Genomic DNA, 72,089 nt, shown 5'->3' on the forward strand with positions numbered 1-72,089 from the left:
TTGGCTTGAATCAATGTTTAGGGACAAGTTATCTTGATGCATGATAAGCAAATCTTCGAAGTTCTCCATGCTTAGACTTGCATCATCCTCCTCTTCTTCGAAAGAATTTGTCCTCAAATCTCGAAGTTCTTCATCAGGAATATACTTAGCCAAATCGCCAACATTGAATGTAGCACTAACTCCATATTCTCCCGGAAGTTCTAACTTATAAGCATTGTCATTGATCTTCTCAATAATCTTGAAAGGACCTTCACTTCTAGGCATCAACTTATTCTTGCGTTTTCCTGGAAATCTTTCCTTTCTCAAATGTAACCATACCAAGTCTCCAACATTGTAACCTTGTTGCTTTCTATGCTTGTTTGCTCTAGCTTTGTACATGTCATTTACTTTCTCTATTCTTGTTCGAACTTGAGCATGTAATTTCAGCATACTCTTCAACTTTGACTCGGCATCTTTGTGAATTAACTCACCCTTAGGCAATGGAACAAGATCAATTGGAAGTTTCGGATTGACTCCATAAACTACCTCAAAGGGACTATGTTTGGTAGCATATGTAGGTGATCTATTATAAGCAAACTCCGCATGAGCTAACTTGATGTCCCAATCCTTTTGTGTCTTACTCACTAACCCACGCAAAAGCGCACCAAGAGTACGATTAGTAACCTCGGTTTGTCCATCAGTTTGTGGATGGTAAGATGTACTAAAGAGCAATTTAGTTCCCACAAGCTTCCATAGAGACTTCCAGAAGAAACTCATGAACTTTGTATCTCGATCACTCACAATAGTTTTTGGAATTCCATGCAATCTAACAATCTCTTTGAAGTATAATTCCGCCACTTTCATAGCATCATCCACTTTGTGACAAGGAACAAAATGAGCCATCTTAGAGAACCTATCCACAACAACCATAATAGAGTCTTTCCCCCGTTGTGTTCTCGGCAATCCCACAATAAAATCCATAGAAATATCTTCCCAAGGTGAATCTGGAACAGGTAAAGGAGTATACAAGCCTTGATGAAAAGTAGCCTTCGCTTTTTGACAAGTTGCACACCTAGAAATAACTAGTTGCACATCCGTGAGCATCTTAGGCCAATAGAAGTGTTCTTGTAACATACTCAAGGTCTTTGTAATGCCAAAGTGACCAGCAATTCCTCCCCCATGAGCTTCTCTAACAACTAGCTCTCTAATAGAACACTTAGGAAGAAAAAGTCGATTTCCTTTGAAAAGAAAACCATCTTGCAGCAAATAAGAACCCACGGCTCCTTTAGAACACTCTTCAATCAATGTAGCAAAATCATCATCACCTTTGTAGTATTCTTTGATCAATTCAAAACCAAGTAGCTTGCTATTTAGAATTCCAATCAAAGTGTATCTTCTAGATAATGCATCAGCCACAACATTCGATTTCCCTTCTTTGTACCTTGAAGAAAAATTAAATGATTGTAAAAATTCAACCCATGTAGCATGTCTAGGATTGAGCTTTTGTTGTCCATGTATGTACTTCAATGCTTCATGATCAGAATGCAACACAAAGTGATTAGGTCGGAGATAATGACTCCAATGATCTAAAGCTCTAACAATGGCATAGAACTCTTTATCATAAGTAGAATAGTTCAATCGAGCTCCTCCCAATTTCTCACTGAAATATGCAATAGGCCTCTTCTTTTGGAGTAAAACTGCTCCAATTCCAACTCCACTAGCATCGGTTTCAACTTCAAAAGGACTTGAGAAATCTGGTAACGCAAGTATAGGTGCTTCACATAGCTTCTTTTTTACCAACTCAAACGCACTTTGAGCTTCTTTAGTCCATTCGAATTTACCCTTGTCCTTCTTCAAACATTCGGTCATAGGCGCCACAATACTTGAGAAATTCTTGACAAATCTTCTATAGAACAAAGCTAGACCATGAAAAGACCTTACTTCACTCATATTAGTAGGAATAGGCCAAGTTTTAATAGCCTCTACTTTTGAATGATCAACTGAAACTCCATCCTTTGATACAACATAACCAAGAAAAGTAACACTAGGCACTAAGAAGTAGCATTTTTCAAGCTTAGCATAGAGTTTCTTCTCTCTTAACACTTCAAACACACTTGTTAGATGATTTAGATGATCATGCAAATTTTTAGAGTATATCAGAATATCATCTAAATAAACAACAACAAACTTGCCAAGGAAAGGTTTAAGTACCTCATGCATCAACCTCATGAAAGTGCTAGGTGCATTAGTGAGTCCAAACGGCATCACCAACCATTCATACAACCCTAACTTAGTCTTGAATGCTGTTTTCCACTCATCTCCTTCTCTCATTCGAATTTGATGATAACCACTCATAAGATCAATCTTAGAAAACAACTTTGAACCATGTAGTTCATCAAGTAGATCATCTAATCTTGGAATAGGAAATCGGTATTTGATAGTGATGTTATTCACACTCCTACTATCAATACACATGCGCCAACTCCCATCTTTCTTTGGGACAAGTAAAGTAGGCACGGCACAAGGGCTCATACTTTCCCTCACGTATCCTCTAGTCATAAGCTCTTCAATTTGCCTTTGCATCTCCTTTGTTTCTTCCGGATTACTTCTATAGGCTGCCTTATTAGGTAAGGGTGCTCCCGGAATCAAGTCAATTTGATGCTCTATCCCACGAATAGGAGGTAGTCCCGGAGGTAATTCCTTAGGAAAGACATCCTTGAATTCTTCTAAAACAGATTCCAATTCATACGGCCTCTTTGCTTGTTTATCTTGATCAATTCGAATCTCATTAGAAACAAGTATATATACCACATTGTTGCTGCAAATCTCTTTTTCTAATTCCCTCTCACTAATCAAATAAGAATTCTTTGAATTAGAGGTAACATTAGAAGACTTGTTGCTTATCAAAGGTTTTAAAGCAACCGGTCTCTCTTTTTCTCCTTTTCTCACAACATACACATTAGTCCTTCCATCAAACTTCACAAATCTATCATATTGCCAAGGACGGCCTAATAGTATATGACAAGAATCCATAGGACAAACATCACACAAAACTTTATCATGAAATTTACCAATTGAAAAGGAGATTAAGGCTTGTTTAGTTACCTTAACATCACTCGAATTATTAAGCCAATGAAGCTTATAAGGGCTTGGATGTTCAGTAATTGGCCACTTCAATTTGTCTACCAAAGTAGTAGATACCACATTAGTGCAACTCCCCGTGTCTATGATCATGTCACACAACCTATCTTCTACCTTGCACCTTGTAAGAAAGATTTTCTCCCTTTGATTGTTTTCCATAGGTACGGTTTTAGAGTGTAGCGCCCTTCTTAGAACCAAACTTTGACCATGAGTCTCGGGATCAATTTCGTCAACATGCCCCTCCTCTTCTTCAAAGTTTTCCTCTTCGTTCTTTTCTTCATAGTCACTACCCTGCTCACACTTAGCTTGTTCTTGTTCCCACTCTTGAGCAGTCATTACTCTTTTTGATGGACAATTAGTTGCAATGTGACCAACACTACCACACTTGAAGCACTTCCTATCTTCAACAAGCTTTTTAGGAGCTTCAAATTTTGATTTAGTCTCCTTGTAGTTCGAACTAGAACCACTTTTCTCCAAGCTGTTCTTCTCAAAAGGTTTAGTGAAACCTTTTACAAAGGGCTTAGTGTACGTCCCTTTCTTCCCCTTTATCTGTTTTTCAACTTTCAAAGCTACCTTGCAAACATCCTCAAAGGACCAATATTGTTGCAATTCAACTTTTTCAGCAATATTATCATTCAACCCCGAAATAAATCTAGCAATCTTATGCTCAACAATCTCTTCTAAGCCACATAGCATGCATAACTTTTCAAATTCACCAATATAATTCTCAACAGTCATAGAATTTTGTTTAAAAAGTTGCATCTTAAGATAAACATCTTGAATATAATCACTAGGTACGAACCTTTTTTTCATGTGCTTCTTGAGTTGTTCCCAAGTTGAGATTCTTGCACGCCCCTCCTTATGCCTCTTCTTCTTTAGATTATCATTCCAAAGACTAGCATAACCGGTCAGTTTTAATTCAGCCAATTTGCATCTTTTACTTTCATCATACTCCTTGTAATCAAAGAGTGTCTCGGCCCTTCTAATCCACTCAAGGTATTTTTCAGGTTCATTCATACTCCCATTGAATTCGGGAAGATCTAATCTAAGGTTCCTATCATCATCCTTTGGTCGATCTCTCCTCCTAGGCCTTGGTGATTCATCACTTGAGGAATAATTATTTCGTGGCCTCCTTGGGTTCCTCCTTGGTTGTTCTTCCTCACTTGAACCAGAATTAGGGTTAGAATTCCCTTTCCTTGAAGAATCTCCAGCACGAGTATCAAGCCTTTTTAATATCTCATCCATCCTTGCTGCCAACTCGTCAATTCGCCTATCTCTTCTAAGATTTTGAGCCTGTTCTAAGGTTAATCCCCTTGGAACTTGTGGAACCTCCTCGTCACTCATGATTCCTACACAAACCAAGTCAGTTTATGCAAAAATCTTGATTAAAAGATCGAATCTTGAAGGAAAACTAGGCAACACAAAAACCGGACTCCCATCCGCAAATCAGTGTACAAACACCAAAAGTTTGAGGCTGTGTAGAACGCGTTACTCAACTAAAAGTTATGAAATTTTATATGGTGATAGCTGGACGTGTTTAGAGTTCAATGCAAAAGAAATCACGTAAAAATTCCCAGCCAATTGTTCCCAGTTTAATTTTTGCCGAAGTTGCGCAAACCTGCTCTGATACCAAAGATGATGTGAATTATTGATCCGAAAATCAACAAAACACAAGGGATATGTTTAAGTCTAATTCTATACAGGAAATCCACCAAGAATTAAACAAAAACTAAGATTAATCAATTAAGAATCCACCTAATTAATCAATCCAAACGAATGTTTTAACTAAAACAAGCAAAACAGCAATTGATCGCAATCAACCAAAACTCAAGTATGCAACTTAAGAAATAAATCTGAATATTAATCTATGTATCTTTATTTGTGTGTTTACAGCCCTATTTATAAGACTTAGTTTACCTAGGAAGATTAGGACAAGTCCCTAATTCAATCCTAATTAAACTAGAATTCTAACTTGCTTGAAGAGCAAGCACCTTGGCGCACAAGCATACACCAAACTGATTTATTTTGCTAACTAACTGATTTTAAAAGCAACTAAATAAATAAATAAAAATTAAAGAATTAAATAAAGATTAAAGATCCTAATGCTTGAACCAAGAAAAACCCTTTCAAGTGAAAGGTAAAAACTTGTAAGCAAAATCTAAGTAAAGAAAATTCAAGAAAGTTCAAGAAAGTGAACTAGACTCCAAGAAAAGCCACTAAGCAAACCGTGGCTTTGCTTTGATATCCAAGAAAGTGTCCATGCAATACTTGGCTTGAATCAATGTTTAGGGACAAGTTATCTTGATGCATGATAAGCAAATCTTCGAAGTTCTCCATGCTTAGACTTGCATCAGAGTTTGCCATCATATTCAGGAATGTCTGCTTTTATGTCATTATTAGGCCGTGACCTTTCTCTTTCATGAGAAGGTCTATCATTGTGATTGAAATTAGATTCACTCAATTCTTCATCACTATGATTGGGTGAGCCCTCTTTTTGATGGCGCAACTTAGTAGAAAGATCTTTTAACTGATCTTGCAAATATTGCATTCGTTGCTCCATATCTTCTTTCTCTTGTGCAACCTTATTGACATATTCTTGCCAATTAGGGGGTGGGATGTCGGACATGGTTTGTGTTTGGGGTATGTGTTTGGGTATGTGTTTGGGGTATGTGTTTGGGTATTTGTTTTGCTAGACCCCCTCCTTCTAGCGCCAAATGTTGTATATTTGGAGTAACACTCGAAATACACAAGGGATAAACCAAGGGATAGATAAGGCTAAGAACCAAAGGCTTCTTAGATAAAGTCACACCACTAAGAAACGTTTTGGATTCCTAAGATCACAAGCCAACTAGTAGCCTAAACTAGCTAACTAAGCAAAGGAAACGAAATTCCAAATCCAAGAATTTCAGGTTTTGTTTCTAATCCAAGAAACGAATGTAAGACAAGTTTTTTTATGTTTGAATAATCTGATTTTCTCATTCACATTTGCTTGCTATTTATAGTAAACAAGCATCCTTAAGTACAAGCTAAACTAAGTGAAATTTCAGCTCACTTGTTACATGCCTAAGCTAAGCATCAAAAACAGATTTTGTGTCTAGATACATCAATAAAAGAAGCTATGCTTAACTAGATACATAAGCTTAAAAAGTGGCGGCCACAACCTCCTCAATTAAGCCTCATCAAATCTGAAATAAAGAGCATAACTCTCCCTTGATTCATGCCCATCAAAGCAGCAAGTAAGAAGCAAAACAGCCCCTTAATTCACGCCCAATTCAAACAGCAAAAAGAAGTGTAACTCCTCCTTGATTCAAGCCTTGGATCAAGCTTGAATGTATGTAGACAAGAGTGTATTTGGACGCCTTTTGATGCTCAAATGCTGACTGAAATGACGCTCACTTGAAGGCTCAATTGACAGCTTGCAACTCCTCATTGAAACTGATTGTAACACCCAAGTTAAAGCCTTTGAAACTCCTCCAAAAGGAATTTTCGGATTCTATGTTTTTCCCAAGCTAAACGGCTGCCTTCTTGTTGTATCTTGTACTTGTACTTCATGTGAATGTGACACTATATTTTCGAACTTTAACAAGCTAAAGAAAACTAAAGAAAATGAAACTAATTTGCAAACTTAAAATAAGACTAAAGTTTACAATTTATTCAAAGCATAAAATGAACTAGTTAAGAAGAACAACAAGAAACTCAAAGGATTGAATATCTTGCTGCACATGGATAGAACGCATAGCACCAATGCATGATGCTACGTCTTGAACTAAAGAAACGTCCATAACCAAGTTGTTAGGCTTGGCTACAACAATGCATTATCTTAGCAGAAGCCCAGGCGGCTGGAGGGCGTGGTACACTCTTACCACGCATCCCTAATACATGATGACCTTGGACAAGGTCTCGAAATTCGATAGCTGGAAGCACAGGTTCTACCTGATGTCAGCTCCCAGCAGACGGGAGAATTATGAATTCCGTAAGTACAATAAGAAGCCCGACTTAATGGGCCGGAAGTGCGCTCTTCCGCGGATCCCAGAGGAAGATTTTGACAAGATCATTGAGGCAGACTTTTTCGGCCTCACATACGCGACCTTGTCAACCGGAGAAACAATAAAAGTCCCCAAGAACTGGATCCCCAAGAGCGCCTGGTTCGGGGACGAGTGTTTCCTAGCCGCCTGCGAGCTAGGACACATGTTTGCCAAACGGATGCGCCTGAGTTTATATCCGTCTGTAGTGTTTTTGTATCAGAATTGATTTATGATATTAATCAATCTCTTTCTTTTTGCAGATGAAGCTTTAGACATGCTGCAGACGGAGAAGACTCCCAAGCGGTCCTCTGCAGTCATCCGCAAGGCGCTTGAAGGCTTCAACTTGGCCGTTTGCTTGGGGTCGGCCGACAGATGCAAAATAGCTTGAGATCCCCTGATCTCCCAACCAAGTTTTTAGCTGAGACGTCTCAAACCGAGGACCATTATCAAATACCATAGACATAGGTACCCCATACCGGGTGATAATGTTTTTTCAGCTGAAGAAAATCACGTCTAAGGTCTTGATGTTTTTAACCGCCTCAGCCTCCACCCACTTGGTGAAATAATCCACAGCCACCAAGATGTAGCGCTTTCCGCCTGGAGCAGACGTGTAAGGACCTAGAATGTCCATGCCCCATTTTGCAAACGGGATAGGGCTGTGGATGGCCGTCAGATCAGTAGCCCGACGGTGAATAAGTCTGCCAAATTTTTGGCACTTGTCACATTTCTTTACCAACTCCTTGGCGTCTGCCTCAAGAGTAGGCCAAAAATAATGTCGTCTGACTCTGACGGCTAGGGGCCTGCCGCCTATGTGGGAGGCGCAGAATCCCGAGTGCAGGTCTTCGAGAACTTCCTTCCCCTTTTTAGGGGTGACACACTTTAACAGGGGCTTAAGAAACCCCGCCTTGAAGAGTTCTCCATTTTTCAACTCAAAGCTTGCAGCTCGCTTCTTCAGGACGGCTGCCTCCTGTGGCGAATCAGGAAGTGTACCGTCTGAGAGGTAAGCCCGGATGCCATCCATCCAGGTAGAGCTTCGGTCTAGAATTCCAATGGGGTCTTCATAGATGCTTCTCTTTTCAAGAACTTCCCAAAAGACTGACCAAGGCGTATCATGGCAGGCGGAAGACGCCAGTTTTGACAATGCATCCGCCTGGTTGTTTTCCGACCTAGGCACTTGATTCAGCCGGAATTCCTCAAGTGCCTCGACCTCTTCTTTGACTGCCTGAAGATATTTGATCATAGCCGGATGAGTAGCCTCATAGCTTCCCTCATACTGGCTAACAACCAATTGGGAATCAGAGTAGGCGTCAATTTTCATGGCCCCTGCCGCCTTACACATGCGAATGCTGGCTAGCAGGGCTTCATATTCCACCTCATTGTTAGAGGCCTGAAACTTGAAGCGTAGTGCATACTCAAATTTGTCCCCTTCAGGAGACTCGTAGATTCCGCCTGCACCACAGCCGCTCTTTGTAGAGCTCCCGTCTACGTATACTTTCCAAACCTGATCAAGATTATCCGGAGCCACCAGACGGGTCATTTCAACAATGAAGTCGGCAAACGCCTGACCATTCACTGCCTTTCTTGGTTCGTAAGTGATTTCAAGACTTTGCATTTCAATAGCCCATTTCAACATTCTCCCGGATGACTCCAGGGTAGACATTGGCCGCTTGAGTGGCTGGTCGGTGTAAATCACCACCGGATGTGCCAAAAAGTAAGGCTTCAGCTTTTTGAATGCCATATACAAAGCAAGGCCAAATTTTTCAACCATGGGATACCGGAGTTCAGCATTTTTGAAAACATGGCTAATGAAGTAAACCGGGAGCTGCACGCCGTCTCGCTCAGCAAGGAGAACGACACTGAGGGCATGATCTGAGACGGTTAAATACATGTACAACGTCTCCCTAGGCAAAGGACTGACCAACCTAGGTAGAGAATGTAAATGCTCTTTCAACCTCTAGAATGCCGCCTCAGCATCATCCCCCCATTCAAATCTGGTCTTCTTCCTGATTGCTTGGAAGAAGTAGAGGCATTTGTCGCCTGACCGGCTGAGGAGCCTCCCCAATGCGGCCAGACAACCGGTGAGTCTCTGAACTTCCTTGACAGAACGGGGTGACTTCATGTCAATCACCGCCTGTATCTTTTCGGGGTTAGCCTCTATCCCCCTTTGATCAATCAAGAATCCGAGAAACTTCCAAGACTCAACACCAAAGACGCATTTCTTTGGATTTAACATGACCTTATGCCGCCTGAGGGTGGTGAATGTTTCTCGGAGATCAGCAAGGTGATCCGTCTGTAGCTTGGATTTGACTATCATGTCATCAATGTACACCTCCACATTTCTCCCAATTTGATTAATGAAGACCGTATTAATCATCCGTTGAAAAGTGGCAGGCGCATTTTTCAAGCCAAACGGCATCACAGTATAACAGAATAACCCCTGATCAGTGACAAAGGCCGTCTTCTCTTGATCCTTTTTCCACAGGGGTATCTGATGGAAGCCGGCAGAGGCATCCATAAAGCTCATCAAGGCGTGACCGGCTGTAGAATCGACCAGACTTCCGATCTTTAGAAGCGGGTAACTGTCCTTTGGACACGCCTTGTTGAGGTCTGTGTAATCAACACACATGCGCCAGGTCCCATTCGGTTTCTTAACAAGAACCACATTGGCCACCCAGTCGGGAAAGTTACATGGCCGAATAAACCTGGCGTCTAGCAGCTTTTTGACTTCGGCAGCTGCCGCCTGACTTCTTTCCTCGCTGTGTTTTCTTTTCTTTTGCCGGATGGGCTTCTTTTTGGGGTCCACGACGAGTTTGTGGACAACGAGATCCGGACTAACGGTCGGCATCTCTTCCATTTCAAAGGCAAAAATGTCTTTGAATTCCTTCAGCAGAAGGTGCAAGCTTGCACCGAAGGTAGCATGAGCAACCGTCCCCACCTTTACAGTACATTCTGGACGGCTGTCATCCAGAACGAGATCAATGTTTTCACCAGCCGGTTGGGGACGGAGCTCATCTGACCGTTCACCGGTCAGTGATTGCTATTTTTTCTCTTTCTTCACCTCCACCAGCAGAGGTCCCTGTCTTTTCTTCCCGACTGCTGGAGGGGCAGGCGCTGGGTCGGCATCCTTGACATTGTCAAGGTCTATTGGTTCCTGGCCGCCTGGGGCCACAGTGTCTCTGACGGCTGAGAGATAGCACTCTCGGGCCGTCTTCTGATCCCCATTCAGGGAACCAACAATGCCGTCATCCCTCTCATACTTGATGAGCATGAGAGACGGGATGATTACTGCCTTGGCTACGTTGAGGGTTGGCCGGCCAAGGATAATGTTGTAGGCGGTCAACTCCTCAACGACCAAGAATCTAACGACAATATGTCGTCCTTGGCCCTTCTCTCCCAGCCGGATGGGTAAGTCAATTCTTCCGGTTGGGTAGACCATCCCACCCCCAAAACCAACCAAGGGGTGGGTGACCGGATGCATGCTGCTGACGTTGTATTTCAACTTTTGCAGGCACCAGAGGCTGATGATGTCTGATGAGCTGCCGGTGTCAATAAGGATTCTTCCAACCAGCTGGTTGGCAACCTTACATTCAATGACGACCGGGTCATCATGCGAACGGCGGACGCTGCCCCTGTCCTTCTCAGTAATCAAGACGTCTGGGAAGGAGGTGCTTGCAGACGCCTGCTCATCATCATCCTTGTCCATCTTTCAAAGATGGCTCTTGGTGCCCCAGATGGTAGGGCCACCACAGGAGAACCCGCCTGCTATTGAGTAGACCGTCTCTTTATCGGTATCCAAGCTACTAGCAGACTGGGGGTAGTCTTGGAGGACTGACCCTTGTTCTTCTTTTTTACCCCGGCTGGGGACTTAGAAATGTAGGACTTCAACAGCCCTTTATCAGCCAGACGGTCCTACGCTCGCTGAAGACTGAAGCAGTCGTTGGTGTCATGGTCAACCTCCTCATGGTATTGGCAGAATTTGTTCTTGTTCCTTGACTAATTGGAACTTTTCATTGGATTCGGCTTCTCTAGGGACAGCCGGTCCTTGATTTCCATGAGGATGGAGTTGCAGTCCTTGTTAAACTCGTACTTAGGAACGTACGATTTAAACTCTTTCTTTTTCTTCTGGGACGGCTGGTCAGAGTCATTAACCGCCCAAATTTCTTTTCTTTTCTTGCTCTCTTCTTTATTTTTGGCCGGCTGAGCAGACTGGCTGTCTTTCTGCTTGTCGGAGTTCTTGGTGTCCAACTGGTTACCAGGCGAGCAGAGGTCGGTAGCTTGAATGTAGCTTTCCGCCTCCCTCAGGGCCACCTGTAAGGTGAAAGCCCCTTTTTTTACTAGGTCGAACTTAAAGGTCGACCCGTCTCTCAGACCCTTGAAGAAGTCTGTAAAAGCTACCTCGTCAGACAGTCCTTAAATCTGAATTCTGATCAGATTGAACCGCCTAACATAGGAGTGCAGCCCTTCTCTCTCCCCCTGCTTAACAGTGCTCAAATCAAGGCTTGTTTTCTTAGCAGGGATGTTCATTGAGAAGTTGGAAGCAAACAGGAAGGCGAGCTTCCTGAAATTGTCAACGGACCCGGCTGGCAAGTTGCCAAACCATTGTTGAGCAATGCCCTTCAATGTAGCCGGGAAGCATCGACACCAGGTGGCGTCGTCCAACCCTTGTAGGTACATGAGGTTGGTGTATGCCATAAGGTGGTCTTCCGGGTTGGTGGTACCATCATAGGTCCCCACCAATACATTCTTAACCATGGCCGGCTGTGCCGCCTCGGTTATCTCCCGGGTGAACGCAGAAGGTTGTTCACCCAGGCGTAGCAGACGGAGCTGGCAGTCTAGTGGCTGGACATTTTGATATGCCGCCTGACCCCCGTAAACCTGAGTAGGTACATACGGCACAGTTCCAATCTTCTAAGGACCAGAATGGACGGTATTACCACCCGTCTGGCTCTCATGCAGGGAGATAGCATTCCCTGCAGAAGTGTTGTTGAAGCTGTCTAGAAAGTTCGACGTTGAAGCCGACTCAAACAGCTGTTGGTTTCTCTTCTAGTTAATAATTTCCCGGGCATCAAGAGATGACTTTTTACTTCCCACCGGCTGTTGAGTCCGGCGGGTGTTGTTGTTCCTCTTAGGGAGAAAAAATTTTGACCAATCAATGGTTCCGGCTGCCTTCTCCTTTGGATGAGGAGTTGGTTGCCGGTCTTTGACTGATTTCCCCTTCTCCAGAGGAGTCTTCTTGGCCGACTGACCTTTACTTGGGCCAGCCCTGCTTTGGTTGATCAGCTCTTTAATTTCACCTTTGAAACTTGTCATGAATCTCATGAGTTCGTCTCGGGTGACAGGGGCTGATCCAGTGGCCGTATGGGTTTCCCCTTCCGGCTGCCCAAGGGGTCGGCTTGTACCCGCCTTGGAGGCACCCCGCTCCAGAGTGTCTCTGGGCCGGATGCGTTTGATTCTGAGAGAGCCGTCATCGGCTGTAAAGGTTTCGACCTGAGGATCTTCATCCTCATGGTCTATAAAGACTTCTAGGTCATCGCCCAGACGGTTAGGGGGTGGTACAGACTCCTGAACCATCTTCGAGGTACTCTCCCCACAGACGGCGCCAAATGTTTTGGGTGTTTTAGTCCCTCGGGAGAGTTACAACACGAAGACTGATCCGGCGTGAGCTGTACCTGCAAAACAAACGGAGACTCCGAGTGGTTGGAACTCCGCTTTCGACGGTCAAGTTAGTAACTTGAAAAGGAATAAAGAGAACGAAAATTTAGGTGGGTATCTGCTCGGATTCCAAGCACAGGTCTTTCCCTGATGTGAGAGAATGCAGATGTAATAAATGGTAAAACGTGCCCTCAAAAAGAGGGTCACCTCCCTATTTATAGGGTCTTTGGGATTTGTGCCCCTGATTAGGTAACTGAACCCTAATCATTGGTGGGCTGCGCCGCTTTGCGGCTTTCTCGGGATTTGGGCCTGAAGGCCGCCTTTTTTCCCTCAATTTCTGGAGTGACACGTGTCAAGCGGAGATTGGTCCACTTTGGGCCAACCTGAAGCTGACACGTGTCGTCCTCTGGTTGGACCACGTGGCGGGGTAAAATTACCCTAAACACCTCGGTCAGTCTTTTGGGAAGTCATAGAAAAAAGAAGTATATCTGATGAAGACCCCATTGGAGTACTTGACCGAAGCTCTACCTGGATGGACAACATCCGGGCTTATCTAACAAACGGCACCCTCCCAGATTCACCTCAGGAGGTGGCCGTGCTGAAGAAACGGGCTGCAAGCTTTGAGATAGGACAAGGAGAGCTCTTTAAAGTAGGCTTTCTAAAGCCTCTTTTGAAGTGTGTGACCCCAGAAAAAGGGCAAGAAGTTCTTGAAGAATGCATGTCGGATACTGTGCCTCTCATGTAGGCGGCAGATCCTTAGCTGTCAAGGCCAGGCGGCATTACTTTTGGCCTACCCTGGAGGCGGATGCTGTGGAGATGGTTAAAAAATGCGACAAGTGTCTAAAATTTGGCAAGCTAATCCATCGTCCGGCCATCGACCTAATGGCAATCCACAGTCCTGTACCGTTTGCTAAATGGGGCATGGACATCTTGGGCCCATATACGACAGCTCCACGCGGAAAGCGCTACATCCTAGTGGTTGTGGACTACTTTACCAAATGGGTAGAGGCGAAGGCGGTCAAAAACACCAAGACAAAGGACGTCATTTCCTTCATCTGGAAGAATATCATCACCCGTTTTGAGGTGCCTATGTCTATGGTTTTTTACAATGGTCCTCAGTTTCATACTCCTCAACTAAAGACTTGGCTGGGAGATCAGGGGATCTCCAATTATATCACATCAGTCGGCCGACCCCAAGCAAACGGCCAAGTCGAAGCCTTCAACAAGTTAATCTCAGACGGCATAAAGAAGAAAATTAAAAGAGCAGGCGGCCTATGGGCGGATGAATTACCACCGTCCTATGGGCCATCAGAACAACAGCAAAAGGAGCAACTGGAGAAACCCCATTTCTCATGGTGCATAAGGCAGAAGATTATGCTATTTGATGAAGATACAAACTTGGAGGTCATGCCCATGCGCCTGGCATTGGACTCACTCTCAGAGTGCAGGGGCAATGTCGTCTTGCGCCATGAGATCTACCGCCTGAGAATGACTCGAGCTTACGACAAAAGAGTACACAAGCGCCCCTTAAAAGTTGGGGACTTTGTGTTACAAAAATTGGAGGCAGTCGGTAGGGCGAATGAACAAGGGAAGTTAACTCCAAATTGGGAAGGGCCCTACCGAATCTATGAAGAATTAAGAGGCGGCACCTACCGCCTGAAGACACCTGACGGCAGGAGGCTACCCAGAACATGGAATATAGATAACCTAAAGAAGTATTACTTCTGAAATTTTGTAAAGTATTTTGACTTGTTAATGAAATTTTGCCTTCGTTTCATACTTGTCTTTTTTTACTTTATTTTGAGTACCGATTGCACGAAGTGCAGAAGGACCATGCTCACAACAATGAAGGATGTTGCCTGCACTATATGCCGACGGATCCTACTAACCCTCTATAGTTTCGGCTTCACAACATGCAGACGGACTAATTTATAAATAATGACGATATTTTGATAGATTAACTTCTTTTTGTGATTTGAAAGAAGAAGAACCCATGCGTATTGCTCATTTCATTAAGGGTCTTAATAGGCCTATTGCTAAAAAGATTGAATTGAGCACTTACAACTCTTTCAATGATGTTTGCAAATTGGCTCTAAAAATTGAGAGTCATTGGAATAAAGACAAGAAGAGTGGACCGTATGCTAGCAAAGGGGCTGGTTCCTCCAAGCCTAGTTCATCTCATGCTACTACTTCTAACTCATACAAAGCTCCATATAAGGGATTTGACTTAAGGAATGACACGACCAGAACAAAAAAATAAGAAAGTTGTTGAGAAGCAAAAAGTGTTTGTGCCACGTGAGGAATATAAGAGTAGAAGGAAGTGCTTTAAGTGCCAAGGGAAGGGGCACATTGCTAGTGAATCTCCTAATAGAAAAGCTCTTATTGTGAAGCAATATTACGAGTGGGAAGAGGATGAAAACACTTGATTATACTTCCTGAATTCGAAAAAGAGGATGAGTCACTTGAAGAGGAGGAGGAAGAGGAGGTTTTGCAAAAGATGGTGAAAAAGCACTAGTGGTTCAAAGGGTACTACATGCTGAAACTACTCCAAATATTGATTAAAGGGAGAATTTGTTCCATACTAGATTCAAGGTGGGTGATACTACTTGCATGGTGATAGTAAATAGTAGGTCATGCACTAATGTGGCCTCAACTGAGATGGTGAGTAAACTGAAGCTATCAACTTGTGATCATGCAAAACCCTACAAACAAAGTTGGCTTGATGATTCTAAAGGCATATGTGTGAACAAACAAGCATTGGTGAACTTCTCAATTGGAAACTATAAGGAAGATCTATGTGTGATGTGGTTACAATGACTGCTGGTCATATACTTTTAGGGAGGCCTTGGCAATTTGATAGAAAGTTGAAACACGATGGAGATACCAATGTGTATACGGTCAAGGTAGGATACAAACGAATTCATTTACAGGCTTTATCTCTAAAAACGCGTGAATTGAGCTCAAAAGAGCAATTGAAATCAAACATGTTCTTGAGTGCAAAGGAGCTAGAAAGAAAGTTAGAGGAGGGTGACATAGCCTACGCTTTGGTGGTTAAGGAGTCCACGTCTACTAGTGCTCCAATAGATCAAACTCTTGCTGATTTACTAGGAGAATTCAATGATGTGTTCCCAAAAGAGTTACCTAAGGGTTTGCCACCTCTAAGGGGTATTGAGGATGTTATTGATCTCATTCCAGGAGCTCCATTGCCAAATAATTTTGCTTATAGATGTGATCCCGAGGCTTCATCAAAAGAATTACAAAGACAAATTGAAGAGTTGATTGAAAGGGTTACGTAAGGGTGAGAATGAGTCCTTGTGCAGTTCCAGCTTTGCTCGTGCCAAAGAAAGAAGGGACATGGAGGATGTGTATTGATTCAAGAGTTGTGAATAACATCACAATTAAATACCACTTCCCTATGCCTAGACTTGAAAATATGCTAGATGAACTCCACGGTGCAACGATTTTCTCTAAAATTGACTTGAGGAGTGGCTATAATCAAATGAGAATTAGAGAAGAGATGAATGGAAGACGGCTTTCAAGACTAAACAAGGCTTATATGAGTGGATTGTGATGCCTTTTGGTCTTTGCAATGCTCCAAGTTCTTTCATGCACCTTATGAATGAGGTACTACGACCTTTCTTAAACAAGTTTATTGTTGTTTATCTTAATGACATTCTAGTTTATAGTAGGGATAAAATGAAGCATGTTTTTCATCTTAGAAGATTATTTGAGAAATTGCGTGAGCAAAAATTGTATGGTAAACTTGAAAATGCTCATTTATGGTGCATAGTATTTCTTTTCTTGGTTATATTGTTTCTGACCAAGGCGTGGAGGTTGACCCTGAAAAGGTCAAAGCTATTTTTACATGGGTTACTCCTACAAACATGCATGAGACAAAAAGTTTTCATGGTCTTGCTTCATCCCACAGGAGGTTTATTAAAAACTTCTCCACTATTATGGCTCCTACAACTTAATTGATGATATTAAGGAAAAGCTATAATGCTCCTTGTTTAGGGTAAAAATACCCTAGACATGTGGACCAATGAGAAGAGGCCACGTATCAAGTTCAGGATGGCCCAAGAGGCCCAATAGCCTCCTAACACGTGTCCCCTTCAGATAAGCTTCTAAAATGGAGGCCTTCAAGGGCCCAAATCTCAAGAAGAGCCGTAAATCGGCGTAGCCCACTAAAACCTAGGTCAAGTGACCTAGATAGGAGCACTTCTACCAACGACCCTATAAATAGGGAGATATTTCCCCATTTTGGGGACACATTCAATCATTTAATTACACCTACTTTCTCTCTCATTAGAGAAACACATGAGCTTGGAATTTTCCGTACTCTTTATTCTCTTTCAAGTTACTAACTTGATCGTCGGAGGCGGACTGGAGTCTCCGCTGTTTTTGTAGGCACAGCTCAGCCGGACCAATCTTTGTGACGTAACTCTCCCGAGGGACAAAAACTCTCCCGATGGCTCTCTGATAACCAAGCGCATCTGGCCCAGAGACACTCTAGAGTGGGGTGCCAGCCAGGCGGGTACAAACCGACCCCCTGGACAGCCGAAAGGGGAAACCCATACGGCAAGTGGATTCGCTCTCGTCACTCGAGACGAACTCATGATATTCATGACTAGTTTCAAGGGTGAGATTAAGGATCTAATCACCAAGAGCCGGGCTGGCCCAATCAGGGGTCAGTCGGCAAGGAAGAATCCTCTAGAGAAGGGGAAGTCAGTCCGAGATAGGCAGCCAACTCCTCATCCAAAGGAGAAGGCAGCCGGGACCATTGATTGGTCCAAGATTCTTCTGCCTAAGAGGAACAAAAATACCACCCGCCGGACTAAACAGCCGGTAAGAAACAAAAATTCAACTCTTAACGCTCGGGAGATCATCACCTGCTAAAGAAATCAACAACTGTTTGAATTAGCTTCTACATCAAGCTTTCCAGACAACTTAAAGAATACATCTGCAAGGAATGTGCCATCCTTGCATGAGAGCCATATTGGCGGTAATACCATCAATTCTGGGCCTCGGATGATTGGGAACGCACCGTATGTACCGCCTCTGGTCTACGGTCCGTATTCTCCTCATTTCATGCATCCGACCCTCTTCGGAGGTCCGGCGGCATACAACAACGACCAGCCACTAGATTGGCAGCTTCGTCTACTTTGCTTGGGTGAACAACCTTCCGCGTTTACCCGGAAAATAACCGAGGCGGCACAGCCGGCTAAGGTAAAAAATGTGTTGGTAGGTACTTATGACGGTACCTCCAACACAGAAGATCACCTCATGGCTTACACCAACCTCATGTATTTTACAAGGGTTGGATGATGCCACTTAGTGTCGATGCTTTCCGGCTACATTGAAGGGCATTGCGCAACAATGGTTTGGCAACTTGCTAGCCGGGTCCATCGATAGTTTCAGGAAGCTTGCCTTCCTGTTTGCTTCCAAATTCTCAATGAACATCCCTGCGAAGAAAACAAGTCTTGACTTGAGCACCATTAAGCAGGGTGAGAGAGAAGGTTTACGCTCCTATGTCAGGCGGTTCAATCTGATCAGAATTCAGATTCAAGGACTGTCTGACGAGGTAGCTTATACAGACTTCTTTAAGTGTCTGAGAGACGGGTCGACCTTTAAGTTTGACCTATTAAGAAAAAGGGCTTTTACTTTACAAGCGGCAATGAGGGAGGCGGAAAGCTATATTCAAGCAACCGACCTCTGCTCGCCTGGTAGCCAGTCGGACTCCAAGAAGTCCGACAGGCAGAAAGACAGCCGGCTTGCTCAGCCAGCTAAGAAAAAAGATGAGAGCAAAAAGAGAAAAGAAGTCTAGGTGGTAAGTGATTATGACCAGCCGTCCCAGAAGAAAAGGAAAGAATTTAAACCGTACGTTCCTAGGTACGAGTTTAACAAAGACTGCAACTCCATCCTCATGGAGATCAAGGACCGGCTGTCTCTAGAGAAGCCATATCCAATGAAAAGTTCCATTCAATCAAGGAACAAAATAAATTATGCCAATACCATGAGGAAGTTGGCCATGACACCAACGACTGCTTTAGCCTTCAACGGGCGTTGGACCGTCTGGCTAACAAGGGGATGTTAAAGTCCTACATTTCTAAGTCCAAAGGGACTAATAAGAAGAACCTGGGGCAGTCATCTAAGATACCCCAGCCTGCTAGTATTTTTTCCGTTTTAAATTTTAATTTTACTATCCGTTATTACTGTTCACTTTTGATAGGTGGACACGTGTCACAGGCATCACGTGACATTCACGTGACCGCTGTGAGGGGCAAATGTTTAGGGTCAAAATACCCTAGACATGTGGACCAATGAGAGGAGGCCACGTGTCAAGTTCAAGCTGGCCCAAGTGGCCCAATAGCACTTTCCTATGCCTAGACTTGAAAATTTGCTAGATAAACTCCACGGTGCAACGATTCTCTCTAAAATTGACTTGAGGAGTGGCTGTCATCAAATGAGAATTAGAGAAGAGATGAATGGAAGACGGCTTTCAAGACTAAACAAGGCTTATATGAGTGGATTGTGATGCCTTTTGATCTTTGCAATGCTCCAAGTTCTTTCATGCACCTTATGAATGAGGTACTACGTCCTTTCTTAAACAAGTTTATTGTCGTTTATCTTAATGACATTCTAGTTTATAGTAGGGATAAAATTAAGCATGTTTTTCATCTTAGAAGATTATTTGAGAAATTGCGTGAGCAAAAATTGTATGGTAAACTTGAAAAATGCTCATTTATGGTGCATAGTATTTCTTTTCTTGGTTATATTGTTTCTGACCAAGGCGCGGAGGTTGACCCTGAAAAGGTCAAAGCTATTTTTACATGGGTTATGTTTAGGGTAATTTTACCCCGCCACGTGGTCTAATCAGAGGATGACACGTGTCAGCCTCAGGATGGCCCAAAGAGGACCAATCCCTGCTCGACACGTGTCACTCCAGAAAATAAGGGGAAAAAGGCGGCCTTCAGGCCCAAATCCCGAGAATGCCGTAAAACGGCGCAGCCCACCAATGATTAGGGTTCAGTGACCTAATCAGGGGCACAACTCCCAAAGAACCTATAAATAGGGAGATACCCCTCATATTGAGGGCAGAACGTTTTATCATTTAATACACCTGCCTTCTCTTACATCAGAGAAACACCTGAGCTTGGAATCCGAGCAGATACCCACCTAAATTTCCGTACTCTTTATTCCTTTTCAAGTTACTAACTTGATCGTCGGAGGCGGAGCACCACCCAACAGGTGTCTCCGTTTGTTTTGCAGGTACAGCTCATCCCGGATCAGTCTTCGTGTTGTAACTCTCCCGAGGGACAAAAACACCCAAAACATTTGGCGCCGTCTGTGGGGAGAGTACCTCGAAGATGGTTCAAGAGTTTGTACCTCCTAACCGTCTGAGCGAAAACCCAGAAGTCTTTACAGACTGATGCAAGTCTAAGCATGGAGAACTTCGAAGATTTGCTTATCATGCATCAAGATAGCTTGTCCCTAAACATTGATTCAAGCCAAGCATTGCATGGACACTTTCTTGGATATCAAAGCAAAGCCACGGTTTGCTTAGTGGTTTTTCTTGGAGTCTAGTTCACTTTCTTGAACTTTCTTGAATTTTCTTTACTTAGATTTTTGCTTACAAGTTTTTACCTTTCACTTGAAAGGGTTTTTCTTGGTTCAAGCATTAGGATCTTTAATCTTTATTTAGTTCTTTAATTTTTATTTATTTATTTAGTTGCTTTAAAAATCAGTTAGTTAGCAAAATAAATCAGTTTAGGCGTGTGCTTGTTCTCCAAGGAGTTTGGTGTATGCTTGTGCGCCAAGGTGCTTGCTCTTCAAGCAAGTTAGAATTCTAGTTTAATTAGGATTAAATTAGGAACTTGTCCTAATCTTCCTAGGTAAACTAAGTCTTATAAATAGGGCTGTAAAACACACGAATAAATACATAGATTAATATTCAGATTTATTTCTTAAGTTGCATACTTGAGTTTTGGTTGATTGCGATCAATTGTTGTTTTGCTTGTTTTAGTTAAAACATTCGTTTGGATTGATTAATTAGGTGGATTCTTAATTGATTAATCTTAGTTTTTGTTTAATTCTTGGTGGATTTCCTGTATAGAATTATACTTAAACATATCCCTTGTGTTTTGTTGATTTTCGGATCAATAATTCACATCACACACCATGAGGAGGAAGGGGCAACCCAAACGGCAGCTGGATCAGCCCCTGTCACCTGAGACGAACTCATGAGGTTCATGACTAGTTTCAAGGGTGAAATTACAGAGCTGATCACCAAAAGCCGGGCTGGCCCAAGTAAAAGTCAGTCGGCTAAGAAGACTCCTCCAGAGAAGGGGAAGTCAGTCAGAAACCGGCAGCCTACTCCTCATCCAAAGGAGAAGGCAGCCGGGACCATTGATTGGTCTAAAATTCTCCTTCATGGGAGGAACACAAATAACACTCGCCGGCCCCAACAGCCGGTGAGGAGTAAAAAATCAACTCTTGATGCCCGGGAAATTATTAACCGGAAGAGAAATCAATCGCTGTCTGAGTCAGCTTCAACGTCGAACTTTTCAGACAGCTTCAACAACATTTCTGCAGGGAGTGCACCCTCCTTGCATGAGAGTCAGACAGGCGGTAACACCGTCCATTCTGGCCCTCATATGATTGGAGCTGTCCCGTATGTGCCTACTCAGGCTTACGGGCAGTATTCTCCTCACTTCATGCAGCCGACCTTCTTTGGGGGTCAGGCGGCATATCAAAATGTCCAACCATTGGACTGGCAGCTTCGTCTGCTGCGCCTGGGTGAACAACCTTCTGCGTTCACTCGGGAGATAACCGAGGCGGCACAGCCGTCCAAGGTTAAGAATGTGTTGGTTGGTACCTATGATGGCACCACCAATCCGGAAGACCACCTCATGGCTTACACCAACCTCATGTATCTGCAGGGGTTGGATGATGCCACTTGGTGTCGATGCTTCCCGGCTACATTGAAGGGCATTGCCCAACAATGGTTTGGCAACCTGCCAGCCGGGTCCATAGACAGCTTCAGGAAGCTTGCCTTCCTGTTTGCTTCCAACTTCTCAATGAACATCCCTGCTAAGAAAACAAGCCTTGTTTTGAGCATTGTTAAGCAGGGAGAGAAAGAAGGGCTGCGCTCATATGTCAGGCGGTTCAATCTGATAAGAATTCAGATTCAAGGACTGTCTGACGAGGTAGCTTTTACAGACTTTTTCAAGGGTCAGAAAAGGGGCTTTCACCCTACAGGCGGCCCTCAAGGAGGCGGAAAGCTACATTCAAGCTACCGACCTCTGCTCGCCTGGTAGCCTGTCGGACTCTAAGAAGTCCGACAAACAGAAAGTCAACCGGTCAGCTCAGCCGGCCAAAAACAAAGAAGAGAGCAAGAAAAGAAAAGAAGTCTGGGCGGTTACTGAGTCTGACCAACCGTCCCAGAAGAAAAAGAAAGAGTTTAAACCGTACGTCCCCAAGTACGAGTTTAACAAAGATTGCAACTCCATCCTCATGGAGGTAAAGGACCGGCTGTCCATTGAGAAGCCGAATCCTATGAAAAGTTATGTCCAGTCACAGAACAAAAATAAATTTTGTCAGTTCCATGAGGAAGTTGGCCATGACACCAACGACTGCTTTAGTCTTCAGCGGGCGTTGGACCGTCTGGCTGACAAAGGGCTGCTAAAGTCCAAAATTTCTAAGTCCCCAGCCGGGGCAAAAAAGAAAAACAAGGGTCAGTCCTCCAAGACTACCCCCCAGCCTGCTAGTAGTTCGGATACCGATAAGGAGCCGGTCTACACCATAGCAGGCTGGTTCTCATGTGGTGGCCCTACCATCCGGGGCACCAAGAGCCATCTTCGAAAGATGGACAAAGATGATGATGAGCAGGCGGAAGCCACCTCCTCCTTCCCAGACGTGTTGATCACTGAGAAGGACAGGGGCAGCGTCCGCCGCCCGCATGATGACTCGGTGGTCATCGAATGTAAGGTTGCCAACCAGCTGGTTGGAAGGATCCTTATAGACACCGGCAGCTCATCAGACATCATTAGCCTCCGGTGCCTGCAAAAGCTGAAATACAACGTCGGCAGCATGCATCCAGTCACCCACCCCTTGGTTGGTTTTGGGGGTGGGATGGTCTACCCAGCCGGGAGAATTGACTTACCCATCCGGCTGGGAGAGAAAGGCCAGGGATGACATATGGTCGTCAGATTCTTGGTCGTTGAGGAGTTGACCGCCTATAACATCATCCTTGGCAGGCCAACCCTCAACGTAGCCAAGGTCGTAATCATCCCGTCTCTCATGCTCATCAAGTATGAGAGGGATGACGAACAGGAACCAATAGACCTTTACAACGTCAAGGATGCCGACCCAGGCGGACAGGAACCAATAGACCTTGACAACGTCAAGGATGCCGACCCAGCTCCTGCCCCATCAGCAGCCGGGAAGAAAAGAAAGGCTCCCCTGCTGGTGGAGGTGAAGAAAGAGAAAAAATAGCAATCACTGACCGGTGAACGGTCAGATGAGCTCCGTCCCCAACTGGCTGGCGAAAGCATTGATCTCGTTCTGGACGACAGCCGTCCAGAACGTACTGTTAAGGTTGGGACGGTAGCTCATGCTACCTTGGGTGCAAGCTTGCACCTTCTGCTGAAGGAATTCAAAGACATTTTTGCCTTTGAAGTGGAGGAGATGCCAGGCGTCAGCCCGGATCTTGCTGTCCACAAACTCGCCGTGGACCCCAAAAAGAAGCCCATCCGGCAAAAGAAAAGAAATCACGGCGAGGAAAGAAGTCAAGCGGCAGCTGCCGATGTTAAAAAGCTGCTAGACGCCAGGTTCATCCGGCCCTGTAATTTTCCCGACTGGGTGGCCAATGTGGTCCTTGTTAAGAAACCGAATGGGACCTGGCGCATGTGTGTTGATTACACAGACCTCAACAAGGCGTGTCCAAAGGACAGTTATCCGCTTCCAATGATCGACAGTCTGGTCGATTCTACAGCCGGTCACGCCTTGATGAGCTTTATGGATGCCTACTCCGGCTTCCATCAGATACCCCTGTGGAAGAAAGATCAAGAGAAGACGCCCTTCGTCACTGATCAGGGGCTATTTTGTTATACTGTGATGCCGTTTGGCTTGAAAAATGCGCCTGCCACTTTCCAACGGATGATTAATACGGTCTTCATTAATCAGATTGGGAGGAATGTGGAGGCGTACATTGATGACATGATAGTCAAATCCAAACAGCAGACGGATCACCTTGCTGATCTCCGAGAAACATTCACCACCCTCAGGCGGCATAAGGTTATGTTAAATCCTAAGAAATGCGTCTTTGGTGTTGAGTCTGGGAAGTTTCTAGGATTCCTGATTGATCAAAGGGGGATAGAGGCTAACCCTGAAAAGATACAGGCGGTGATAGACATGAAGTCACCCCGTTCTGTCAAGGAAGTCCAGAGACTCACCGGTTGCCTGGCCGCCTTGGGGAGGTTCCTCAGCCGGTCAGGCGACAAATGCCTCTACTTCTTCCAAGCAATCAGGAAGAAGACCAGATTTGAGTGGGGGGATGATGCTGAGGCGGCGTTCCAGAGGTTGAAAGAGCATTTGCACTCTCTGCCTAGGTTGGTCAGTCCTTTGCCTAGGGAGACGTTGTACATGTACTTAGCCTTCTCAGACCATGCCCTCAGTGCCGTTCTCCTTACTGAGCGAGACGGCGTGCATCTCCCGGTTTACTTCATTAGCCATGTTCTTAAAAATGCTGAACTCCGGTACCCCATGGTTGAGAAATTTGGCCTTGCTTTGTATATGGCATTCAAAAATTTGAAGCCTTACTTTTTGGCACATCCGGTGGTGATCTACACGTACCAGCCACTCAAGCGGCCGATGTCTACCTTGGACTCATCCGGGAGAATGTTGAAATGGGCTATTGAAATGCAAAGTCTTGAAATCACTTACGAACCAAGAAAGGCAGTGAAAGGTCAGGCGTTTGCCGACTTCATTGTAGAAATGACTCGTCCGGTAGCTCCGGATAATCTTGATCAGGTTTGGAAAGTATATGTAGACGGGAGCTCTACAAAGACCGGCTGTGGTGCAGGCATAATTTATGAGTCTCCTGAAGGAGACAGATTTGAATATGCACTACGCTTCAAGTTTCAGGCCTCTAACAATGAGGCGGAATATGAAGCCCTGCTAGCCGGCATACGCATGTGTAAGACGGCAGGGGCCATGAAAATTGACGCCTACTCAGATTCTCAATTGGTTGTTAGCCAGTACGAGGGAAGTTATGAGGCTACCCATCCGGCTATGATTAAATATCTTCAGGCAGTCAAAGAAGAGTTCAAGACACTTAAGGAATTCCGGCTGAATCAGGTGCCTAGGTCGGAAAACAACCAGGCGGATGCATTGTCGAAACTGGCATCTTCCGCCTGCCATGATATGCCTCGGTCAGTGATGCAAGTCTAAGCATGGAGAACTTCGAAGATTTGCTTATCATTGATTCAAGCCAAGCATTGCATGGACACTTTCTTGGATATCAAAGCTGATTTGGGTATTTTATACCCGGCCAGGTGGCCCAATCAGAAAGTGCCACGTGTCCTCCGTAGAGGTCCCATTTGGACCTATAGAATGATGACACATGGAGGGTGGACACTTCTCCGTCCTGCGTGGACTGAAGGTCCAGCAGGGACCATTCAGGTGGCGATACGTGTCACACAAAAAGTGCTTCAAAATCCTTTGGGCACAGTGACACGTGTAACTCAGGCATTGGCCCTGGGATGGCGGCCTTCTAAGGCCCAAATCCCGAGGCGCCGCAAAACGGCGTGACCTAATTACTAGGTCACCAGATCCTAGGAAGGCACACTTTTCAAAAGGACCCTATAAATAGGGACATTATGTCATTTATGACGGAGAGAGAATTTTGCACACGCAATACGAGACAATACGTCACTTACCACAGAGTTGTCGTTTTCAAGGAACACACAACACTTTACCCGAGCTTGGAATCCAAGCAGATAACTTTACTTCCGCACATTTTATCTCCGAACATTTACTGACTTAATCTTCGGAGGCGGACCACCGACCATCCGGCGGTCCGTTTGCTTTGCAGGTATAGGCATCCTAAGTTGAATCCAGTTTCAGTGTTGTAACTCTCCCGAGGGACAAAAACCCCCGAAACAAAAGCAAAGCCACGGTTTGCTTAGTGGCTTTTCTAGGAGTCTAGTTCACTTTCTTGAACTTTCTTGAATTTTCTTTACTTAGATTTTGCTTACAAGTTTTTACCTTTCACTTGAAAGGGTTTTTCTTGGTTCAAGCATTAGGATCTTTAATCTTTATTTAGTTGCTTTTAAAATCAGTTAGTTAGCAAAATAAATCAGTTTAGGCGTGTGCTTGTTCTCCAAGGAGATTGGCGTATGCTTGTGCTCCAAGGTACTTGCTCTTCAAGCAAGTTAGAATTCTAGTTTAATTAGGATTAAATTAGGAACTTGTCCTAATCTTCCTAGGTAAACTAAGTCTATAAATAGGGCTGTAAAACACACGAATTATAGAGAGATTAATATACATTGTTTTAAGTTTAAACACTTAAGTTTTGTTGATTGTGATCAATTGCTGTTTTGCTTGTTTTAGATAAAACATTCGTTTGGATTGATTAATTAGGTGGATTCTTAATTGATTAATCTTAGTTTTTGTTTAATTCTTGGTGGATTTCCTGTATAGAATTAGACTTAAACATATCCCTTGTGTTTTGTTGATTTTCGGATCAATAATTCACATCAGCTTAAAAAACTAAGTTCGATACTTAGTGTAAATTCAACACTGATTAAGAAACTAAGCACAAAAACGTTTAGTGGCTACACAACCGGTCTCAAACAAGACCAGAGGCTAAAATGGCCGGATGGTTGCTCTTTTTATAAAATCGCCTGTCCCAACATGGACATAGGCGTCCGGCGACACCCCTCCGGGTGCAATCGTCGCAGAGAACAGATTATCTGTCGGTTCTACGTATCCATGCAGACGGCAAAAATTGAACGACCAAATTGGTCAACTCATAGCCGTCTGACCGAAATAACCTACGAAGAACGAATAAGTTCCTAGATACCGGATGCCCATAGGCATCAGTCGGTCACCGGCTGAAGTTCTCACTTAGGTTATTTATTCAAAAAATTGCACCTCACCCCAATTGGGGCAAGAGTTCAATGGCTATGAAATCTCTACCAAGACGGGCATAAGCCGTCTGGGTAGTGACCGAAACGCCTGTTGGTGTACGGCTGTGCACTTGGTTTGGGGCAATCACTACTGTGTGATTGACTTACAAACATATCATGCTCTTTGCAGCATCAGACGTTCTCAAGTCAATCAACCAGCTCCAATTGAAACCAATCACACAGCCGTCCAGGGGCAAGGACAGCCAGACTATTGACTAGTTAGGCAAAAAATTGCCGCATGCTTTTCATAAGATAGGCAAAAATTAAAAAATCAAAACCGACTTAGTCGGTGCAATTCATGAAAGTTCATCCAACCAAACGGTTGTAATGGATCAAATGTTAACCGGACCCCGTCCAGGAGAAAGAAATTGTTAATTAACACGGCTCCACAGCCGGTAAATACAAGAATACTCGGCACGCAGGCCGGAAAAAGCAAGTTTTGGCATACAGCCGCTGAATAAAAAGGAATTAAAAAAGCAAAGACTGGCATACTGCCGCTGAGGGGTCACTTCTGGCCTGCAGGCGGAGCCTCCTGGTTCTCCCCCTTCTCCTCATCATCTGAGAGAATTTGGTGCGCTTCGCCGGGACCAGGAAGCTCAGGTGCGGTCGGCTCATTGTTGCTGAGCCAGGATTTAAAGGAGGCAGGCTCTGGCTCGCCTTGCTCTCTCAAGTACACCACGTACTCGGCATAGCTGTGTGCCATTGTCCAGATGCTATAATCAGCGTCTGGATACAAGGCAGCCCAAGCAATCTTCATACAGGCGTCGTTGTCAGCATCACTCTCAACAACAAGGCGGTTTTGCTCCGCCTCCAGGGTTGCTGCAAAGTTTTTCTGAGCTTGAGAAGCATCCTTCTCCAGCCTCTCAACCTTGGGTTTCAGTTTGCCAAGGTCCGCCTGGGTCTTCTTGAGCGCCTCTTCAGCCTGTTTGGCGCTCTCGTCTGCTTTCTTCTGGGCCTCCTCCGCCCCCTTCTTGGCCGTCTCAGCATCCATTACCCGCTGGTCGGCCGCCTTCAGATCTAGCTCCAGCTGCTGGATTTTAGACGCCTGTGTCATAATTATTGCTTTAGTTTCAAGTTCATTTACGATAGTTGAGTGGAAAGCAATATTATCAGCGTCTATGGCGGACTTCTTGGCCCTTTTTACCTCTTCCCGTTTGCGGGAATAAGGACGTTTGAGCCCGTCCACCCGCAGCATGGCCTGTAAAAAAGCAGGCGATATAAGAATTGCAGGCGGGGTAAAACACTTGGAAAAAATAACATTGAATTGACAAGTTTCTTACCTCAGCCAGAAGGGATAGAATGCGTTCAAGATTGAACGTCTCTATCCCAGGGATATTGTCCTTATCCCTCTTCCGGACGGCATCCAGCATGGCCTTGGCGTGCTTCTGGACGTCTGGCCAGCGGGGAGATTGATCTGCACCACAATCAATACGATGAGTGCAAAACTTAGGCAGCACCTATCTGTTGCCGACCGTCTGAGGATGACGTCTGTTGGGAGTGGGATTTCACCCGTAAAGGCCACCCCAGCTCAAGCGGGGATTCAAAAGGGTTCTTACCATCAGAGCCGGCCAAGCGGGAACCGCTTGCAAGCGTAGTGAACCCCGCGGCTGCTGAGGGGTTGACAAGATCAAGGCATAGGCTGCCGCCTACCTTCTCGAGTCGCCCCGCTATCCGCATCGTCTTAGCCCCGGCTGAGGCGCCAGGAGTTGACGTAGAGGCGGACTTTTTTATCTTGTTAAGAACGGCTGGGGCCTCCTCTCTAGCCCGTTTGAGGTTCTTCTCAAACGATTTCCCAACTTCTCCCCCCTGTGAAAATAAACAAGTCAAGGTTAGTATCCGGGCAAGACAGTTTATAAAATAAACTTAAGAAAGGGTCAGGCGCTCATTACCTTGGCCCTGAGCTCGGCCGCAGCTTTCTCCGCAAGATCTTTGCGGATGGTCGCAGAAGACCGCTTGGGGGTTTTCTCCGACTGCAACATGTTTAGCGCTTCTTCTGCAAAAAGAAAGAAATTGGTCAGAATCATAAATCAATTCCGATAGAAAAATACTACAGACGGTGTGAACCCAGGCGCATACGTTTATTAAACATGTGCCCTAGCCCGCAGGCGGCTAGGAAACATTCATCCCTGAACCAGGCGCTCTTAGGAATCCAATTCTTAGGGACTTTTATTGTTTCCTCGGTTGACAGAGTTGCGTCTGTGAGGCAGAAAAAGTCTGCCTCGATTATTTTGTCAAAGTCTTCCTCTGGGATCCGGGGAAGAGCGCACTCCCTGCCCAACAAGTCAGGCTTCTTATTGTACAGACGAAATTCATAATTTTCCCGTCTGGTTGGGGCTGACATCAGGTAGAACCTGTGATTCCAGCCATCGAACTTTGAGACCTTGTCCAAGGTCATCATGTATTGCGGCTGTGTGGTTAGGGTATACCACGCTCTCCAGCCGCCTGGGCTTCTGCTGAGGTAATGCATGCTTGCAAAAAGCCTCCCAGCCAGGGTTAAGCCCTTGGAACTCGCAGGCGGCAACATACCCCAGAATGTTGGTCCAGGAGTTGGGGGTAAGTTCCCAGAGCCCAAGGCCGTAGCCTCTCAAAATTGCCTTCACCGATGATGTGAATTATTGATCCGAAAATCAACAAAACACAAGGGATATGTTTAAGTCTAATTCTATACAGGAAATCCACCAAGAATTAAACAAAAACTAAGATTAATCAATTAAGAATCCACCTAATTAATCAATCCAAACGAATGTTTTAACTAAAACAAGCAAAACAGCAATTGATCGCGATCAACCAAAACTCAAGTATGCAACTTAAGAAATAAATCTGAATATTAATCTATGTATATTTATTTGTGTGTTTACAGCCCTATTTATAAGACTTAGTTTACCTAGGAAGATTAGGACAAGTCCCTAATTCAATCCTAATTAAACTAGAATTCTAACTTGCTTGAAGAGCAAGCACCTTGGCGCACAAGCATACACCAAACTGATTTATTTTGCTAACTAACTGATTTTTAAAGCAACTAAATAAATAAATAAAAATTAAAGAATTAAATGAAGATTAAAGATCCTAATGCTTGAACCAAGAAAAACCCTTTCAAGTGAAAGGTAAAAACTTGTAAGCAAAATCTAAGTAAAGAAAATTCAAGAAAGTTCAAGAAAGTGAACTAGACTCCAAGAAAAGCCACTAAGCAAACCGTGGCTTTGCTTTGATATCCAAGAAAGTGTCCATGCAATGCTTGGCTTGAATCAATGTTTAGGGACAAGTTATCTTGATGCATGATAAGCAAATCTTCGAAGTTCTCCATGCTTAGACTTGCATCATCCTCCTCTTCTTCGAAAGAATTTGTCCTCAAATCTCGAAGTTCTTCATCAGGAATATACTTAGCCAAATCGCCAACATTGAATGTAGCACTAACTCCATATTCTCCCGGAAGTTCTAACTTATAAGCATTGTCATTGATCTTCTCAATAATCTTGAAAGGACCTTCACTTCTAGGCATCAACTTATTCTTGCGTTTTCCTGGAAATCTTTCCTTTCTCAAATGTAACCATACCAAGTCTCCAACATTGTAACCTTGTTGCTTTCTATTCTTGTTTGCTCTAGCTTTGTACATGTCATTTACTTTCTCTATTCTTGTTCGAACTTGAGCATGTAATTTCAGCATACTCTTCAACTTAGACTCGGCATCTTTGTGAATTAACTCACCCTTAGGCAATGGAACAAGATCAATTGGAAGTTTCGGATTGACTCCATAAACTACCTCAAAGGACCAATATTGTTGCAATTCAACTTTTTCAGCAATATTATCATTCAACCCCGAAATAAATCTAGCAATCTTATGCTCAACAATCTCTTCTAAGCCACATAGCATGCATAACTTTTCAAATTCACCAATATAATTCTCAACAGTCATAGAATTTTGTTTAAAAAGTTGCATCTTAAGATAAACATCTTGAATATAATCACTAGGTACGAACCTTTTTTTCATGTGCTTCTTGAGTTGTTCCCAAGTTGAGATTCTTGCACACCCCTCCTTATGCCTCTTCTTCTTTAGATTATCATACCAAAGACTAGCATAACCGGTCAGTTTTAATTCAGCCAATTTGCATCTTTTCCTTTCATCATACTCCTTGTAATCAAAGAGTGTCTCGGCCCTTCTAATCCACTCAAAGTATTTTTCAGGTTCATTCATACTCCCATTGAATTCGGGAAGATCTAATCTAAGGTTCCTATCATCATCCTTTGGTCGATCTCTCCTCCTAGGCCTTGGTGATTCATCACTTGAGGAATAATTATTTCGTGGCCTCCTTGGGTTCCTCCTTGGTTGTTCTTCCTCACTTGAACCAGAATTAGGGTTAGAATTCCCTTTCCTTGAAGAATCTCCAGCAAGAGTATCAAGCCTTTTTAATATCTCATCCATCCTTGCTGCCAACTCGTCAATTCGCCTATCTCTTCTAAGATTTTGAGCCTGTTCTAAGGTTAATCCCCTTGGAACCTGTGGAACCTCCTCGTCACTCATGATTCCTACACAAACCAAGTCAGTTTATGCAAAAATCTTGATTAAAAGATCGAATCTTGAAGGAAAACTAGGCAACACAAAAACCGGACTCCCATCCGCAAATCAGTGCACAAACACCAAAAGTTTGAGGCTGTGTAGAACGCGTTACTCAACTAAAAGTTATGCAATTTTATATGGTGATAGCTGGACGTTTTTAGAGTTCAATGCAAAACGAATCACGTAAAAATTCCCAGCCAATTGTTCCCAGTTTAATTTTTGCCGAAGTTGCGCAAACCTGCTCTGATACCAAAGATGATGTGAATTATTGATCCGAAAATCAACAAAACACAAGGGATATGTTTAAGTCTAATTCTATACAGGAAATCCACCAAGAATTAAACAAAAACTAAGATTAATCAATTAAGAATCCACCTAATTAATCAATCCAAACGAATGTTTTAACTAAAACAAGCAAAACAGCAATTGATCGCGATCAACCAAAACTCAAGTATGCAACTTAAGAAATAAATCTGAATATTAATCTATGTATATTTATTTGTGTGTTTACAGCCCTATTTATAAGACTTAGTTTACCTAGGAAGATTAGGACAAGTCCCTAATTCAATCCTAATTAAACTAGAATTCTAACTTGCTTGAAGAGCAAGCACCTTGGCGCACAAGCATACACCAAACTGATTTATTTTGCTAACTAACTGATTTTTAAAGCAACTAAATAAATAAATAAAAATTAAAGAATTAAATGAAGATTAAAGATCCTAATGCTTGAACCAAGAAAAACCCTTTCAAGTGAAAGGTAAAAACTTGTAAGCAAAATCTAAGTAAAGAAAATTCAAGAAAGTTCAAGAAAGTGAACTAGACTCCAAGAAAAGCCACTAAGCAAACCGTGGCTTTGCTTTGATATCCAAGAAAGTGTCCATGCAATGCTTGGCTTGAATCAATGTTTAGGGACAAGTTATCTTGATGCATGATAAGCAAATCTTCGAAGTTCTCCATGCTTAGACTTGCATCAGCCTGGTGAAGGGGGAAGCGAAGGCCGGCTTTGAACGCCGCCTCATAACAGCCAAAATAGCTGTTGGCGTTCTCTTGATCATCCCCCCAAGCGATGGTGCCCAGCTCAGGCGGCACCCGGATCTTATACCCGTCTCCTAGCGGGTGCATTTTCTTAAAGTTCTCTAAGTTCTCTCCCATCTGGATTCGGTCCTTGGAGGAGACGTGGATGCTGAAGGGATCGTCCTTCTCACTCCATTTTTTCCTTTCTTCCTCCTCGCTATCCGGAAGAGGGGGCAAGTCATCGCTGCTCTCGGAGGTAGAGGCGGAGCTGTCGCTCTCCATCTCCCCCTCGCTTTGGTCTATGGGGGCAGAGGCGGCCTCGTCGCCGCCTTGATCGCACTCTTCCAAAAAGGAGTCTGCAGGGGTTGAAGGGGCGCGCGGAGGGGATCTCTCCAGAGCCGTCTGGTTTCCCTGACCAGACGTTTCTCCCTCAGGCGTTTGGCCGCCTGAGCCTTCGCTCTTGTAATTCGGGTCCGTGGCCGTCTGCATTGTCCGAGCCATGGTGTCCTGCACAGACACATAACTGGTCGGAATCCATGGCAAAGGGTGGTCCCAACACCCCGAGCCGGCACTCCCAGTCCTAGACTCAGCCGACCCTAGTGACCGGCTGGACTCTAACCTAGGTCGTGCCGTGTGTGTTGGTGATGCATCCATTTATGCAAGAAATATGTACAAGCGGTGAAAAAAGAAAAGAGCTGAGAGAGACAGAGACGGTACCTTTCGAGTTGGTATCTAAGTGTAGGCAGGACCGGCTGTATCGCTGAAGAACAAGCTTTTTGCTCAAGTCTGACTCAAACAAGTGACTTCTGCTCTCTCAAAGTTTTTCTCTCTTGAAAATTTTTGTAAGGGTACAAAATTATGAGGGTAAAACGGCTATATATAGAGGGTAAATTTGGGGGCATTTCCGTAATTTACCCAGAAGGTGAACAGTTACTTTGTAACGGTAAAATTACCGCCAACCGAAGCGTGACATGTGTCACAGATGCCACGTGGCGTGCCACGTCACATCTGTGAGGGGCAAATGTTTAGGGTAATTTTACCCCGCCACATGGTCTAATCAGAGGATGACACGTGTCAGCCTTTGGATGGCCCAAAGAGGACCAATCCTTGCTCGACACGTGTCACTCTAGAAAATAAGGGAAAAAAGGCGGCCTTCAGGCCCAAATCCCGAGAATGCCGCAAAACGGCACAGCCCACCAATGATTAGGGTAAAAATACCGAGGATGACAAGGAGTTTTCATGGTCTTGCTTCATCCTACAGGAGGTTTATTATAAACTTCTCCACTACAATGGCTCCTAAAACTTAATTGATGATATTAAGGAAAAGCTATAATGCTCCTTGTTTAGGGTAAAAATACCCTAGACATGTGGACCAATGAGAAGAGGCCACGTGTCAAATTCAGGATGGCCCAAGAGGCCCAATAGCCTCCTAACACGTGTCCCCTTCAGATAAGCTTCTAAAATGGAGGCCTTCAAGGGCCCAAATCTTAAGAAGCGCCGTAAATTGGCGCAGCCCACTAAAACCTAGGTCAAGTGACCTAGATAGGGGCACTTCTACCAACGACCCTATAAATAGGGAGATATTTCCCCATTTTGGGGACACAATCAATCATTTTATTACACCTACTTTCTCTCTCATTAGAGAAAAACATGAGCTTGGAATCAAAGAAGATCCCCACCTAATTTTCCGTACTCTTTATTCTCTTTAAGGTTACTAACTTGATCGTCGGAGGCGGAGCTCCACCACCTGGAGTCTCCGTTGTTTTTGTAGGCACAGCTCAGCCGGACCAATCTTTGTGACGTAACTCTCCCGAGGGACATAAACACCCAAAACATTTGACGCAGTCTGTGGGGAGAGTACCTCAAGGATGGTTCAAGAGTCTATACCAGCTCCCGAGCGTCCGGTAGACAAACCGAAAGTTTTTACTGACCAAAAGGATGATGATCCTCAGGTTGAAACTTATATAGCCAGTGATGGCTCTCTGATAACCAAGCGCATCTGGCCCAGAGACACTCTAGAGTGGGGTGCCAGCCAGGCGGGTACAAACCGACCCCCTGGACAGCCGAAAGGGGAAACCCATACGGCAAGTGGATCCGCTCTCGTCACTCGAGACGAACTCATGATATTCATGACTAGTTTCAAGGGTGAGATTAAGGATCTAATAACCAAGAGTCGGGCTGGCCCAATCAAGGATCAGTCGGCAAGGAAGACTCCTCTAGAGAAGGGGAAGTCAGTCCGAGATAGGCAGCCAACTCCTCATCCAAAGGAGAAGGCAGCCGGGACCATTGATTGGTCCAAGATTCTTCTGCCTAAGAGGAACAAAAATACCACCCGCCGGACTAAACAGCCGATGGGAAACAAAAAATCAACTCTTGACGCTCGGGAGATCATCACCCGCTAGAGAAAACAACAACTGTTTGAGTTAGCTTCTACATCACGCTTTCCAGACAACTTCAAGAATACATCAGCATGGAATGTGCCATCCTTGCATGAGAGCCATACAGGCGGTAATACCGTCAATTCTAGCCCTCGGATGATTGGGAACGCACCGTATGTACCACCTCTGGTCTACGATCCGTATTCTCCTCATTTTATGCAGCCGACCCTCTACTGAGGTCCGGCGGCATACAACAACATCCAGCCACTAGACTGGCAGCTTCGTCTACTCCGCTTGGGTGAACAACCTTCCGCGTTTACCTGGGAAATAACTGAGGTGGCACACCCGGCTAAGGTCAAAAATGTGTCGGTATGTACCTATGTCGGTACCTCTAACACGGAAGATCAACTCATGGCTTACACCAACCTCATGTATTTACAAGGGTTGGATGATGCCACTTGGTGTCGATGCTTTCCGGCTACATTGAAGTGCATTGCCCAACAATGGTTTGGCAACTTGTTAGCCGGGTCCATCGATAGTTTCAGGAAGCTTGCCTTCCTGTTTGCTTCCAAATTCTTAATGAACTTCCCTGCGAAGAAAACAAGTATTGACTTGAGCACCATTAAGCAGGGAGAGAGAGAAGGATTACGCTCCTATGCCAGGCTGTTCAATCTGATCAGAATTCAGATTCAAGGACTGTCTGACGAGGTAGCTTTTACAGACTTCTTTAAGTGTCTGAGAGACGGGTCGACCTTTAAGTTCAACCTAGTAAGAAAAGGGGCTTTTACTTTACAAGCGGCCATAAGGGAGGCGGAAAGCTATATTCAAGCAACCGACCTCTGCTCGCCTGGTAGCCAGTCAGACTCCAAGAAGTATGACAGGCAGAAAGACAGCCGACTTGCTCAGCCATCCAAGAAAAAAGATGAGAGCAAAAAGAGAAAAGAAGTCTGGGTGGTAAGTGATTATGACCAGCCGTCCCAGAAGAAAAAGAAAGAATTTAAACCGTACGTTCCTAGGTACGAGTTTAACAAAGACTGCAACTCTATCCTCATGGAGATCAAGGATCGGCTGTCTCTAGAGAAGCCGTATCCAATGAAAAGTTCCATTCAATTGAGGAACAAAATAAATTATGCCAATACCATGAGGAAGTTGGCCATGACACCAACGACTGCTTCAGCCTTCAACGGGCGTTGGACCGTCTGGCTAACAAGGGGATGTTAAAGTCCTACATTTCTAAGTCCAAAGGGACTAATAAGAAGAACCTGGGGCAGTCATCTAAGATACCCTAGCCTGCTAGTATTTTTTCCGTTTTAAATTTTAATTTTACTATCCGTTATTACTGTTCACCTTTGATAGGTGGACACGTGTCACAGGCATTACGTGACATTCACGTAACCGCTGTGAGGGGCAAATGTTTAGGGTCAAAATACCCTAGACATGTGGACCAATGAAAGGAGGCCACGTGTCAAGTCGAGCTGGCCCAAGTGGCCCAATAGCACTTCCCTATGCCTAGACTTGAAAATTTGCTAGATAAACTCCACGGTGCAACGATTCTCTCTAAAATTGACTTGAGGAGTGGCTATCATCAGATGAGAATTAGAGAAGTGATGCAAGTCTAAGCATGTAGAACTTCGAAGATTTGCTTATCATGCATCAAGATAGTTTATCCCTAAACATTGATTCAAGCCAAGCATTGCATGGACACTTTCTTGGATATCAAAGCAAAGCCACAGTTTGCTTAGTGGTTTTTCTTGGAGTCTAGTTCACTTTCTTGAATTTTCTTGAATTTTCTTTACTTAGATTTTTCTTACAAGTTTTTACCTTTCACTTGAAAGGGTTTTTCTTGGTTCAAGCATTAGGATCTTTAATCTTTATTTAGTTGCTTTAAAAATCAGTTAGTTAGCAAAAGAAATCAGTTTAGGCGTGTGCTTGTTCTCCAAGGAGTTTGGTGTATGCTTGTGTGCCAAGGTGCTTGCTCTTCAAGCAAGTTAGAATTCTAGTTTAATTAGGATTGAATTAGGAACTTGTCCTAATCTTCCTAGGTAAACTAAGTCTTATAAATAGGGCTGTAACATACACGAATAGATATATAGATTAATATTCAGATTTATTTCTTAAGTTGCATACTTGAGTTTTGTTGATTGTGATCAATTGCTGTTTTGCTTGTTTTAGTTAAAACATTCGTTTGGATTGATTAATTAGGTGGATTCTTAATTGATTAATCTTAGTTTTTGTTTAATTCTTGGTGGATTTCCTGTATAGAATTAGACTTAAACATATCCCTTGTGTTTTGTTGATTTTCGGATCAATAATTCACATCAAGAAGAGATGAATGGAAGACGGCTTTCAAGACTAAACAAGGCTTATATGAGTGGATCGTGATGCCTTTTGGTCTTTGCAATGCTCCAAGTTCTTTCATGCACCTTATGAATGAGGTACTACGTCCTTTCTCAAACAAGTTTATTTTCGTTTATCTTAATGACATTCTAGTTTATAGTAGGGTTAAAATTAAGCATGTTTTTCATCTTAGAAGATTATTTGAGAAATTGCGTGAGCAAAACTTGTATGGTAAACTTGAAAAATGCTCATTTATGGTGCATAGTATTTCTTTTCTTGGTTATATTGTTTCTGACCAAGGCGTGGAGGTTGACCCTGAAAAGGTCAAAGCTATTTTTACATGGGTTACTCCTACAAACATGCATGAGACAAGGAGTTTTCATGGTCTTGCTTCATCGTACAGGAGGTTTATTATAAACTTCTCCACTACTATGGCTCCTAGAACTTAATTGATGATATTAAGGAAAAGCTATAATGCTCCTTGTTTAGGGTAAAAATACCCTAGACATGTGGACCAATGAGAAGAGGCCACATGTCAAGTTCAGGATGGCCCAAGAGCCCCAATAGCCTCCTAACACGTGTCCCCTTCAGATAAGCTTCTAAAATGGAGGCCTTCAAGGGCCCAAATCTTAAGAAGCGCCGTAAATCGGCGAAACCCACTAAAACCTAGGTCAAGTGACCTAGATAGGGGCACTTCTACCAACGACCCTATAAATAGGGAGATATTTCCCCATTTTAGGGACACAATCAATCATTTTATTACACCTACTTTCTTTCTCATTAGAGAAAAACATGAGCTTGGAATCAAAGAAGATCCCCACCTAATTTTCCGTACTCTTTATTCTCTTTCAAGTTACTAACTTGATCGTTGGAGGCGGAGCTCCACCACCTGGAGTCTCCGTTGTTTTTGTAGGCACAGCTCAGCCGGACCAATCTTTGTGACGTAACTCTCCCGAGGGACAAAAACACCCAAAACATTTGGCGCCGTCTGTGGGGAGAGTACCTCAAGGATGGTTCAAGAGTCTATACCACCTCCCGAGCGTCCGGTAGACAAACTGGAAGTTTTTACTGACCAAAAGGATGATGATCCTCAGGTTGAAACTTATATAGCCAGTGATGGCTCTCTGATAACCAAGCGCATCTGGCCCAGAGACACTCTAGAGTGGGGTGCCAGCCAGGCGGGTACAAACCGACCCCCTGGACAGCCGAAAGGGGAAACCCATACGGCAAGTGGATCCGCTCTCGTCACTCGAGACGAATTCATGATATTCATGACTAGTTTCAAGGGTGAGATTAAGGATCTAATCACCAAGAGTCGGGCTGGCCCAATCAGGGGTCAGTCGGCAAGGAAGACTCCTCTAGAGAAGGGGAAGTCAGTCCGAGATAGGCAGCCAACTCCTCATCCAAAGGAGAAGGCAGCCGGGACCATTAATTGGTCCAAGATTCTTCTGCCTAAGAGGAACAAAAATACCATCCGCCGGACTAAACAGCCGATGGGAAACAAAAAATCAACTCTTGACGCTCGGGAGATCATCACCCGCTAGAGAAATCAACAACTGTTTGAGTTAGCTTCTACATCAAGCTTTCTAGACAACTTCAAGAATACATCTGCAAGGAATGTGCCATCCTTGCATGAGAGCAATACAGGCGGTAATACCGTCAATTCTAGCCCTCGGATGATTGGGAACGCACCGTATGTACCACCTCTGGTCTACGGTCCGTATTCTCCTCATTTCATGCAGCCGGCCCTCTACAGAGGTCCGGCGGCATACAACAACGTCCAGCCACTAGACTGGCAGCTTCGTTTACTACGCTTGGGTGAACAACCTTCCGCGTTTACCTGGGAAATTACCGAGGCGGCACACCCGGCTAAGGTAAAAAATGTGTCGGTAGGTACCTATGTCGGTACCTCCAACACGGAAGATCAACTCATTGCTTACACCAACCTCATGTATTTACAAGGGTTGGATGATGCCACTTGGTGTCGATGCTTTCCGGCTACATTGAAGGGCATTGCCCTACAATGGTTTGGCAACTTGTTAGCCGGGTACATCGATAGTTTCAGGAAGCTTGCCTTCCTGTTTGCTTCCAAATTCTTAATGAACTTCCCTGCGAAGAAAACAAGTCTTGACTTGAGCACCATTAAGCAGGGAGAGAGAGAAGGATTACGCTCCTATGTCAGGCTGTTCAATCTGATCAGAATTCAGATTCAAGGACTGTCTGACGAGGTAGCTTTTACAAACTTCTTTAAGTGTCTGAGAGACGGGTCGACCTTTAAGTTCGACCTAGTAAGAAAAGGGGCTTTTACTTTACAAGCGGCCATAAGGGAGGCAGAAAGTTATATTCAAGCAACCGACCTCTGCTCGCCTAGTAGCCAGTCAGACTCCAAGAAGTATGACAGGCAGAAAGACAGCCGGCTTGCTCAGCCAACCAAGAAAAAAGATGAGAGCAAAAAGAGAAAAGAAGTCTGGGTGGTAAGTGATTATGACCAGCCGTCCTTGAAGAAAAAGAAAGAATTTAAACCGTACGTTCCTAGGTACGAGTTTAACAAAGACTGCAACTCCATCCTCATGGAGATCAAGGACCGGCTGTCTCTAGAGAAGCCGTATCCAATGAAAAGTTCCATTCAATAAAGGAACAAAATAAATTATGCCAATACCATGAAGAAGTTGGCCATGACACCAACGACTGCTTCAGCCATCAACGGGCGTTGGACCGTCTGGCTAACAAGGGGATGTTAAAGTCCTACATTACTAAGTCCAAAGGGACTAATAAGAAGAACCCGGGGCAATCATCTAAGATACCCCATCCTGCTAGTATTTTTTCCGTTTTAAATTTGAATTTTACAATCCGTTATTACTGTTCACCTTTGATAGGTGGACACATGTCACAGGCATCACGTGACATTCACGTGATCGATGTGAGGGGCAAATGTTTAGGGTAAAAATACCCTAGACATGTGGACCAATGAGAGGAGGCCACGTGTCAAGTTCAGGATGGCCCAAGTGGCCCAATAGCACTTCCCTATGCCTTGACTTGAAAATTTGCTAAATGAACTCCACGGTGCAATGATTTTCTCTAAAATTGACTTGAGGAGTGGCTATCATCAAATGAGAATTAGAGAAGAGATGAATGGAAGACGGCTTTCAAGACTAAACAAGGCTTATATGAGTGGATTGTGATGCCTTTTGGTCTTTGCAATGCTCCAAGTTCTTTCATGCACCTTATGAATGAGGTACTACGTCCTTTCTTAAACAAGTTTATTTTTGTTTATCTTAATGACATTCTAGTTTATAGTAGGGATAAAATTAAGCATGTTTTTCATCTTAGAAGATTATTTGAGAAATTGCGTGAGCAAAAATTGTATGGTAAACTTGAAAAATGCTCATTTATGGTGCATAGTATTTCTTTTCTTGGTTATATTGTTTCTGACCAAGGCGTAGAGGTTGACCCTGAAAAGGTCAAAGCTATTTTTACATGGGTTACTCCTACAAACATGCATGAGACAAGGAGTTTTCATGGTCTTGCTTCATCCTACAGGAGGTTTATTATAAACTTCTCCACTACTATGGCTCCTATAACTTAATTGATGATATTAAGGAAAAGCTATAATGCTCCTTGTTTAGGGTAAAAATACCCTAGACATGTGGATTAATGAGAAGAGGCTAAGTGTCAAGTTCAGGATGGCCCAAGAGGCCCAATAGCCTCCTAACACATGTCCCCTTCAGATAAGCTTCTAAAATGGAGGCCTTCAAGGGCCCAAATCTTAAGAAGGGCCGTAAATCGGCGCAGCCCACTGAAACCTAGGTCAAGTGACTTAGATAGGGGCAATCCTACCAACGACCCTATAAATAGGGAGATATTTCCCCATTTTTGGGACACATTCAATCATTTTATTACACCTACTTTCTCTCTCATCAGAGAAATACATGAGCTTGGAATCAAAGAATATCCCCACCTAATTTTCCGTACTCTTTATTCTCTTTCAAGTTACTTACTTGATCGTCGGAGACGGAGCTCCACCACTTGGAGTCACCATTTTTTTTGTAGGCACAGCTCAGCCGGACCAATCTTTGTGACGTAACTCTCCCGAGGGGTAAAAACACCCAAAACACTCCTGTTTTAGCTTTGCCTAACTTTTATAAATTATTTGAAGTTGAGTGTGATGCTAGAGGAGTAGGTATAGGTGATGTTTTTATCCAAGAGAAAAGACCAATTTCATTCTTTAGTGAGAAACTTAGTGGTGCTAAACTTAACTACTCTAACTATGATCGGGAGTTTTATGCCATTGTTCGCGCTTTGGATCATTGGTCACATTATTTAAGGCCTAAGCCTTTTGTGTTGCATTCTGATCATGAGGCCTTGAAATTCATACATGGGCAACAAAAGCTGAATTTTCTACTTGTTAAGTGGGTTGAATTACTTCAATCTTTTACATTCTGTTCGAAATACAAAGAGGGAAAGTCGAATATTATTGCTGATGCTTTATCTATGAGTGCGTATCTACTTGCTATGGTTGATACACGTGTTCTTGGCTTTGAACAAATCGAAGATTCATATAAGACATGCCCTGACTTTGCTGAAGAGTACGTTAACCCCTCACAGCATTATATGCTTCAAGATGGTTTTCTTTTTCATGGAAATAAGCAATGTATTCCACAAAGCAGTGTTCGTGAGCTTTTGATTAGAGAGGTGCATAGTGGCACCATTGCAGGAAATTTTGGTGTGCATAAACAGTTGATATGCTTAGTGAAAGTTTCTTTTGGCCTTAAATGATCAAAGATGTTCAATCTAAAGCCGAATCCAATGAAAAGTTCCATTCAATTAAGGAACAAAAATAAATTCTGCCAATACCATGAGGAAGTTGGCCATGACACCAACGACTGATTCAGCCTTCAGCGGGCGTTGGACCGTCTGGCAAACAAGGGGATGTTAAAGTCCTACATTTCCAAGTCCAAAGGGACTAATAAGAAGAACCCGGGGTAGTCATCTAAGATACCCCAGCCTGCTAGTAGTTCGGACACCGATATGGAGCCGGTTTACACCATAGTAGGCAGGTTCTCATGCGGTGGCCCTACCATTTGGGGCACCAAGAGCCATCTTCGAAAGATGGACAATGATGATGATGGTGAGTAGGCATCTGCTAGCTCCTCCTTCCTAGAGGTTCTGATTAATAAGAAGGACAGGGGCCCTGTTCGCCGTCCGCATGACGATCCGGTCGTCATTGAATGTAAAGTCGCCAACCATCTGGTTGGGCGGATCCTTATTGACACCGGCTGCTTGTCAAAAATCATCAGTCTCCGGTGCCTATAAAAGCTGAAATACAGCCTCAGCAGCATGCATCCGGTTACTCACCCCTTGGTTGGTTTCGACGGTGGGATGTTTTACCCAGTTGGTAGGATTGATTTACCAATCCGATTGGGTAAAAAGGGAAAAGGACGACACCTGGTCGTCAAATTCTTGGTCGTTGAGGAACTGATCGCTTATAACATTATCCTAGGCCGTCCAACCCTCAATGAAGCCAAGGCTGTAATTATACCTTCTCTCATGCTCATTAAGTCTGAAAGGGATGATGGCTCTGTTGGTTCCTTGAATGGGGATCAAAAGACGGCCCGGGAATGCTACCTCTCGGCCGTCAAAGATACTGTGGCCCCAGACGGCCAAGGGCAGGAAACAATAGACCTTGACAATATCAAGGATGCGAGGCCAGCCCCACCAGCAGCAGGGAAGAAAAAAAAGGCTTATCAGCTGGTGGAGGTGAAGAAAGAGAAAAAATAGCAATCACTGACCGGGGAACGGTCAGATGAGCTCCATCCCCAATCGGCTGGAGAACATATTGATATACCTCTGGATGATACCCGTCCAAAGCGTACTGTTAAGGTTGGGACGGCTGCTTATGCTAAGCTTGGTGCAGATCTGCACCTATTGCTAAAGAATTCAAAGACATTTTCGCCTTTGAAATGGAAGAGATGCCAGGCGTCAGCCCGGATCTCGTCGTCCACAAACTTGCCGTGGATCCAAAAAAGAAGCCCATCCGGCAAAAGAAAAGAAATCACGACGAGGAAAAAAGTCAGGCGGCAGCTGCCGAAGTAAAAAAGCTGCTGGATGCTGGGTTCATTCGGCCATGTAATTTCCCCGACTGGGTGGCGAATGTTGTGCTTGTAAAGAAGCTGAATGGTACCTGGCGTATGTGTGTTAATTACACATACCTCAATAAGGCATGTCCAAAGGACAATTATCCGCTCCCAAAGATCGACAGTCTAATCGATTCTACAGCCGGGCATGCCCTGATGAGTTTTCTGGATGCTTACTCCGGCTTTTATCAGATAACCCTATGGAAAAAAGATCAAGAGAAGATGGCCTTCGCCACTGGTTAGGGGTTATTCTGTTATACTATGATGCCGTTTGGCTTGAAAAATGCGCCGGCTACATTCCAACGGATGATTAATACGGTCTTCATTAATCAATTTGGGAGGAATGTGGAGGCGTACATTGATGACATGGTAGTCAAATCCAAGCAACAGACGAATCACCTTGCTGATTTCCGAGAAATCTTCACCACACTCAGGCGGCATAAGGTTATGTTAAATCCCAAGAAATGCGTCTTTGGTGTTGAGTATGGGAAGTTTCTCGAATTCCTAATTGATCAAAGGGGGATAGAGGCTAACCCTGAGAAGATATAGGCGGTAATTGACATGAAGTCACCCCGCACTATTAAGGAAGCACATAGACTAGCTGGTTGCCTGGCGGCACTGGGGAGGTTCCTCAGCTGCGCAGGTGACAAATGCCTTTACTTCTTCCAAGCAATCAGGAAGAAGGCTAGATTTTAATTGGGGGATGATGCTGAGGCGGCCTTTAAAAAGTTGAAGGAACACTTGCACTCTTTGCCAAGGCTTGTTAGCCCTCTTTCCAAAGAGACGTTATACATGTACCTAGTCGTCTCAAACCATGCACTCAGTGCTGTTCTCCTTACTGAGAGAGACGACATCTAGCTCCCGGTCTATTTCATTAGCCATGTGCTAAAAAATGCTGAACTCCGGTACCCCATGGTTGAAAAATTTGGCCTTGCTTTATATATGGCATTCAAGAAACTAAAGGCGTACTTTTTGGCACATCCGGTTGTAATTAACACCGATCAGCCCCTCAAGTGGCCAATGTCTACCTTGGAGTCATCCGACAGAATGTTGAAATGAGCTATTGAAATGCAAAATTTTGAAATCACTATTGAACCCAAAAAGGCAATGAAGGGTCAGGCGTTTGCTGACTTCATTGTTGAAATGATACGACCGGTTTCTTAAGATAACATTGATCAGGTTTGGAAAGTGTATGTAGACGGGAGCTCGACAAAGAACGGTTGTGGTGTAGGAACTATCTGAGTTCCCTGAGGGGGACAGATTTGAATATGCACTGCGGTTTAAGTTTCAGGCCTCGAATAACGAGGTGGAATACGAAGCCCTGCTGGCCAGAATCCGCATGTGTAAGGCGGCAGGGGCAACAAAAATTGACGCCTACTATGATTCACAGTTGGTCGGCTGCCAGTATGAGGGGAAAATATGAGGCAACTCATCCGGCTATGATCAAATATCTTCAGGTAGTCAAAGAAGAAGGTGGGGCACTTGAAGAATTCCGTCTGAGTCAAGTGCCCAGGTCAGATAACAACCAGGCAGATGCATTGTCCAAACTTGCATCTTCCGCGTGCTGTGATACCCCTCGGTCAGTCTTTTGGGAAGTTCTAGAAAAAATAAGTATATATGAAGAGCCCATTGGAATCCTTGACCGAAGCTTCACCTGGATGGATGGCATCCGGGCATATTTAACAGACGACACGCTTCCTGATGCACCACAGAAGGCAGCCGTCATGAAGAAACGAGCAGCAAACTTCAAGATGAGGAATGGAGAGCTCTTCAAGGCGGGTTTTCTTAATTCTTTATTGAAGTGTGTTATCCCGGAGAAGGGTAAAGAAGTTCTTAAAGAATTGCATGCTGGATACTGTGCCTCACATATAGGCGACAGGTCCCTAGCCATCAGAGCCAGTCGGCATTACTTTTGGCCTACTCTTGAAGCAGATGCTAAAGAGTTAGTGAAGAGATGTGACAAATGTCAGAGGTTTGGCAAGCTTATTCACCACCCGGCTACTGATCTGACGGCAATCCACAGCCCAATCCCGTTTGCTAAGTGGGGCATGGATATCTTGGGTCCTTATACTCCTGCTCCAGGCGGAAAACGTTATATTTTGGTGGCTGTGGATTATTTTACCAAGGTAGAAGCTGAGCTGGTCAAGAACATCAAGACAAAGGATGTCATCTCTTTCATTTGGAAGAACATCATCACCCAGTTCGGGGTACCTATGTCTATGGTGTTTGATAATGGCCCTCAGTTTGAAACGCCTCACCTTAAGACTTGGTTGGGAGATCAGGGTATCTCACATAGTTTTGCATTAGTCGGTCGACCCCAAGCAAATGGCCAAGTTGAAGCCTTGAACAAGCTTATCTCAAACGACATTAAAAATAAAATTGAAAGAGTCGAAGGCTTATGGGCAGAAGAATTGATTCATGTCCTATTGGCCATTCGGACAACTACCAAAGGGGCAACCGGTGAAACCTCATTTCTCATGTGATGCTGAAGCAGTCCTGCCCATTGAACATTACGAGCCGACTCTTAGAGTCATGCTTTATGATGAAGAGGCAAATTGGGAGGCCATGCGGCTGACATTGGACTCCCTCCCAGAATGCAGGGGCAATGTTTCCCTGCGTTATGAGATATACCGTCTGAGAATGACGAGAGCCTACAACAAGAAAGTACACAAGCGCCCTTTAAAAGCTGGCGTCTTTGTTTTACGAAAAATGGAGGCAACCGGTAGGGCCAATGAGCTTGGAAAGCTAACCCCCAATTTGGAATGCCTCTACCGGATCTATGAAGAAGTCAGGGATGGCTCCTACCGTCCCCAGACGGTAGACGCCTACCTAGAACTTGGAATGTAGATAACTTAAAAAAGTACTACCTCTGAGAATTGTAAATTTTTGTAAATAAAGTGTCTATTAATGAGAAATCAGGCTTTGTTTTCAAATTGTTTTGTTATCTTTATAATTACTTTTCCGTCTGGGCAATACTCAGACGGATTATTTGCTTAACCAACTAAGTTCGATACGGTGAATTCAATGTTCAAATAACACGCGACCAATGGCCATATTAAAAAAACTAGGCACAAAAACGCTTTGTAGCTATATAACCGGTCTCAAACAAGACCAAAGGCCAATGGCTGGATGGTTGCTTATTTTATAAAACCGCCTATCCCGACATGGACAATGGCGTCTGGCGACACCCCTCCGGATGCAATCGTCGAAGAGAGCAGACTCTTTGTCAGCTCTACGTACCTATAAAGACAACAAAGATTAAACGACCAAATTGGTCAACTCATAGCCATCTGACCAGAATAGTCTACAAAACGATTCAGTTTCTGAAAACTGGATGCCCTGAGGCATCAGTCGGTTTTCGTCCATAGTTCTTACTTAGATTATTTATTCCAAAATTGCACTCTTTCCCCCGATTGGGGCAAAAGAGTTTTGTGTAATTGCTATGCAATAATCCCAGACGAAATATTACCGCTTGGGTAAGAGGCTCGAAGCACCCGTTTAAATGGCCGGCTATGCACTAAGTTTGGGGCAATCACCATTGTGATTCATTGGCCTTAAAACACCTCATACTTCTCCAAGTATCAAGTGTTTTCAAGCCAATCAATCAATTTGAAATGAAACCAACCACACAACCGTCTAGGGGCAAGAACAACTGGATTGCAAATAGCCGCATGCTTTTTATAAGTTAGGCAAAATATCAAAGAATTGCAGTATATACGCAAAATTCAATTCAAAAAATTCAAACGCAAACATGTATAAATAACCGACTGAGTCGAAATACTTCACATTAATATTAAAAATGGCACAAAGGCCAAAATAATTGTTAACCGGAATAACATCCGGTGAAGAAGCAAAAGAAGCAAATTGTTAACCCAACTCCACAGTTGGTAAAAATACAACATACTCGGCTTACAAGCCGGAAAAGAAAGATACTTGGCATACCGCCACAGAATTTTGGGAGGCCGATCTAAGGCTGAGGTGGAGGCTGATGACCCAGCTGGCTTTGACCGGTTGGGAGGGTTACTGATTAATTATCAGCTGCTTGAGGCTGGCTGCCTTCATTTTGCTCATCCTCCACCGGCTCCTCTTCATTTTCTAAGACATCATATCCCAGCTTTGCAGCCCAATCCTTGAAGTGAGGCGGAGCCGCTTCTCCCAACACTTGGGCATCATACACCGCAGTGGCGTAGTCATACCTAAGTTTATAGTCTTCAAAGTCTATATCCTGATAGACGAGACCCCAAGTTATCTTCAGGCGGGCTGCATTATCTTGCTCATTCTCCTCCATCAGCCGTTTTTGTTCCTTGGCAATTTCCTCTTCATGCTGGTTCTGCATGTTAATAATCTCCAGCCCCAACGAGGAGACGTCTACCCGGAGTTTTGTGTTCTCGTTGTCAGCATCTTCTAATGCCTTGAGCTCAGCTTTAGCATCGTTCAATCTCTGATCAAGGTCATTAGCCCGAATGATAGCTTCATCTTTGTCTTTGCATTAGCTTGTTCAATTTTGGAACGAACTTGCTCATGCATAGACTTGATTTCTTTTGCACGCACCTCGGCATCATTGCTGAACTTGTTTGGTGATGGGATGGGAGTGAGATCAATAGGAGTGCACGGATTGAATCCATACACCACTTCAAAAGGACTCAAACCTGTTGTCTTGCTAGGCACACGATTATAAGCAAACTCCGCATGAGGAAGCATCTCTTCCCATTGCTTGGGACGTTTAGTAGCCAAAGACCGCAGCAAGGATCCCAAAGTTCTATTAGTCACTTCGGTTTGACCATCTGTTTGAGGATGGCTTGAAGTGCTAAAGTTCAATTTCATGCCCATCTTCCTCCATAATGTAAGCCAAAAATGACTTAGAAGTTTTGGATCACGATCACTCACCATGGATTTAGGTACACCATGCAAACGAACAATCTCATTGAAAAACAAGTTAGCAACATGAGTAGCATCATAAGTTGAATGACAAGCAATGAAATGAGCCATTTTAGAAAATCGATCCACAACAACCATTATAGAATCTTTCTTTCGTTGAGTGATAGGAAGTCCCACAACGAAATCAAGACTAATATCCTCCCATGGTGCTTGTGGAATAGGTAAGGGCAAAAGATAGCCTTGTGGTAGACTATGACTCTTGGCCTTTTGACATATCACACATCTCTTCACAATGAACTCCACATCACGGACCAATCTAGGCCAATGAAAGTATTCTTGGACAAGAAGAGTAGTCTTCTCTATGCCAAAGTGTCCCGCCATTCCTCCTTCATGAAACTCTTTGATAAGAGATTCTCTTAGGCTTGACCTTGGAATGCACAACCTGTTTCCTTTGAACAAATAGCCATCTAAAATGTAATAATCTTTGTAAGAATGATTAGAACATTTTAAAAATAAATCACCAAAATCATGATCATTTTTGTAACTTGCTTTCACATATTCAACACTAATCACCCTTGCTTTGAAAGAATTTAAGAGTGTGTATCTCCTAGAAAGCGCATTAGCTCCTTTGTTCATGGCGCCTCTCCTATGTTTGATCACAAAATGAAAATCTTGCAAATACTCCACCCATTTGGCATGGCGTGGTTGGAGTTTTTGTTGGCTTTGAAGATATTTTAGTGCTTCATGATCTGAATGAAGGATGAACTCCTTGGAAATGAGGTAATGTCTCCAATGGTCCAAAGCACGAACAAGAGCAAAGAACTCCTTATCATAGGTGCTATACTTCCGTTGTGCTTCATTGAGTTTTTCACTAAAGTAGGCAAGGGGACGCCCCACTTGTGACAAAACAGCACCAATACCAACTCCACTAACATCACATTCAACTTCAAAAACTTCATCAAAGTTAGGCAAAGCAAGAATAGGTGCACTAGTAAGTTGATGTTTTACCTCATCAAAGGCCTTTTGAGCCTTGTCATTCCAAACTAACTTCTGATTTTTAGTTAGCTCGGTGATAGGTGCCATGAGGGTACTAAAATTCCGCACAAATCTTCTATAGAAAGAAGCAAGTCCATGAAAGCTTCGAACTTGTTGAATGGTTTGTGGCGTGGGCCACTCACAAATTGCAGCAACTTTCTTTTCATAAACTTCAATGCCTTGTGACGAGACTTTAAAGCCAAGAAAAATAACTTGGGAATTGAAGAAATGACACTTCTCTAAGTTACCATACAATTGCTCACGTTTAAGGGTTCAAAAACCTGTTGCAAGTGCATAGAATGCTCTTCTTCCTCCCTACTATACACCAAAATATCATCAAAATAAACTACATCTAATTCACCCATGAAAGGTTGCATAACGTGATTCATAAGGCGCATAAATGTAGATGGTGCAATAGACAAACCAAATGGCATCACAAGACACTCATAGAGGCCCTCCTTTGTCTTGAAAGCGGTCTTCCATTCATCTCCTTCGAAAATTTAAATTTGATGGTAGCCACTTCTCAAATCAATTTTAGAGAACACTTTAGAGCCATGCAAATCATCAAGCAAATCATTCAACCTTGGAATAGGAAAGCGGTACTTGATAGTGATTTTATTTATTGACCTACTATCAACACACATTCTCCATTCTCCATTCTTCTTAGGCACAATCAAAGTAGGACAAGCACATGGACTAAGAGACTTACGAATAAGACCCCTGGACAGTAATTCTTCCACTTGCCTCCTAATCTCTTCGGTTTCTTTTGGAGTGGTTCTATGGGCTGGTTTTTTTGGGAGCATTGATCCGGGAACAAGATCAATTTTGTGTTGTATGTCATGTTTTGGGGGTAGGCCATGGGGAATGTCTTTGGGGAAAACATGGGAAAAGGTTTTGAGAAGAGGGGTGAGGAGTGGGTGTGGTTCTTTTTGTGACGGTTGGGAAGGGGTATCAAGTTGGCTCAAAATGAATTGTTTGTGAGCTTTATACTCATGCAATTCTGATTTTATGAGAGTGGTAAGAGAAGTGGGGGTGTGGATGTGGGGTGGTCGTTTTTGAGTTTTAGAGGGGTAAGGAGTATTTTCTGTCCATCCTTAGTGAAGGAATATGTGTTTTATACCTATCATGCATCATACGCCTATCAAATAGCCAAGGTCTACCAAGTAAAATATGACATGCATCCATAGGTATAACATCACACCATAATTCTTCCTCATAAGTTTTACCAATGCTAAATGATAACAAGACTTGTTGTGTTACTTGAATCCCTTTACCATGATTTAGCCATTGAATCACATAAGGTTTAAGGTGAGGGACGGTTTTTATTTTCAGCTTGTCTATCATTACTTGTAAAGCTACATTGGTACAACTACCTCCATCAATAATCAAGGTACATACCTTACCACCAATGGTGCAACGAGTGTGAAAGATTGCCTCATGTTGCAAGCTCCCTTCTTTGCCAATCATATTGCTTTGTGTACGTCGAACCACCAAGCATTCTCCTTCATCCGGTCCAAGACACGCATACTCATCATTCTCCTCAAGGTTGATGTCCACTTTAATTTCTAATTCGTCCTCCTCTTCATGCTCAATCAAAGTGACAATCTTTTTATTTGGACAATCACTAGCCAAATGTCCAAGGCCTTGACACCTAAAACATCTTCTTGGGGCTGGTTTGGGTTGGAATTTTGGGTGTTTTGTGAAGGTGGTTTAGAAGTAGGCTGATTGGATGTGGGTTTGAAAGGTGGGAAATTGGATGGTTGCTTTTTTTGGGGAAATGAGGTTTGAGATGCAAAACGTGGTGATTCACTTTTGCCTCTTGCTTTTTGTTGCTGTTCAATCTTATGTGCTAAGATAATGAGCTCTTCAAGGGTGGTGTAAGGGTGTAGCTCGGCCACATTGGCTATTTTTGGGTCAAGTCCTCCCAAAAAGCGCACCAATGTTTGAGGTTCATCTTCCTCTACTCCACATTTCATGACAAATCCTTCAAATTCCCTAGCATATTCTTCTACTGATTTTGTACCTTGTTTGAGGTTGTGGAACTTCGAAAAGTTTTCTTGCACATAGTATGTGGGAAGAAACTTTTGTTTTAGCATCTTTTTCATCTTGGTCCACGATCTCACTTTCTCTTTGTCTTGCCTTTCCCTCTTGGCGCACACACTAGCCCACCAAGTTGAGGCATATTTTCTTAACTTCAAGGCTACAATCTTCACCTTTTTTTTCTTTCGGTGTTTTCTTGTAATCAAACACTCTCTCCACCGTTCTAAGCCATTCTACAAACTCATCAGCATCGAGTTTGCCATCATACTCCGGGATGTCAGCCTTAATGTCATTGTTAGGCCGTGGCCTTTCTCTTTCATGAAAAGGCCTATCATTGTGATTGAAATTAGAATCACTCAATTCTTAATCACTATGATTGGGTGAGCCCTCTTTTTGATGGCGCAACTTAGTAGAAAGATCTTTTAACTGATCTTGCAAATATTGCATTCGTTGCTCCATATCTACTTTCTCTTGTGAAACCTTATTGACATATTCTTGCCAATTAGGGGGTGGAACGTCAGACATGGTTTGTGTTTGGGTATGTGTTTGGGGTATGTGTTTGGGTATGTGTGTTGGGGTATGTGTTTGGGTAATTGTTTTGCTAGATCCCCCTCCTTCTAGCGCCAAATGTATATTTGGAGTAGTACTCGAAATACACAAAGGATAAACAAAGAGATAGTTAAGGCTAAGAACCAAAAGTTGCTTAGATAAAGTCACACCACTAAGAAACGTTTTGGATTCCTAAGATCAAAAGCCAACTAGTAGCCTAAACTAGCTAACTAAGCAAAGGAAACGAAATTCCAAATCCAAGAATTTCAGGTTTTTGTTTCTAATCCAAGAAACGAATGTAAGAAAAGTTTTTTTGTTTGAATAATCTGATTTTTTCATTCACATTTGCTTGCTATTTATAGTAAACAAGCATCCTTAAGTACAAGCTAACTTAAGTGGCTTTTCAGCTCACTTTGTTACACGCCTAAGCTAAGTACAAATCAGCTTTTTGTTGTCTAGATACATTAATAAAAGAAGCCTTATTTAACTAGATACATCAAAGAGAAAATGGTGGTTTATAACCTCCAAATTATGACTGAAAATAAAATCAGAAATGAGAGCATAACTCTCCCTTGATTCACGCCCAACAAAGCAGTATTTCCTCTAATATCCACGCCCAAATTTAAACAGCAAAGAGGTATAACTCTTCCTTGATTCAAGCCTTGAAATAAGCTAGAATTAATGTGGACAAAGATGCAATTGGACGCCCTTTAGATGCTCCAATGCTTGAATGAAATAAACGGCCACTTGAAGGCTGAATTTAAGGATTTAGATTCCTCTTTGAAAACTGATTGTAACTCCCAAGTCAAAGCTTTGAAATTCCTTGTAAAAGAATTTCGGATTCCAAGCTTAAATGGCTGCCATTTTTTATGTATCCTTGCACTTGTACTTTGTGTGAATGTGACAATATTTTCGAACTAAAATCAGCTAAAAAGAACTAAGAAAAAAATATAACTAATTTGCAAACTTAAAATGACTAAAGTTTACAATTTATTCAAAGCATAAAATGAACTAGAATAAACTAGTTAATAAGAACAACAAGAAATTCAAGGGATTGAATATCTTGCTGCCCATGGATAGAATGCATAGCACCAATGCATGATGCTACATCTTGAGCCAAAGAAACGTCCATAACCAAGTTGTTAGGCTTGGCTACAACACCTGCACTCTGCCAAAAATAAGAAGAATTCTGTAACATTTGGCTAAATCATTATTCAAATCAAAAGTTACAAATTTTACCTTGCAAAGAGGCGCCAGCATGGCATCCAGGTCGAGGGTCCCGACTCCCTTTACAGATGCCTTGTCATTAAGGTCAAGTGCCATGAGCATCTTCTTGGCCATCTGTAAGATATTCTGCCTGTCCGGGATCTCTGTCAAATCAAGAAAAATAATCTGAGTTAAAATTTGAAGAACCAGTTCCCTTTGTGGAGAGTGTTAAATGATCAAATAAGTGGAGTATAGCTGAATGTATTACCTTCCTCCTCCCTTGTGGAAGCATCGTTGTCGCATGTTGCTGAGCCGAGAGAAGTATTGAGTGGCTTGCCACTCTTTGATACTCTTTGATGAGTATTTGGCTTTGTGGAGGTTTTGACAGGGGTGGAGGCGATGTGCTTTCGGCTTTTATCGGCAACACTAACATCACCACCCGACTGCTTTCGCAGCTTGGGGTTCGACTGTTGAGAGAGAGAAGGTTTGGACGAGCCACCTTGTAAAAAGTTCACATGTTAGTTGTGACTTAAAGAAAATTTTGATAAGTTTATTATCTTTGATTTCTTCTTCTTGAACATCAAATTAAGGCATGTAGAATGATTTAAAAATCATTTACATTAAATATTTTTTAATAAAAAATAGAAGACTGATGATATTTATATTTCTAACATTTTGCATACATAAAGATTGTTAATTTAAATTCAGATTTCATCCACTTAAGGCATGCAATATGAGACATGTTTGTAGTATTTAAATATATTTACATTGATCATGTTATTTCAAAATTGTTACACAGAGAACGGTTTTATGGCGCCACATCGAAAATTCCTAGATGAAATTGATGCTACTACAAAAAAATTTAAGGTCAAAGTAAGAGTTGCAGAAAAAGGTCGTCCGCAGACATCAGAAGTTTATATCAGTTTGATTCTAGAAACATTTTCAAACTCAACACTCATTTTTCACAAGTTAATGAAAACACTGAAAAAATGAACATCTTCTTGCTATTTACAGAAGAACATAATGAAGATGACACTTTTCTGTGACCAAATTCAAGCATACTGGGATGTTATTAGTTTCAGAGAAAATTATAAAATTGCTGATGCTGTAGTAAGGAACTTGGATGCACAATGGAGAGCTAGAGAAGATGATCTTCCATTCCATTTGTCATTAGGAAGCAAGACTGTCATTCGGTCTTTGGATCCTGAAGAAGAAACAATTTACCCCAGATATCAAACACTTGCTTCTATTCCAAGCATCCCTGTAGACGATGACAGACATGGTAAACAGACTATATAAATTACATATACAACCATAAAATCTGTAAATTATACTAGAGTGGCATAATACAAAATATAAATATTTAGTATTTTTATTTTTTTTATTTAAGATATTCTCGCGATAGTTCTTTATGCATCAGAAGGACCAAGAAGAATAGTGACAACAGCTGACAAAAAGACATAAATTCAAGATCTTATGGTGATAGATCACATGTAATTGCTGTTAAAGACGGACTAATATCTTTGCATTCATTTCAATACATGTTATACTAACACAAAGTGAATATTTTAAATCTTCTAATTCCAGCACTGATCAGCCAATGAAAGTATGCACTTGGAACGACCTTGCTGGAGAACAATCTGAATCTATTGTCTCAAACAGTGACTCTTTCAAAGTAATTGGTATCACAGCTCTACGACCTGTTACTCGACAAGGTGATATAAAAACTTAGATTATATTTAAATGTTCAAATGACAAACATATCTAAAATACCAGAATCATAACATGAGCTTTGGTATTCTTTAAATGTCAGGATTTTCACTTGAATCAACCATGTCAACTTTCATTCTAAAGGACCCTCAAGGTAAAAAGGCAGAAGCTTTAGCTGAATGGTAAAGTTTTGAATAAATGTCTTTTCTGAATATTGAAAGTGTTAGCATAATAATTTCTTGAACATGAATTCAGAAATTTAAGAGAAATCCAAATTACAATTTATGTGATTTGTATAAAACACACATTCATATTTCACATGTTAATTTGATTTACTAATAATAGCTTAAATTTTGAAGTTTCTCTCAATATTGAACATACAGTAATTTACAAGACCATAAACTTCTTACAATTTTTTATTATTCTTGTAAAAAAAGGGCAAAAAGACATCAAAGTATGCTGATCAATGAACAACACAGAATCAAGGAAGTCTTCAATCCAACAGCAAAAAAAGTTTTGACAACTATTGGCCGCCTGAAAGCCAAGAAGGTATATTTTTGCAGCATATCTTTGAAATGGTAAACAGTATCAGCAAGCACTATTTCAGAACATGTTAACATCTAACATGATAACAACCTTAATTTATATATGTACAATGCAGTCAACAGGTACACTTCCACAAGAAGTGTTTTGGTTGAATGTTGTAACTACTGATATAGAATTTGAAAGATAAGAGCATATATAGGATGCTCCCACTGTGGAAAGCGAACAGATCTCGCTCTTGGAACTGTCTACAACTGCAATGCATGCTCAAGGAAAGACATACATGCTTCTCACATGTATAATAATCATTAAAATAGTATATTCAATAAATTTTTTACAAGAATGTTGTTATACATCTAATCATGCTAACACTATTGCTTTCAATGAGCAGGACAACCATAACTTTCAATGTCTCTGATGGAACTGGATCATTGGAACTCACTGCATTCACTGAAGTTTGTGATAAGCTTTTCAGAATGTCAATTCAAGACATCTATGAAATGAATACAATGGTATACAACATGTTTTTCAATAATTATCACTTCATTATACAACACTAGCCTCACAACATACTACAAATGTGAATCTTACTTTATTCTTGATTTCTACGTGATTAGGAGCTACTTGACAAATTCCGGGAGGTAGTTTACAAGTTAGCAACAGAGCATTTCTTGATTAAAGTTGGACCCACAACTGCAATGTCAAAGAAAAAGGTTTTGCAATGGGGACTTAAGGGTGTGTATAGGATAGTGGAACCAACAACAGCCACTAATGAACAAGTGAGCGCATCAAATGCTGTTTTTGGTTCTGAAAACAAGAAAGAAGCAACAGACACCAGCACAAAGAATGCAGAGGGTGAAGTGATTCAGAAGACACTACTCCAGTCAGCAAAACGTGCAAGCACAGACAAGAAAGAAACGCCACATGAGGATGATCTTACAAGCTCCAGCCAAGAGGAAGAAGATGCTTGTGTTTTTGCTGAAAGTTTGATTACAGGAAATACCAACAACCAAGACAGTGTTGAAGATATCAGCCAGAAACGGAAGAGGCCTGAAAATGAAGCAGAATCAGATATCCACACACCATCGAAAGAAGTGATTGAAATGGCTGCTCAAGACACAACTACCAAAATAGTCATTGACAGTGCAATGGAATCAGATCAGGCTTCTTTTGGTGCGAAGGAAGGCAAGGCTATCGGGTTTGAGGAGAGGGTGAAATTTGAAATCATGTTACGCAAAGTCAAGCAGGAGAGGGTTACCAGGCGCCGAACACTCATATTGCAAGATGATGATCAAGATGATTCCTAGAATCATGAAACTACTCTCATAGAAGACCATGTCAACAACAGCTTCAACAAGTATCAATAGTCACAAAAATATATTTTATAAATATTTTGTAATGTGTGGCATTAACAAGGAACAACTTGTTCCTAAATAACACCACTTATTAAGGGATTAGCTTAAACTAGGCACTTACATATTTTGCAACCGGCTAGGAACTATAATGCTTTTGGGTGTTAAGACTAATGTAATAACTATATAGTATGATATATATGTAAATAGGTAGCAATCTACAATATCAAGTATTAGTTATATGAAAAATCAGCAGCTATGTATATATTATGCTTGAAGATGTAACCCATGTTTTTAGTTATATAAAAATATATAATCGGATTATAGTATATCATTTTCCACTTGAAATAAATATATGTATCATGTAGTTATTCAGATGTGTGGAACAAAAAAGAAAAGTAAGATCCACCAAAAACAATTTATAATCATTATTATATATGAAAAAAAGGGGAAACCTAACAACAACAAGGCCTTAATTAAGATGGTCATTTCATAGGTTTACATTGAATTTAAATCAATGTCAAACACAATAGGGACTCCTTTTCTATATTTAATCAAAGCACCTACATCTACTTGAACATTATGGAAATCAATGAACATACTAACACCATTTCTAATGGAACATTTACTGATAGCTCTCTATTTCTTCAAGACTTTCAGCTGCACATTGAAATGTGTATCGGCAAGCTGAAGAATGACATCGATAGTCTCAGGGAAATCAATGAAATGCTGTTTAGGAAAATCGAAAGGAACATTCTGTCATTAATAATAAAACACAAAATCAAATAATTATGCCAAGAGAAAGAAGAATAGAATGAAAAAAAAACAAAACAAACTTGAAGATAGTTAACAAAAATCATACTATAATTCCTTGATCAACATAATCTTTGGTAAAAGTGAATAAGAAATGATGTTTCACGACAGGCAGCTGCAAGCTTGGCAAGGCAAGCATCAGGTTTCCTCCCACGCCTTTTACCTGAAGTACCCGAACTTCCACCATATCCATTTTCCTCATCTCTCTTACCTCCCCTGGGTCTGCGGATTTCAACATCAAATGAGCTATCCCTTAAATAAGTAAATATCAAAGCATCACCAGCATCAACACCATTATCCTCTACAAAATTAGACCACCCAGCATCAAGATATGTTCCCCATCCACTGCCACACTCTTCATGCACTAAAGTAACAAACCATGACTTGTCATTACCATCCACTGACAACTCTATGTTAAAAAAACCATCATCCAGGACATCCCTGAAGCCATCTGGAATATGCTATTTAGAGGCACACAAGAAACACACACCACAATACAAGCACAAAATCAAAATCAAAAATCAAAATTCCAAAAACTAACCATCAACAAAAATGAATTAAATAGCACAAATTAGCAATAACAATACAACTACAAAAAACAAAAACAGAAACAAGAATGCATACTAATTTTTCATGTTGCTGAATATCATTTTCATATAGAGTGGTAAACGAAAGAGAGATTCTGTCCATGGAAATTTCTAATGTCAGAATACATAGAACTCGAAACAAATGAATTAAAATGTAAGTATATGTAATAGATTAACTTAAAATACTTCATACCCTTCATAAAATTATTCAATATATAAGCTAAGTGAAAACTTTGAAACTACAACACCATTAATTAAATTCAAGTCTGAACTAAAACTAACACTTGTACAAGTAATCTTCACAATACAAATGTAACTTCAGATTCCATTTCACTAATAATAACAACAATAAAAACATAAAGTCAAGTAAATGCCATAATAGTCAACTAAATTTTCATTTAACTTACAATAATATAAATAAATGCCAAAATCTGTATTCATGGACAAATTGTGATGTGAGATAGAATCAAATAGCAATTACAACATTCATACAGAGAAGAGTAGAAAGACTCCTTGTTAGCACATTCACACAAAACAATCTAAACCAATATTATCTTCTAAAACTAAGAGTTCTGCATCAGAATTAGAAATCAAGGGCTAACAAAATCAACTCTTTTAAATTATCTACACACTCAACAAACCACTGATGTGTAAAACAAATTGACTTTACAAATTTGGATCCTTTTTCAAACAATCTCTTGATTAGGCCTCACACTCTAATTATTAAGCATTCTGTTTTGGGTGTTTTTGTCCCTCGAGAGAGTTACGTCACAAAGAGTGGTCCGGCTGAGTTGTACCTGCAAAACAACGGAGCCTCTGGGTGGTTGGAGCTCCGCCTATGAAGATCAAGTTAGTAACTTGAAAGAGAATAAAGAGTGCGAAAATTTAGGTGGGGATCTGCTTGGATTCCAAGCTCAGGTGATTCTCTGATGAGAGAGAAAGTAGGTGTAATAAATGATTCAATGTGTCCCCAAAATGGGGAAATATCTCCCTATTTATAGGGTCGTTGGAGAATGTGCCCCTATCTAGGTCACTTGACCTAGATTTTAGTGGGCTGCGTCGTTTTATGGCGCTTCTAGGGATTTGGGCCCTTGAAGGCCGCCATTTCAGAAGCCTATCTGAGGGGGCCACGTGTAAAGAGGATATTGGGCAACTTGAGCCATTCTGAGCTCACCACGTGGCCTCCTCTCATTGGTCCACTTGTCTAGGGTATTTTTACCCTAAACACATTCATTTTTAGCATTACCTATCAAAAACTTTTCATTAAGCTTAACACTCTTAACTCCTTGTCTAACTTATAGCTTATGACTACTGCAATCAGACTACGGAAAGGGGAGCCTAAGTTGAAGATATTGACACCTTTGACAAGTTATTTTAAAGACAACTAAACAGTAATGTTTTAAATGTCATAAAAACAACCTAAATGTTTGAAATGTTTTTAATATTTCACTAAGTTTTTTTTCCTGATTTGTGCATGCATTTAGATTACTGTCCTATATGTGATTTTACTCATATTTTCTAGCCTTAAACTCTGAAAACTAGCAAACTAACAAGCCACAGTATATACCATTCAAACATAAATTTTCTGATATTATACTCTCTAAACACCTTGATATTTAGCATTTCCAAGTTATTACTCATCACAAACCAACTCTGCCATCTTCCCCTAGACATCTTAATTGCGTTCTAAATTATCACTATATCCCTCCCTCTCTCTATCTCAGAACCTCTTTTTTCTCTTAAATCATCACTACATCCCCCCTTACTTTATCTCACAACCTTTTTTTTTCCTCCTTTATACATTTCTTTTTCTTTAAATCACTAAATTATACATTTCTTTCTCTGTAGATCTAAAAAAACTCCTGAATATGGACAGAAAAACAAATACAGCAATACAAGTAGTGAAAATTTGAAAAATGAAATATTTGATTAATAAATGTAGAAAAATCTCAAACAAAACTAAAAACAATAAACATCAAGTGATGTAAAACTTAAGCTTTACAAAACTATATAAATAAAAATACCAAAATCATCAAAAATTTTAAATTTATTAAATCATTAGATATAACAAGTTCAACAATCTTGCCTACAATATTAATACATCAAGAATCAGTACTATGTTGTAAATTTATATATAAAACAATAGGATTCCGCTGCAAAAGCTCAATTACAGCACCTTCATCAACCTGAACTTCGTACTCATCGATCACTGCATCAACTCCATCCTTAATAAAACATTGCACCATTATTCCATCGTAAGTCTTTATCTTCAATTTGGCTTTGAACTCTGTATGATAAAGTCGCAATATCAACATCATTCGTTTGAACATCAGTCTACGAAAATGTTCTTTAGCAAAATCTAATGGAACATTCTGCATCGCAAAAACGTGTCAATGAAAAAAAATATATAATTGACTAAAACATAAGCAAACTACATTATAAATTCAATTGTCCAAACAACACATACAATAATTCCATTTGAATGGTAGCACTCAGAAAATACAAAATGAAAATCTGCCCCTTCACAGCTAGCTGGCATACTATTTGCCCAAGCATTTGCCTCAATCATCGAAGACGACGAACCTTGAATCATAGGCTTTTGCCCACATTTTTTTTACCATCCTTACCCAAAAAGACCACAAGACCAGAAAAAATATATACAGAAGTATTCAATTTATATCCAGAATTTCAACTAACAATAGAAGAGTTTAAGAATGAGTCAAACATGCAATTTATTATAATAACATCTCCAACATAAATATTTGACTTAAGAGCTCATGCAACCTGATCACACTCATCTAAAGGTATAAATGTAGGAGTTTTTGATTCAGACTTTGTAGATTGATATGAAACTTAATCAAAAGACCTAAAATTTAGGAAAAGCCCCATTTTTTTCAAAAGCTGACATTCTATACCTAGCATCAAGTTCCATGGATCCAACATTAAAAGTAAGACAAAAACATGCTACAAATATTAACCTTTTAAAGCTTTTATAACTTAGTTTCTCTAGAAGCTTGTATAGCATTAGACAACCTTTGAATTGTGTCACCACTAAAACTTCTGATCCAATACTTAAGAGTGCTCAAATAGTCTAAAATTATTAAAGCTTCTACAACTCCGCCACAATAGTTAAGTCATACCTCATTTTTTATTCCCTCGACACTCTCATCAGTATTTTCAAGATAGCTAATCACAACATAAATTTGCTTGAAATGCAAAATGATCCTAATAAGCCACACAAGTTCAAAACAACAAATCTTTTGGAAGAAAAATAAAAGCATTCCATGACAAAACCAATAACACATATCAAAATACTATCACGACACACAATGTTGCAAAAGATACATATATTATTTTTAAAACAAAGAAACAAAACAAAACAGAATTCCAAAAACAATAATCTGAATATTAACCATAATTCATTTACTTAGAATTTTCAATTACAACCTACTACCTAATAAAGATATATAGATTTACATATAAGAAACTAAACCGTAACTAACAACTTCAAACTAATATAAAATCCTATGATCTAAACTTCAAAAGCTTGCCAAAAAAAAAACCTAAACAAACTACTACCCGAACTACTAGGGCGAGGGAAACTTGAATGCTTCCGAATCTAGATCAGAATCCCCGGGAGAGTAATGATATATGTTATCTCCAAAATCATCCTCGAAATCTACATTAAACTCCCCGGATCCACTTCTTGTCCCTCATCATCATCATCCCCCGCCTCTTCTTCAAACACTTTCCCATGAACATGCTCTTATTGAGGCTCACCCTCCTCGTCCTCTTCGTCTTCTTCTTCCTCGTCTTGTACCTCATCCTCATCTCCTTCCTCATCTTCCTCCTCATCTTCTTCCTCATCTTCTTCCTGTTACTCTTCTACTTTAGGCTGAACTTCCTCATGAACCACAAGTGGTTCCTGATGAACCACTAAAGCAGCCTGATCAGCACCTTCCCCTTGTACCTCCTCAGCAACTCGACAAGGAACCTCTGCAATAAACTGACCATCCTCATCATCTAAGGAAATCTCCATGTCAACAACCCCACCCTCGACATTAACCACCATACTAGACGTCTCTCCTGCGACACCCACGGACATAGACACCTTTGACTTAGAACCAACTTCCGCCTCACCATCACTACCACTAACAACATCTATAACACCAACACAGTCACTATCAACCCTAACCCTCTTATGCCCTGATCTTTTTGTTTTCAAAATCCTTAAACTGAGACATCTCAGCCTCCAACTCAGCCAACTCCCGTCGTAAAACATCACATCTCCGATCAGCCTCTGTACGGACATGCAAATTCACGGCTATGAAATCTTTGAGTTCAGCTTTCCTCCTAGCAATCGACTTTAAATACGAATTCTCATGTTCGCTTGAAACATCAGGAAACTTTAACGAGGAACCACCATTAATATCAACCATTTTAAGTAGCAGATGAAAATTCAGAGGAACTCAAAGGGTGTCTCTTTGAGATCGTTTTTAGGAAGAAGAATTTCACAAAGAAAATCGCTTATAAAAAGAAATAAATAGCAAAATGAAACCATTATGTCAATTTCGTGTCTCTTCATCTGCAATTTGCAACAATGAATTAGTGCCATTGAAAATCGTAATGCATGTTTCTTCTTATTTTGTTTGTAAAAACACTGCAAATGTACTACACAAGAATAAGAATGAGAACATTCTAAAAATAGCAAAAAAGCTGAAAATATATATGTACAATCTAATTAGTACAAAATTAGCGTACCACAAAAATATCGCGCCGAAAAATCATTCAGTAACATAGGCTTCTAAGTTTGAATGGTTCACTCAAAATTTTAAACTTTTTTCGTCTTTAAAAAAAAGGCACGAAAGTTTCTACTTACAACTAGCAAAACATTTACACACACTTTAAAATCACTCGATTTTTTTTTTGTTTTTTATTTTATTAAAGTAATCATAACTGATACGCACAACTTACTTACACAATACGAAGTATATATTTAACCAATACATCAAAATATCATTATTGTGAGATTGTAATACCACTTATTTTTATAAAAAAAAATATACTTTAATTCATTATACAATACAAATTATTCCTACATTTAAAGGAAAACACTAAATTCTCAAAGTATATACAGAAATTAAAACTAAGAAAAACAATCAACAATATCAACACCCAATATTAACCATTTTGGACTATCGCGCGCGTTGCGCGCGATGGGAAAACTAGTAGAGAAAAAAGAAGGGTCGAAAAAACAAGATAAGATCCGAATTAAATCGGAATAAAACTCGATAGACTACAGTTTTTGCGGTTTTTGTTTTTATTATATCTTTTGATCCAGAAATTGCAATAAGATAAATAAGATAAATAAGATATCGTTGGAAAGCTCTTGAAGTCTACTTTCTAACACAATTAGAATCAGATTAAAATATTTTATAGAATAAAAGATATGGCCGAAATAGTGAGACGGTGTCAGTTTTTGATAGAGTTTTACATTTTATTCATATATTTTCCGTTATAGCTCGGAATTGATATTATAATATATCATTAGAAAGATAATTTCAAGGGCTATCCAACCATATAAGATTTGGATAAAAAATATGAGACACGAAAATAATATCTGTCTATCTTTGAACGTCTCTCAATTTGAATAGAAATAGGACTTTCAAAAAGAAATGATTTATTCAATTTCAAAATCTTTAATCTTATCGTTTCAAAAAGGATAATTAAGATCTTTTAGAAACTTATAGAAGCTTCTAATTAATCCTAATTTGTTTAGGAATGGGATTAAATAATTTGGACCCTCCACATGATCATTGGGTCGTAGGTAAGGTGGGCTTAGGTTCAGTTTGGGTTCAATTTAATATTTTGACCATAACTTATTCGTTATAACTCGAATTTGGGCTTATAATATATTGTTGGAAAGCTCTTTTAAAGATCCATCCAACTATTTAATCATTGAACCTAGATAATGGACCAAAATAAACTAGACTAAATATTTTTATAAAAAGGACACGAAATGAATGATTTTAAAGGACACGAAATGAATTATTTTGGGTTTAAAGGCACGAAAAGAGGAAAATAAGTTATGGTTTGGGGAAATGGGATAGGATTTGGGTTGGTTCTACGAAATGGAAATATGGATTTAAGCACTCCAAGATTAAATACTCAACCCGACCAATAATGGCAGTGAAAGGTTGTTCATCATTGGGTTTGGTTTTGGGGAGACATTTTTAGGTGTCTACAGATATACTAAAAAGTAGATGCCTCAAAGCATAAAGTAAATAAAAAAAAAATTAAAAACATGAAGAAACTAAAAAACATGAAGTTATAAGAATTAAGTAAAATTATTAATGAAAAGTTAATGATTGAAAGCAAAAAGTAAATTTAAAACATCAACAAATTATACTACTAAATTAATAACAAAAAGCAATATACCAATGATTAAATCCGTAAGTGTAAAACCATAAAATAGGAATTAAATACCAATATCGTAAAAATAAAACCCAAAATCAAACACTAAATTGTATAGAATAATTCAAAGAACAATTAATAAGCAAAAATTAAGAAAAATTACAATAAAAAACCCTAAATCGAAAAACTCAGCTCAAAATAAACAATACAATCAAAATAAACAAACAAAATACAAATATAATTACAAAATTACCTCAATGAATGAAAAAAATTGAAGAATAAGATGTAATTGAAGATCAAAACCAAAAAATCTGAGCAAAAAATTCGCTAAATCCAAGAACTCAGTAGCGGTGGAGAGCTCGATGTTAGAGAGAGAAAATGAGGACACGAAGAGAAAGAAAATGAAAGGAAGAGAAAGAGAAAGAAAATGAAAGGAAGAGAAAGAGAAAGAAATGAGGTCATTCAAAGTGGCAAAATTACCAAAATGCCATTACTGAAATGAAAAACGCGGGTGGGATGTCAGCCATTGGATCAAGGACGATCAACGCACCAGATTAGTTCTCATATATATATATATATATATATATATATATATATATATATATATATATTATATTTATTTATTTATATTGATGGTTTGTATGATTTCGTTATTTGCTGATATTCTAAATTTGTTGGCTGTTATGTATAATGTGTTGGCTAATATTTTTTCTTTGTTGGATGAGATGGTTTTTGGGTTTTGTAATATAATCTTTTTTATGATCTATTATACACTAATTGTTACCCTATATGTTTTTAAGTTGGCTGATTTGTTATTTAAGTTATATTATTAATTTATTTAGTTGGATAATATGTTATATATATTTGGTTTATATATTCTATTTGGTCGTTTGAATACTTTTTTGTTTTATGAATTGATTGATATTTTACTTGTTGGCTGATATGTTTCATGTGTTGGCCGACATATTTCATATGTTGGATGATTTGGTTTTTGAGTTGGCTAATATATTCTTTTTGTTGACTGATACACTTCATTTGTTGGCTGATATAATTCATGTGTTGGCTGATATGTTTCATATATTGGATGATTTGATTTTTTAGTTGGTTGATATTAGAAAACATTTGGCTTTTATGCTTCTTTAGTTGACTGATATATTTATTTTGTTGGCTGTTATGAGTATTTTAATTGTTGGCTTATATGTTTCATTTTGGTAGTTAATATGTTTAATTTGTTGCGTTGCCTTTTTTTTTGTTAGTTGATACACTTCATTTGTTGGTTGATACACTTCCTTTGTTGGCTTATATGTATCTTTTGTTTGTTGATATACTCCTTTTGTTGGCTGATATGTATGTTTTGTTGGCTGATATACTCCTCTTGTTGGCTTATATGTATCTCTTAGGTTGCTTAAATGTTCTCTTTGTGGCCGATATGTTCTGTTTAATATTTGATATATACTTTATTTGTTATCTTACATGTTTTTAAAGTAGACTTATTTTTAATCTCTGTTAGCTTATATGATTTATTTGTTTATAGTGATGGTTTGTATGATTTCTCTATGTGCTGATATTCTCTGTTTGTTGGTTGATATGTATAATATGTTGGCTGATATTTTTCTTCTGTTGGATGATATGGTTTTTGGGCTGGCTAATATAATATCTTTTTTGTTGATTGATATGTTTTATTATCTCTTCTGTTGGCTGATATCAGACATCATTTGGCTTTTATGTTTTTTTAGTTGACTTATATATTTATTTTTTTTGGTTGTTATGTATATTTTAATTGTTGGCTTATATGATTCATTTTATTAAGTAATATGATTAATTTGTTAGGTTACCTGTTACTTTTATTGGATTTTATGTTTTATTTGTTGGCTTATATGTTCAATCAGTTGGCTTATATGTATCTTTTGTTGGCTGATATTTCTCTTTTTTTTTTTGGTTATCTCAAATGTTTTTTTAAGTTGTCTTATTTTTTTTTATGTTTGTTAGCTTATATTTTTTTTTTGTTCGTCTGATATATTTATATTAATATTGATGCTTATATGATTTTCTTTATTTGTTGATATTCTCTGTTTGTTAGCTTATATGTTTCTAAAATGGATGAATTGTTATCTTATTTATCTTATATGTTTTATTATGTTGGCTGATATGATTTTGTTAATGTATTTTGCTAATACATATCAAGTAACACATGAAACACATAAGGCAACAAATGAAAATATAATTTGGATTATTTGTTATTTTAGTTAACTTATATAATTTATTTGGTTTGTATGAAATGTTTCATTGTTGAGTTATATGTTTTCTTTTTTAGTTTATGATTTTACTTTTCCTTTTTTATTAATACAAAAAAGAAAAATTGTAAAGGAATGATTCGATTTTAGGTATTTCATTTTACATATTCTTGATTCAAATGGAAATGTGTTGTTCTTTATTTAACATTTTTTAATTGATTAATTTTCAGCAATATTGTAGAAGATGGTTTGTCAAACATTTCTATTACAATCAACAAGATGGTTAAATTATTCACTAAAAAACAAATAGATGATGTTACTGATATTGGTTTTGGTGGTTTGTTGAAGATTAATTTATTAGAAGATCTCAGTAGAAAATTGTATCCATACATGGTTTTACATTACTTTTTTTTGGGTGTTTTTGTCCCTCGGGAGAGTTACAACTCAAAGACTGATCCGACTGCGCTTGTACCTACAAAACAACAGAGAATTCGGATGGCAAAGGCTCCGCCTCCGACGATCAAGTTAGAACGCGTAGGAGAATGAAAGAGGTGCAGAAAGTAAAGAGGATCTTCAGGTATTTTCTCTGATGTAAGAGAATGTAGGGTAGGTGTAATAAATGAATGAATGTGTCCCCAAAATACGGGATATCTCCCTATTTATAGGGTCGTTGGGAAAAGTGCCATATCTTAAGCCACTTGACCTAGATTTGGCGGGCTACGCCGTTTTGCAACTTGCGATGTTCTTGGGAATTAGGCCTTGAAGGCCGCAATTCTAGAAGATATCTGGGGTGACACGTGTTAGCTGGGAATTGGCCCAAATGGACTTACCTAGGCTGGACACGTGGCTCTCTCTGATTGGTCCACATGGACAGGGTATTTTTATCCAAAACATTTGCCCCTCACAGGTAGCATGTGGCAGGCCACATGGTACCTATGATACACGACATTCCGGGAGTGGTGAACAGTAAAAAGACTATTCACCTTCTAGGGTGTGACGGGGATGCCCTAGAAGGGTTTTACCCCCCTCTTTCCTATCACTTTCACAAAGCATTTTTACTTCTTAGAGAGAGAAAAAGAGAATTCTAGAGAGAGAGACTCTGCCCCCGCCTATAGCGAGTGTTAAAACTTTCGTCTGCGTTTCGAGGAACACATTCGGTCACCGTTTGTAGTAGTTTTCAGATTTTCAGAGTTAAGTAAAAGGTAACCGCCTTTACTCTCTTCAAGCTTTTTGTACTTTTCTGTTTGTATGCTTGGACTTCCAAAATAAAAATGGTTAATTGACACACACGACACTGCCTAGGTCTTTCAGCCAGTCTCATGGTACGGCTGAATCTAGAACCGAGAGTGCCTTTTTTTTGGACATTCTGACCTGCTTTGCTTATCCCTAAACCCCTCCGTCTCTATGTCTATGCAGGACACAATGGCCAAAGTCAAACAGATGGCTATCTAGCCTAGAAAGCGACGCACTCGGGAAGTGCCCGCTAATGAAATTATTCCTGATTACGAATATAAGGGTTCGGAGGAGCAGGCGGGATCTTCTCCGGGTGGCACCCCTTCAACCCCCAGTGACTTAATTCTGGTGGAGACAGGTGGTGATGATGATGCCTCATCCCTAGCCTCAGGTGAAGAGGAGTTAGGCAGTGAGGAAGCTGCCGAAAGATCTGGATCAGAAGCATCGGGCTTTGATCTGGAGGATATTGCGACTCACTAGTAGCAGCAGAGGGCCGGTCCTGCCAAATCCCTTGCAAACAAAGATGCTTTCTAGAGACCTGGCGGTCATGAGGAGTAGCTTCCGAGCTTTTATAGAGGCTCATCTGGTTAGGGAAGGCCGGAGGATAGAAGTTCTGCCTGCCGAGGCAACAATTGTCTGGAGGACAACATTGAAAATGTTGACAACTATTTCGGCTGCTATAAAGCCGTGATTAGAGTGGCTTCCGCTTTCCCCTTCATAGGGATATTTAAAGAATTTTGAAGAGGTATGACTTAGGAGTCTGCCTACTTACCCCCAACTCATAGATCAATATACTGAGCTACATCGCCGCCTGCGAATTTCAAAATATAGAACCAAGCTTTGCGGCTTTTTCTCATATTCACTACATGAGTCGGGCTCTAGGCGTATATGGGGCGTGGTACACACTAACCATCCACCCTGCAGCAACTGATGTCTTTTGACAAACCGTCCAAATGGTCCGCCAGGAAGGAGAAGTTTTATTTAATCTCCTCTCCCAAGTTGGGACACAATCAATTCTTGCGCCGGTACAATAAGGACCCGACATTACTTGGGAAGAAATGTGCCCTTCCCGAATTCCTTATAGGGCCTATGATCAAATAATGGGGCCCGGATTCTTTGAAACTAAGACCGAGCCCTTGGATGATGGGACCTAATTAATTGTCCCTAAGAACTGGATACCCCATCCGGACTTTTTAAAGGATGAGGCCTTCCTTTTTGCCTGTGGGCTTAGCTCCATGTTCCCACAAGGTAAACTTACTATACATCCGGAAATTTGCCATCTATATTATGCCTTATCTTAACTGTTTTATTGGTCTTTTTAACCAACTTTTTCCTTTCTCTCTCTCTCTTTTTTTTTTTTTTTTTTTTTTTTTTTTTTTTTTTTTTTTACAGAAGACGCAAAGAACATGGTTGCTCTAGACAAAACGCCTGCAAAGTCGGCTGTTTAGTTGAGAAAGGAGCATTTGCTTGAGAGGAGAGCCACCTTGGAGGCCAAGGAGGCTAAGAAAGAAGGGGTAAGTCCGCCTGCCATGCTTTCTAGCTTTTGCATCAACTTAGTTATTTACCGGCTGTACCCCTTTCCCTTGATCTGGAAATTTGCCAACTATAACTTGCTTCTCATTTTCAGGGTGGAAGCAAATCAATTCCCCGCTCTAATACAAAGCTGTTCAAGCGGCCGGGGGATGATCTAAACAAAACCCCGGCTAAGACGGGAAGGCAGGACCCTCCTCGCTCTACCTCTTAAGCCAACCCAAATCGACCCAAAACCCTTGGCAAAAGCCCGGCTGTGATGAAATCTATGAGCGAAAGCTCAGAGAAAGTTGCTGGGAAACAGCCAGATGCTTCTACAACATCAAAGAGTGGCGAGCCACTCACTGTTGTAGTCGGCTCTGTAGCGACCGAAGGGGTTGAGTCTTCTCAGCTTCGCACCCAAGGTAAGACATGAATCGAACTCTCCTGGCCACTTGACTATATGCGAGTCAAGACTCGGGTCAGCCCATCTAGAGGTTCGATGAGCAGCCGGCATGAGTCGGGCGGTGCCAGTGCTGCTTTCTCACCAAGTACTTCTTTTGGTGCAGATACCCCCTTAGGGCTGCCTGACATGCAGGCGTTTGCCAAGAGGATGGTGAGGACTCTGACTAGGACAGAGAAGCATTCTATGGTTGATGTATAAGCGGTGGATTTCGACAGAATCCAGGGCCTTGTGGCTGAGGTAACTTAGTAATCACTTAGTACTTCAAGATTTTTCCTTTAAAATTTTCAAGTGTTTAGCTAACGGTCTGACCCCCACCTTTTTAGGTGATAATGAGGGTAGACGGGCTAACGGTCCCCTTCAGGCGGAAGCATGAAGAGGTAAATGATGCTAAATAGAGGGCCACCCAAGCTCTCAACTCTGCTCAATATAGTAAAATAATGTGTGATGTTGAAATTAAAGCAGTTGAGTTGCAATGGGAAGAGATGATTAAAAATTTGACGACTGCTAATGACGCCGCCAATAATCGGGTGTCCAAGCTTGACCTAGATCTAAAAAACGCCCAATAAGATCTCAAGGGGGGACGTCAGCCGCTTGGGTGTCGAGCTTGTTCAACTAAGGAATAAGCAACAAGATGAGATTGCCAAAGAGAAAAATCGGCTAGTTGCTAAAAATGAGCGAGACATTGAAGCCCGCCTGCGGATTGCCTGGATTTTGCTCCACCCAAACGTAGAGTTTGAGGTTTTCAAGCTAAGGTATTATTATGCTACTGCGGTGTATGATGCTCAAGCGCTGAATGAGCAAGCTCCGCCTCCTTTTAAGGCATGGGCCTTAGAGCAAGGCTATGAGGTTTTTGACGACGAGGAAGAGCTGAATGCTGATCAGGCGGATCAAGTCCAGACTAATGAAGTCCAGGCTGATCAAGTCTAAAATGATCAAATCTCGGCTGGGTAAAATGATGCAAACCTCCCAACAAGCCGGGACCAGCTGAAGTAGACCCAGCAGTCTTAGCTCAGCCTCCCTTTTTTTTTCGCGGTTGTATGCCAACTTACCTTCTCCATCATGTGAGCCGAGTATCTTTGTATTTTACCGATTAAGGAGTCAGGTGACAATTATTATTTTGTTTTCTTCCGGATGTATATCTGGCTAACAATATTGCCTGGCCTTGACCCGTTTTGAAATGAAATTTTTTTATTGAGTCGTCTTAATGAATTTGTTTAAATTTTTGCACTTAAATGTTGTAATTCTTGCCTATCTTTTTATAGCATGCGACAATCAGTATACCGGTTACTTTTTCCTCTTGTGGCTATGTGGTTGGTTTAAGTACTTCTTTGATTGATTGACTTGGAAATTTTTATACTTTAAGAAGTATGAAATGTTCCTAAGTCAATCAATTACAGTAGTGATTGCCCCCAAACCAAGTACACACTCGTCCACAAAATTAATAAGTAGCCGTTTTACCCAGCCGGGGAATTTGCTGGACGCCCTATTCCTCCGTCTGGGTTATACGAAATCTAGTTTAACTATCTTTCGATAAATTAGACAACAAATTGACGCCTGGCAGTTGATGAGTTTGGGGACAAATGGTCCGCGTGACAGATGGTCCCCAGACAACTTTAGGGCCGTCTGGGGTACCTGCAATCCATTGCACTTTGTTCGTTTGCCCCATTAGGGAGACTTGTACAATTTCGTTAGATAATCTAACTCAGATTTCAATTATCAACCGCCTGATGTCATTTAACATCTGGCTTTTAAGCTTAATCATTCTTTATACTACTTTGGTCAGACGACTATGAGTTGACTAATTAGTTCGTTCAATCTTTGCCATTGTAGACATCTACTTTTGGCCTCCTGTCCTGACAGGAAGTGCAATGACGATAAATAAAATCATCTTCGTATTAGATTAACGTGAAGAACACTTATGGATAACTGGTTGAATTGCAAGAACATAGAAATAAGCTAGCTTAACCCCAAAACAAAAGCATTAAGGTCCAATCAACTAAGCCCAATCATAATTAAGCTTAACCCCGAGCTTAAACTCATAAATGACAGATTTAGAGGCGCCTAGGTTAAAATTAACGCAGCCGCAGATAAATCCGCGCGCATCTTAATGAGTCGC

The 72,089-nt window shown here is 41.3% G+C and overlaps 1 protein-coding gene across 1 annotated transcript; it reads left to right on the forward strand.

Moving 5' to 3' along the window:
• The first annotated feature begins 15,610 nt into the window (after positions 1-15,610).
• Positions 15,611-42,046, forward strand: LOC145627901 (uncharacterized). The gene is made up of 4 exons (XM_081680243.1): positions 15,611-16,089; positions 16,588-16,728; positions 40,673-40,813; positions 41,443-42,046. Exons 1-4 carry the CDS (start codon positions 15,611-15,613, stop codon positions 42,044-42,046), a joined length of 1,365 nt encoding a protein of 454 aa, XP_081536369.1.
• The last annotated feature ends 30,043 nt before the right edge of the window (positions 42,047-72,089 follow it).

This window comes from Chenopodium album, chromosome 4, assembly GCF_948465745.1.
Source record: "Chenopodium album chromosome 4, dcCheAlbu1.1, whole genome shotgun sequence".
NCBI classification, from domain to species: domain Eukaryota; kingdom Viridiplantae; phylum Streptophyta; class Magnoliopsida; order Caryophyllales; family Amaranthaceae; genus Chenopodium; species Chenopodium album.

What these genes read in the sequence shown, in the direction of transcription:
- LOC145627901 (XM_081680243.1), top strand. Translation starts at nt 15,611, where the DNA reads ATGACTGCTGGTCATATACTTTTAGGGAGGCCTTGGCAATTTGATAGA. An exon ending in CTTGCTTCATCCCACAGGAG is followed by an intron (nt 16,729 to 40,672) that starts GTTTATTAAAAA and finishes TATGGTGCATAG; the next exon opens with TATTTCTTTTCTTGGTTATA. An exon ending in CTTGCTTCATCCTACAGGAG is followed by an intron (nt 40,814 to 41,442) that starts GTTTATTATAAA and finishes GTGTGATGCTAG; the next exon opens with AGGAGTAGGTATAGGTGATG.